Source organism: Mobula birostris, chromosome 6 (assembly GCF_030028105.1).
Source record: "Mobula birostris isolate sMobBir1 chromosome 6, sMobBir1.hap1, whole genome shotgun sequence".
Taxonomy (NCBI): Eukaryota; Metazoa; Chordata; class Chondrichthyes; order Myliobatiformes; family Myliobatidae; genus Mobula; species Mobula birostris.
This window is the reverse complement of record NC_092375.1, coordinates 90,615,824-90,687,912: the sequence shown is the minus strand read 5'-3', so window position 1 is coordinate 90,687,912 and position 72,089 is coordinate 90,615,824. Positions and strand designations below refer to the sequence as shown.

General features: G+C 41.0%; 1 protein-coding gene across 1 annotated transcript; it reads right to left on the bottom strand.

Annotated features, from left to right (window-relative positions):
* Window positions 1–19,959: 19,959 nt before the first annotated feature.
* LOC140198704 (coiled-coil domain-containing protein 122) lies at window positions 19,960–61,989 on the bottom strand. The gene is made up of 4 exons (XM_072259722.1): window positions 61,900–61,989; window positions 59,201–59,593; window positions 48,762–48,878; window positions 19,960–20,109 (listed from the first exon to the last, which is right to left on the bottom strand). Exons 1-4 carry the CDS (start codon window positions 61,987–61,989, stop codon window positions 19,960–19,962), a joined length of 750 nt encoding a protein of 249 aa, XP_072115823.1.
* Window positions 61,990–72,089: the final 10,100 nt, after the last annotated feature.

The following is a 72,089-nucleotide window of genomic DNA, read 5'->3' as shown; positions in this document are numbered from 1 at the left end:
AACTCCACACTTCACTATTTTTTTGCAGAACTTGTTATCCCCACTATTCTAATAGAGAATCTGTGACCCCTCATCCATTACTCATCAGGAACCTGATAGTCTGGTACTGCATTACCCTTACACAATTCCAAACACATTTATTGTATTGCCATGTGAACTTTGGTCTTCAAATAAAGTAGAACCAGATTATCATGTCATTTAAAAAATTCTTGTACTTATAATTGTTCACTTTATCATGATGTATCCTTCAAAATCTTGAAAACCCTTACTTATCAGGACCCTACTTTACTACTTTAGCTCTTGTGGAGATCCTCATTGTTTTTGACAATTAACCACTCATATCTGCAAAATTGCACGGCCTGATATGAAAACACTAATGCCCAGGAATGGAAAAGACTACAGAAAGTGCCAGATACAGACCATCACAGGCAAAGCCCTCTCCACCATTGTGCACATTTACAAGGATCATTGCCACAAGAAAGAAGCATGCATCCAAGCCACGCTCTCTTTTTGCTATTGCCATTGGGCAGATACAGGAACCTTAGGTCCCACATCACCAGGTTCAGGAACAGTGACTACCCTGCAACCATCAGGCTTCTGAACTGGTCTGGACAACTTCACTCATCTCAACTCTGAACTAATTCCACAATCTACCTTTTCAGGACTCTACAACTCATGTCTTCACATATTGTCTTCTTTTGCACATTGGTTGTTTGTCAGTCTTTGTTTACGTATAGTTTTTCATAAATTCTACTGTATTTCTTTATTTTCCTGTTAATGCCCGCAAGAAAATGAATCTCAAAGTAATATAAGTATATGCACTTCGATAATAACTTTACATTGAACTTTGAAGACTGACAGTATTTTCACACTTCTTTTATATCCTCTTTCTAAGGTATCATAACCTATCCATGTATGTAGAAAACCCACATTTATCAAATATAGGTGGACTATCATCACATTTCTGTAATTGTATTTCATCTCCAAAAATATAAAAGCTAATTCTTCTCCATTTCCCATCCCCTTTTCCCTCTCTCACCATATCTCATTGACCATTCATCGCCTCTCTCTGGTGCTCCTTCCCCCTTTTTCTTTCTTCCATGGTCTTCTGTCTCTTTCACCAATCAACTTCCCAGTCTTTACTTCATCCCTCCCACTCCAGATTTCACCTATAACCTGGTAGTTCTCTCTCCCCTCTCCATCTTTAAAATCTACTCCTCAGCTTTTTTTCTCCAATCCTGCCAAAGGGTTTCAGCCTGAAACGTTGACTGTATTTCTTTCCATAGATGCTGCCTGGCCTGTTGAGTTCCTCCAGCATTTTGTGTGTGTTGCTTGGATTAGACCATAAGACCATAAGACAAAGGAGCAGAAGTCGGCCATTCGGCCCATCGAGTCTGCTCTGCCATTTTATCATGAGCTGATCCATTTTATCCTATTTAGTCCCACTGCCCCGCCTTCTCACCATAACCTTTGATGCCCTGGCTACTCAGATACCTATCAATCTCTGCCTTAAATACACCCAATGACTTGGCCTCCAATGCTGCCCGTGGCAACAAATTCCATAGATTCACCACCCTCTGACTAAAAAAATTTCTTCGCATTTCTGTTCTGAAAGGGCGCCCTTCAATCCTGAAGTCATTCCCTCTCGTACTAGACTCCCCCATCATGGGAAACAACTTTGCCACATCCACTCTGTCCATGCCTTTTAACATTCAAAATGTTTCTATGAGGTCTCCCCTCATTCTTCTAAACTCCAAGAAATACAGTCCAAGAGCGGACAAACGTTCCTCATATGTTAACCCTCTCATTCCCGGAATCATTCTAGTGAATCTTCTCTGTACCCTTTCCAACATCAGCACATCCTTTCTTAAATAAGGAGACCAAAACTGCCCACAGTACTCCAAGTGAGGTCTCACCAGCACCTTATAGAGCCTCAACATCACATCCCTGCTCCTATACTCTATTCCTCTAGAAATGAATGCCAACATTGCATTCGTCTTCTTCACTATCGACTCAACCTGGAAGTTAACTTTAAGGGAATCCTGTACGAAGACTCCCAAGTCCCGTTGCATCTCAGAACTTTGAATTCTTTCCCCATTTAAATAATAATCTGTCCGTTTATTTTTTCTGCCAAAGTGCATAACCATACACTTTGCAACATTGTACTTCATTTGCCACTTCTCTGCCCATTCTTCCAATCTATCCAAGTCTCTCTGCAGACTCTCCGTTTCCTCAGCACTACCGGCCCCTCCACCTATCTTCGTATCGTCAGCAAACTTAGCCACAAAGCCACCTATTCCATAATCCAAATCGTTGATGTACAATGTAAAAAGAAGCGGCCCCAACACTGATCCCTGTGGAACACCACTGGTAACCGGCAGCCAACCAGAATAGGATCCCTTTATTCCCACTCTCTGTTTCCTGCCAATCAGACAACGCTCTATCCACGTACGTAACTTTCCTGTAATTCCATGGGCTCTTATCTTGTTAAGTAGCCTCATGTATGGCACCTTGTCAAAGGCCTTCTGAAAATCCAAATATACAACATCCACTGCATCTCCCTTGTCTAGCCTACTGGTAATTTCCTCAAAAAATTGTAATAGGTTTGTCACGCAGGATTTTCCTTTAAGGAATCCATGCTGAGTTCTGCCTATCTTGTCACATGCCTTCAGGTACTCTGTAACCTCATCCTTGACAATCGACTCCAACAACTTCCCAACCACCGATGTCAAGCTAACAGGACTATAATTTCCTTTTTGCTTCCTTGCCCCCTTCTTAAATAGCGGAGTGACATTTGCAATCTTCCAGTCTTCCGGAACCATGCCAGAATCTATCGACTTTTGAAAGATCATCGCTAATGCCTCCGCAATCTCCACAGCTACTTCCTTCAGAACACGAGGGTGCATTCCATCTGGTCCAGGAGATTTATCGAACTTTAGCCTATTCAGCTTCCTGAGTACTTTCTCTGTCGTAATTGTGACTGCGCACACTTTTCTTCCCTGCCACCCTTGAGTGTCCGGTATCCTGCTGTCTTCCTCAGTGAAGACTGATGCAAAATACTTGTTCAGTTCCTCTGCCATCTCCTCATCTCCCATTACAATTTCTGCATAAAAGGTTTCCAAGTTTCTTCAAATTTAACCGAAGGGTCAAAAATATCACTTCTAATTTTTTCCAAATTTAAACTTAATATGGTTTGAGAAAGCCATTGGAATGTAGTTGGAGGATTAGTTTCCTTCCAGTTCAACAAAATAGATCTTCTTGCCATTACAGTAACAAAAGCTATCATTCGACAGGCTGAAGAAGACAAAGATCTATGTTCTACCATTGGCAATCCAAAGATTGCCGTAATAGGATAGGGTTTTAAATCAAAGCATAGAACTGTTGAAATAATAGCAAAAGTGTCTTTCCAATATTTTTCCAAAAGTGGACAGGACCAAAACATATGAGTTAAAGAAGCCACTTCAGAGTGACATCTATCACAAGTAGGGTTTATATGGGAACAAAAATGAACTAGTTTATCTTTGGACATATGAGCTCTGTGTACTACTTTAAATTTTATTAAAGTATGTTTAGCACATATAGAAGAAGTACTAACTAATTGAAAAATTTTTTCCCATTCTCTGTAGGTAGGGAAAGTTGAAGTTCCCTTTCCCATTCATTTTTAATCTTTTCAGATATATCTGGCTGTAATTTCATAATTATATCATAAATTATTGCTATTAATCCCTTCTGCAAAGGATTAAAGCCTAAAATTTTATCAAGAATGCCAGAAGGATTGGAAGTCGGAAAGGTAGGCAACATAATATTTAAAAAATTTCTTATTTGTAAGTATCTAAAAATGTGGGATCTAGGTAAATCAAATTTCTCAGGTAACTACTCAAAAGACATAAAGCAGTTATCCAAAAATAAATCGCGAAAACATATTATGCCTTTCGTTTTCCATATCAAAAAGGCTTGGTCCATTACCGAAGGTTGGAAAAAAAAATTAGACATAATAGGACTTCTTAACATAAATTCATTCAGGCCAAAAAATTTACGAAATTGAAACCATATTCGCAATGTATGTTTAACTATAGGGTTGAAGATTTGTTTATTCAATCTAGATAGTGCACAAGGCAATAAAGTTCCTAAAATGGAGGCTAAGGAAAACCCTTGTACAGAATGGCCTTCAAGGTTTACCCAATGTGGGCTTGGAGTTATATTCCAATCTTGTGTCCAAAATACTAAGTATCGGATATTAATTGCCCAGTAATAAAATCTTAGGACAGGCAATGCCAAACCACCTTCTTTCTTAGATTTCTGTAAGTATTTTTTACTTAATCTGGGATTTCTATTTTGCCATATATAAGAAGAAGTTTTAGAGTCAATAATATCAAAAAAAGATTTAGGAATAAAAATCGGTATCGCTTGAAATAAGTATAAAAATTTGGGTAAAATAATCATTTTAAAAGCATTAATATGGCCAATCAATGATAGAGACAAAGGGGACCACTTGGTAATCAGTTGTTTAACCTGATTAATTAATAGTAAAAGGTTGAAATTGAATAGATCCCTATGTCTCTTAGTAATTTTAACTCCCAAATAAGTAAAATAATCAGTAATCAATCTAAATGGAGAATTTCTATAAATAGGAACCTGCATATTTAATGGAAAGAGTTCACTCTTACTTAGGTTCAGTTTATAACCAGAAAAGCTACTAAACTGAGCAAGCAAAGTTAATACTGCCGGAATAGATTTTCCTGGGTTAGAAATGTATAATAGTAGATCATCTGCATATAGTGATAATTTATGAGTCTCATTTCCACGAGTAATACCAAATATATTAGGGGAGTCACGAATGGCAATAGCTAACGGTTCCAAAGCAATATCAAATAGTAATGGACTAAGAGGGCAACCCTGCCTAGTACCACGGAATAAATGAAAGGAAGGGGATCTTTGATTGTTAGTAAATATCGGACTAAAATTGAATTTCTCAAGGGTATTAAATAAATATACCCATTCAACTCTATCAAAAGCTTTTTCAGCATCCAATGAAATGACACATTCTGGAATTTTGGGTGAAGGCGAATAAACAATATTCATTAATCTCCTAATATTAAAAAAAGAGTAACGATTTTTAATAAATTCAGTTTGATCAGCAGAAATAATTTGGGGTAATACATTCTCCAATCTCGTTGCCAATAGTTTAGAAAAAATCTTAGAATCCACATTCAGCAGAGATATAGGTCTATAAGATGCACATTCCGTAGGATCCTTATCTTTTTTAAGAATTAGGGAAATAGAAGCTCGATAGAAAGATTGTGGTAATTTACCTATTGAAACTGCATCCCTAAACACGTTACATAGCCAAGGAGTTAGTGTAATTGAGAAAAATTTAAAAAATTCTACTGTAAATCCATCTGGACCAGGTGCTTTATCTGAATTCATTGAAAAAATAGCATTCTTTATTTCCTCTACAGTAATAGGTACATCTAGTTTTGAACGTTCATTAGATGATAATTTTGGAATATTCAATTTCTTAACAAATTCATACATTATAGTGGAGTCATCAGGAAATTCTGATTGATAAAGAGAGGTATAAAATTCTTGAAAGGATTTATTAATCTCGTCATGGTCAACTGTCAAAGTGCCATCTTGTTTACGAATTTTAAGAATCTGTCGTTTAACCGAGGCCGATTTCAATTGATTAGCTAAAAGTTTCCCAGTTTTATCACCATGTATATAAAATTGACTCTTAGTTTTAATTAATTGACTTTCAATTGAAGATGATAATAAAAGGTTATGTTCCATTTGAAGTTCAACTCTCTGTTTATAAAGTTCTTGATTCGGAGCTATAGAATATTTCTGATCAACTTCTTTAATCTTGTTAACCAGTTTAAGTATTTCCTTGTTAGTTCGCTTTTTTAATCCAGCAGTGTATGAAATAATTTGTCCACGAATATATGCTTTAAAAGTATCCCAGAGGATCGGCAAGTAGGATTAAGGTGAATCCCAAGGCATTTTATACGTACATCTGGAGTAAAAGGATAACTAGGGAGAGGGTTGGGCCACTCAAGGACAAAGGGGGGAACATTCGTTTGGATATGGAGAATGTGAATGAGATACTTAATGAGTATTTTGCTTCAGTATTCACCAAGGAAAAGGATATGGAGGACCGGGAGATCAATGTTGAGTTTTTAAATATTTTAGGAGAAGTATTGAGTCTCATAATGAGTATTAAGATGGTTAAGTCCCAACGTCCTGATGAGATTTACGCCAGGTTATTGCAGGAGGTAAAAGACGAGATTTCTGGGACCGTGACCAGTATCATAGAAACATAGAAAATAGGTGCAGGAGTAGGCCATTCGGCCCTTCGAGCCTGCACCGCCATTTATTATGATCATGGCTGATCATTCAACTCAGAACCCTGCACCAGCCTTCCCTCCATACCCCCTGATCCCCGTAGCCACAAGGGCCATATCTAACTCCCTCTTAAGTATAGCCAATGAACCGGCCTCAACTGTTTCCTGTGGCAGAGAATTCCACAGATTCACCACTCTCTGTGTGAAGAAGTTTTTCCTAATCTCAGTCCTAAAAGGCTTCCCCTTTATCCTCAAACTGTGACCCCTCGTTCTGGACTTCCCCAACATCGGGAACAATCTTCCTGCATCTAGCCTGTCCAATTCCTTTAGGATTTTATACGTTTCAATCAGATCCCCCCTCAATCTTCTAAATTTCAACGAGTACAAGCCTAGTTCATCCAGTCTTTCTTCATATGAAAGTCCTGCCATACCAGGAATCAATCTGGTGAACCTTCTTTGTACTCCCTCTATGGCAAGGATGTCTTTCCTCAGATTAGGGGACCAAAACTGCACACAATACTCCAGGTGTGGTCTCACCAAGGCCTTGTACAACTGCAGTAGTACCTTCCTGCTCCTGTACTCGAATCCTCTCGCTATAAATGCCAGCATACCATTCGCCTTTTTCACCGCCTGCTGTACCTGCATGCCCACTTTCAATGACTGGTGTATAATGACACCCAGGTCTTGTTGCACCTCCCCTTTTCCTAATCGGCCACCATTCAGATAATAATCTGTTTTCCTATTTTTGCCACCAAAGTGGATAACTTCACATTTATCCACATTAAATTGCATCTGCCATGAATTTGCCCACTCACCCAACCTATCCAGGTCACCCTGCATCCTCTTAGCATCCTCCTCACAGCTAACACTGCCGCCCAGCTTCGTGTCATCCGCAAACTTGGAGATGCTGCATTTAATTCCCTCATCCAGGTGATTAATATATATTGTAAACAACTGGGGTCCCAGCACTGAGTCTTGCGGTACCCCACTAGTCACTGCCTGCCATTCTGAAAAGGTCCCGTTTATTCCCACTCTTTGCTTCCTGTCTGCTAACCAATTCTCTATCCACATCAATACCTTACCCCCAATACCGTGTGCCTTAAGTGTGCACACTAATCTCCTGTGTGGGACCTTGTCAAAAGCCTTTTGAAAATCCAAATATACCACATCCACTGGTTCTCCCCGATCCACTCTACTAGTTACATCCTCAAAAAATTCTATGAGATTCGTCAGACATGATCTTCCTCTCACAAATCCATGCTGACTTTGTCCGATCATTTCACCGCTTTCCAAATGTGCTGTTATCACATCTTTGGTAACTGACTCCAGCAGTTTCCCCACCACCGACGTTAGGCTAACTGGTCTATAATTCCCCGGTTTCTCTCTCCCTCCTTTTTTAAAAAGTGGGGTTACATTAGCCACCCTCCAATCCTCAGGAATTAGTCCAGAATCTAACGAGTTTTGAAAAATTATCACCAATGCATCCATTATTTCTTGGGCTACTTCCCTAAGCACTCTGGGATGCAGACCATCTGGCCCTGGGGATTTATCTGCCTTTAATCCCTTCAATTTACCTAACACCACTTCCCTACTAACATGTATTTCGCTCAGTTCCTCCATCTCACTGGACCCTCTGTCCCCTACTATTTCTGGAAGATTATTTATGTCCTCCTCAGTGAAGACAGAACCAAAGTAATTATTCAATTGGTCTGCCATGTCCTTGCTCCCCATAATCAATTCACCTGTATCCTCTCTGGCCACAGGAGAAGTCACAGAAGACTGCTGAGTGGCTAATGTTGTACCTCTATTTAAGAAGGGAATAAGGGAAAATCCTGGGAACTATAGACTGGCGAGTCTCACATTAGTTGTAGGGAAATTGCTGGAGAAAATTCTTAGGGATAGGATATATGAGCATTTGGAAACCTAAGGCATTTCCCGTATCCGGTTAAAGTCGATCACGCGTATCGCTCTCTCCAGCTGAAGTCGGCGCTAAGCCACGCACCATCTTGGCACGTATCCATCACTTTCAAGTGCAGGAGCTGATCCTGCACCGCAGCAGACTACAACCCATGGAGTACAAGGGGAATAAGGTCTTGATTTTCCTGGACTATACTAATGAGGTGATGACTCAACGTTGTGCCTTTCGTGATGTGCTGCAAACTCTGCGTGATGGAGGAATCAAGCACACCCTGCGGTATCCAGCTAGGCTCTATATTTATCATCAAGATGAAAGAGCGCCTAAAGTATATGATGACCCAATAGAAGCAGCACAATTCTTGGAAAGGAATAATGCACGAGAAAGGGAGTAGATATATTGACACTGTTTATTCAGCTTATATTTGTGCCGGTTTCCATGTTGGGATACGGGGAGGGACCTGATTGTTATACATAGTTTTGTAATGCTGTATGCTGCACTGGGATTTAATTGCAGAGAATGTTCTAAATATTTTTGTTATTATAAGGGTTAAATTTGAGTTGGTGTCATGAATGTTCAGCTTCAGGTGCAGACATTGGATAATTCTCCCCGGCCCTAATAGCATCTATTTAACGGTATTATATAATTTGTGTTATAAATTTTCTCGGACGGGAGTTTGAGATAATTGTGTAATGTTAGTTACCTGCCCAGCAGCTCCTTTTGGGATGGAAATGGGAAACTATGTGTCTGGTTTAGGGAGACACGAAGGGGTGTGGGTTAGGGTGTGTATTGTTCCGATTTATAGCTCAGGCATGTATTTTTTTGTGTATGTTGTGTTCTTATGAGGCTGCCAGTTATTTTGCATTGTTTACTATGTTTGTGCTCAACTCTAATAATCTCTTTTTTATTCTCATATGCAGAGGCCTTGTGGTAGAACGCAGCTGGGGGGTAAAGATATTACAATAGTCTCGTGGAATGTTAAGGGCCTTGGTCGTGTTAAGAGGGATAAAGTTTTTAGACATCTCAAATCTCTATCTGCAGATGTAATTTTTCTACAGGAAACCCATATCAAAGTAACTGTGCAACACAGATTGAGATCTAGCTGGATATCGTAGGTTTACCAGTCACCATTTACTTCTCATGTCTGTGGTGTGACTATCCTCTTTAGGAAAAATATTCCATTTCAACTCACTTCCATGACTATAGATCCTCTCGGCAGGTTTATTATGATCTCTGGCACCATTAATTCATTTCCGCTAACCTTCCTTAATATTTATGGTCCAAACACAAACGAGTCAAATTTTTTTGGGGAACGTTTTTAATTTACTTCCGGATGCCAGTAATTCAAATATAATAATCGGCAGTGACTTGAATTGCTACCTGGATCCATATTTAGATAGATTGTCCTCCTGCCCACCCTCAAATATCGTGTCAGAGCAGGTCCTAACTAATTTGATTAGATCTAGGAATTTAATAGATATTTGGTGAGTTCAACATCCCACCGACAAGGATTATTCTTAGTATTCTCATATACACAAATCTTATAGTAGAATAGACTATTTTTTGGCTGACTCTCATTTAATATCTTGTGTACCAATACAAAAGATCATAATAGATTAATTTCTGACCATAGCCCCTTGACAATGTCCCTAAATCTCTCCCTTTCCAAATGAATCTATTCCTGGTGTTTTAATTCCTCCCTTCTCGCCACTAAGAAATTTATAGAAAATATCACCACCAGATTAAACGATTTTGTGGAAATTAACGATAACGGCAAGGTGTCAGATTCCACACTCTGGGAGACATTAAAAGTTGTAATTCGTGGGTATATGATTTCATATGAATCCACTGCTAAGAGGGAGAGAGAAGGGTGATTAATAGAGATTGAGAATACTCTCCCAACCCTCGAAGTGACATACCAGGCTTCGAAATCCTCTGAAGATTATAATAAAATAATGAAGCTTGAATATGAGTACAATTGTATCTTGGGTAGACAAATAAATAACCTCCTCTGAAAATTAAGACAAAAGCATTTCGAGATGGGGAGAAGCCTAGGGGATTCCTGGCGTGGCAGCTCAGGGGTGCCCAGGCCCTAAGGTCAATTCATTGCATTAGATAGAGGGCGGGTACCCTGTTAACTAAGCCCAAGGAGATAAATGACTGTTCTTAAGAATTTTACAGCGAACTCTACATCTCTAAATGCAATATCACTCAATCTGATTTGAATGACTTCTTTGATTCTCTTGTAATGCCGAAACTTAGTGATGCTGCTAGGGAGGACTTAGATTCTGACTTCACATTGGAAGAAATAACTTCTACCATTAAGTCATTTCTGTTTGGCAAGGCAGCTGGGCTGGATGGATTTGGCTGTGAATTTTATAAGAAATTCTGTGATATCCTTGCCCCACTTCTCCTCAGAATGATATCTTGCTCTAAGAGAGATAAAGCCTTGCCTAGAACATTGTACGAGGCTAACATTTCCCTCATTTTAAATAAAGGTATAGAGGAAACAGACCCGGCCAGCTATAGGCCCATTGCACTTCAGAATTTCGATAGAAAGGTAATTACTAAAATGCTGCTAACCGACTAAATAAGTATTTGTCATCTATCGTTCATCCTGATCAGACAGAATTTGTCCCGGGTAGGTTCTCTTTTTCCAATGTCAGATGCTTCCTTAATACTATATATGCTGGTCATGGGAAAGCTAATTGGGCAGCAGTTTTGTCCCTTGATGCACAGGAGGCTTTTGACCAGATGGAGTGGCCTTACATGTTTGAGTCACTGTACAGGTTTGGGTTCGGCGAGTCATTTGTATCTTGGGTAAAACTGATATATGCCAGCCCAATGTGTTCTATTATAACTAATGGTGACAAGTCAACTCTGCTTCCCCTACACTGTTCAGTCCAGCAGGGGGTGCCCTCTCTCGCCGGCCCTTTTTGCCATCGCGGTAGAGCCCCTTGCCTTAAAAATAAGATGTTACCCAAATATTCTGGGTTTGAAAGTGGGAGGTACTGAAACACTTATTAGTTTATATGCTGATGATGTGATACTGTACTTACAAAACTCAGAAATTCAGTCCCTCTTCTTCTAGATTTAATCACCTCTTTTGGCAGGCTGTCAGGATACTCAATCAGTTGGACAATAAGTGACTTTGTGCCCCTCTCCAACGACTACACGTGGTGTTTTTTGGAAAGTGTCCCGTTCAAAGTAGTTAAAGATCATTTTACTTATCTTGGCTTGACAATCCCCAAAGATCCTAAATTACTATTCAAATTAAACTTTGCGGAGTTCATTTCAAAACTTAAACAGAATATAGAAAGTTGGAAAACCCTACCTCTGACCATGATTGGTCGTATAAATTCAATTAAAATGGTTTCCCTTCCTAGGTTTCTCTACCTTTGCCAAAATCTCCCCATTTTTCTTACATCAGCTTTCTTTAAAGAATTGGAATCCATAATATTGTCTTATATCTGGAATTATAAGAATCACAGGATTTTGAAGATTCATTTACAAAAGCCCAAGTCTGAAGGAGGGCTGGGATTACCTGTATTTAGACACTATTATTGGGCTGTCAATGCTAGGGCTTTAATGTTTTGGCAACAGGGGGCTCCGGATAACCTAGGCCCTGGGGCTCCCTTGTGGCTATGTATGGAGTCTAGCTCTGTTGCCAATTCCTCCTTGCCACCCATGCTGTTCTCTAAGTTAGAGAAGCCTGGGACTTCAAAAAGTTTGAGTTTTGTTTTGAAAAATTGCATCAGAATTCTAAATCAGATTAGGGCTGTTCTGAATTTACCAGAAACCTCTGTACAAACACAAATCTGTTTCAATCACTCCTTTCCACCCTCATGGTCAGATAAAACCTACCATGCTTGGAGGGAGAAATGTCTAGTTTCTATTGAAGACCTGTACATAGAGGGCCGGTTTGCAACATTTAGTCTGCTGAAAGAGAATTTTGAGCTGCCTCATTCTCACTTTATTCGTTACTTACAAATTAGACACTACATTCAATCTAAAATTTGTAATTTTGAAATCCTTCCAGGGAAACATATGTTTTTTTGATATTTTAAAGAACCCTCCTGACTCCAGGCATCTCATTTCTAAGTTTGTACGTTTGTTTGATAATTGCACTGTAGTGTCTACTGTGAAGATTAGAGACGCCTGGAGAGAGGAATTGGGCATTGAATTATCTGAAGCTGCCTAGGATAAGTGTTTGTCTATGATGCAGGCTTGCTCTGTTAACAGCAGGCACCAACTGATCCAGTTTAAAGTTGTCCACCGTCTCTTCTACTCTAAACTTAGATTGCACAGGAATCTGCACACCCTTCTGTCTCACCAGTGTGTGATAGATGCCAAGGGACGGAAGCCACATTGTCACACACCTTTTGGTTTTGCCCATTACTAACTGGATTTTGGTCCAAAATATTTGACTGGTACTCAAAGGCCTATAAAAGAACCTGAAGAAGCTGGTCTCGCTGTATTTGGCTGCTCGCAATCTACTATTTGTTTCCCTGCAGCCATACAACAGTCTCTGAATCTGGGGATGATTGTTGCCAAAAGACTTATCTTGAGGGAATGGAAATCACCTTCTCCCCCTTCCTTTTGGAGATGGATGGCTGATATGATTTCAGTCATACAGATGGAGAAACTTAGGTTCTTGAGAACCAATTCAAGTAAAAAATTTTTGGCTATCTGGGATCCATTTCTTGCCTACCTGGACGAGACCGGGGGGCGGATGAGCAATTTCCCCCCAGCTGATTTCACACGGCCCTCATTTGAGATTTAATGTTTAGTATTTTTGAGCACATTGTACAATAGGCATTCCTCTAATGTTATGTCTCCTTTTTTTTTGCTTATTTCATTTTTATACATGTCTGAGCTGGTATGTTCTTGTGGATTTCATTGTTTTTTTTGAAAATTTTGAAAATAAAGTATTTAAAAAAAGTCAAGAGGTTATGTTGCAACTTTATAAAACTCTGGTTAGATCACATCTGAAGTATTATGTACAGTTCTGGTGGCCCTACTATTGGAAGGATGTTGAGGCTTTGGAGAGGGTGCAGAAGAGGTTCACCAGGATGTTGCCTGGTTTAGAGGGCATGTGCTATCACAAGAGGCTGGGTAAACTTGGGTTGTTTTTCTGGAGCGCTGGAGGCTGAGGGGAGATCTGATAGAGGTTTACAAGATTATGAGAGGCATAGATAGATAGAGTGGACAGACAGCATCTATTTCCCAGGGTTGAAATGTCTAATGCCAGAGGGCATGCATTGGAAGTGAGAGGGGGTAGGTTCACGGAGGATGTGAGGATTAAGTTTTTTACTCAGAAAGTGGTGGATGCTTGGAATGGGCTGCCTGGTATGGTGGTTGAGGCTTTTAAGAGACATTTGGAGAGGCACATGGATGAGAGGAAGATGGAGGGATATGGACATGGTGTAGGTAGGAGGGATTGGTATTTGGGTGTTTTTGATTTGCTTTTTACCTAGCTTGGCACAACACTGTGGGCTGAATGGTCAGTTCCAATGCTGTACTCTTCCGTGTTCTTAATCATCAAAAATACAGTATCAAATAAATATTGCATATTGCAATTATACTCCAGTAATTATAGTCATACAAGTTACAAATTATAGATTTTTTGCAACTTTGTGATACTCTAAAGGCTATCTGTGTTTGGTAACATTGTTCACCCTTGGCACATTTCCAAATAAATATTTTATTCTGCGTGGCATTTACTAGATTTTCGGTGTTCTGACTCATTCCGTGCATCAGATGCTGCATCAGAGAACCAATCTGTAACTTAAATTCAAGGTCTTCTTCCCAAACACGTTCTTGATTACAATCCTCCTGAGCGTTATATTAACAGGACAAATTTTCAGTACATATTTCATAATTTCACCATGGACCTCCTGACTCCCAGGACTTCTACAATCTTCCAATCGTTCCATATTAACAATCCTCTATTCAAAGATTCAAAGCACATTTATTATCAAAGAATGTATAAATTATACACCTTGAGATTTGTCTGCTTACAGGCAGCCGCAAAGCAAGAAACCGGAATAACCCAATTAAAAAAAAACAAAAACCACTCCATGGAAAAGAGAGAAAAAACACACACACACACACATCATGTAAATAATAGAAGCAAGCCAACAGCACCCTGAACCAGACTGAGTCCCAGATCCATTCTTGGAGCAGCCAGAGTAGGCCCAAGTCTCGGTTTCCAGTACTTCAAGCCAATGGAGCAGAATTGCACAGTAGCCGGATCAGTTCACAGTCTCGGCACTGCGGTGAAAGGAATAAACTCTCACAGGAGAGCAAGCAAAATCAGCCTGATCCTCGCCTCCATACCTGATATTTGGGCTTGCAGTCTATCCCCGCCCCCCACCCGCCATCCTCTCTCCTAATCTTGCAACCTGTGTGGCCCTTTCCAGCTTCCCTTCACTTCCCACACTTGTCTTTCCAAGTTAGGCTGTATCAAACACATCTCCATTTCAGCTGGGGAGTATCCTGTGGTGGATAGTGAGTGGTAATAATTAGAAACAAAATGCTAATAAACTTTCTGATCATCAGTGGAAAGCAGTTCCCCTGGAAGGTCATGTGCTACAAAATCTGAGCTTCAGTGGTATGTTCTGCAGAGGTACACAATTAAATGGGAATACTAATAATCACTGAATGGTTGTCAAACAGCAAAAGAAAATTAAAATCAGATAAAAAAGTGCAGGTGCTGCATTTCTGAAATAAAAGCAGAAAATGCTGGAAACACTCTGGCATTATCTGCTTTACTGTATCAGGCTGGAGACCTTTCAATTGCAGATACTGCCTGACTTACTGATTGTATCCAGCTTTTTCTAGCAAAAGAATGTGGTTTAATTCCAGCTGAAGGAAGTTGATATGTACCAAATAGATGAGACAACCCAGGAAGCTCCAAGTTTGGACCAGAGCAGTAGGCAAGTATGGTACACAATCTTAACAAATCATGAGGGACTTTCCCAGATCTTCAAAATTCTAATCCCACCTCAGAATAATATATCTACCCTCTGGCCACCACTATCACATGCATCACGTTCATGTCCTGTGCATCTTTGTCCTTCAGTATGTGCTCATTTGGAATTATTACTCTGGGCTTCTCCAAAGGCAGCTTTGACACACCAGCAGTTTATGCCTTCTTCACCAGAAGGGTCTGATCTTATCACTCACTTTCATTTCTGGTTCACTCCATCCTGACACAGTATATTCATACACCTACCACAGGGAGCATCAGTAAAGTGGCTTTGGTAGTCTTATTGTCTGTGATTAAAAACCACCTCTACCAAGTTACAATTGTAAAGAATATCCCTTTTTAAGAGCAACTATTGCCTTTGCAATGGGCAGTTGTGTTCTCAGAGCATTCTGCTTCGATGTACACTAATAGCATAATGCAGATGAGACAACAAAAAAATCCACTGTGGTTCAGCAGCTGCTATTGTCAGAGTAGTCAAATGTGGTGCTAAGATAGCCACCAGTGGTTATGCTTTGTAATAATGTAAAATGCCTGCCAACCAAACCCTTACCACAAATGCTGATGGCCAATGCCACTTCTGGAAATTCAAAGGTTACAGGGAGAAGGCAGGAAAAGGAGATTGAGATGGAATAAAAAACAGCCATGATTGAATGGCAGAGCAGACTCAATGGGTTAAATGGCCTATTCTGCTCCTATGTCTTATGAAATTAATCAGATATGAAAAAATATGGCATAAAATGCTGAGGGTGAATAACATCTTGTTTCTCACCACCATCCTTAAGGGAAGGAGGGGAGGGAGAGTGGATGCAAGGTTTAGGCCAAACTTAGTAAAAATGCAGCCATGGATGTGTTAAGTGGAAAGCAAAAATAAATAGTGAAAAGAATGAATGTAATGGTATGAGTATAGAGGGATGGAACATAAAGGGAGTGATGGAAGCGCATGACATGAAAGAAATGAGAAAGGGCCCATTGCAAGTTGTAACTTTCCGGTGATATCTATCTAACTGCAGCTAGTAACGGTTCATTTCCCTGCTGTAAAAAAAGAAAAAGATAAAGCAGGTGTGGAGATAAAGAGGAGCAAAAACAATTAAAAGAGGAAGCATCAGAGAACAGGATGCAATAAAAAGTGTAAAAGGGTAATTTCAACAGAAACAAAAATAAAGAAAAATAGTCACTATGTTCTCCAATGTACTTGTGCACTGTCACAAGAGTATTTATTAAATATTTATTAAAACTGCAGATGAATTTCTATTTCATTGTTTTTGTGAAGCTCAACAAATGATGTTAAAAGTACAAGCAAAGCCGCAAGTAGAAAGTTTGTGAGTGGTGGTAAAAATCTTCTGAGGTGTATATATTTCAATGCTAGGAGTATTGCGGGGAAGGCGGATGAGTTGAGGGCATGAATTGACACGTGGAATTATGACGTTATAGCAATTAGTGAAACTTGGCTACAGGAGGAGCAGGACTGGCAGCTTAATATTCCAGCGTTCCGATGTTTCAGATGTGATAGAGGCAGAGGAATGAAAGGTGGGGGAGTAGCATTGCTTGTCAGGGAAAATGTTACAGCAGTGCTCAGGCAGGACAGATTAGAGGGCTTGTCTATTGAGTCCTTATGGGTTGAGCTGAGAAACAGGAAAGGTATGGCCACATTAGTGGAGTTGTGTTATAGACCACCCAATAGTCAGTGAGAATTGGAGGAGCAAATCTGCAGGGAGATAGCAGGCAACTGCAGGAAACATAAAGTTGTGGTGGTAGGGGATTTTAATTTTCCATATATTGATTGGGACTCCCATACTGTTAGAGGTCTAGATGGTTTAGAGTTTGTAAAATGTGTTCAGGAAAGTTTTCTAAATCAATATATAGAGGTACCAACTAGAGGGGATGCAATATTGGATCTCCTGTTAGGAAGCGAGTTAGGACAAGTGACGGAAGTGGGTGTAGGGGAGCACTTTGGTTCCAGTGATCATAATACCATTAATTTCAACTTGATCATGGACAAGGATAGATCTGGTCCTAGGGTTGAGGTTCTGAACTGGAAGAAGGCTAAATTTGAAGAAATAAGAAAGGATCTAAAAAGCGTGGATTGGGACAGGTTGTTCTCTGGCAAGGATGTGATTGGTAAGTGGGAAGCCTTCAAAGGAGAAATTTTGAGAGTGCAGAGCTTGTATGTTCTGGACAGGATTAAAGGCAAAGTGAATAGGAATAAGGAACCTTGGTTCTCAAGGGATATTGCAACTTTGATAAAGAAGAAGAGAGAGTTGTATGACATGTATAGGAAACAGGGAGTAAATAAGGTGCTTGAGGAGTATAAAAAGTGCAAGAAAATACTTAAGGAAGAAATCAGGAGGGCTGAAAGAAAACATGAGGTTGCCTTGGCAGTCAAAGTGAAGGATAATCCAAAGAGCTTTTACAGATATATTAAGAGTAAAAGGATTGTAAGGGATAAAATTGGTTTTCTTGAAGATCAGAGTGGTCGGCTGTGTGCGGAACCAAAAGAAATGGGGGAGATCTTAAGTGGGTTTTTTGCGTCTGTATTTACTAAGGAAACTGGCATGAAGTCTATGGAATTAAGGAAAATAAGTAGTGAGATCATGGAAACTGTACAGATTGAAAAGGAGGAGGTGCTTGCTATCTTGAGGCAAATTAAAGTGGATAAATCCCCAGAACCTGACAGGGTATTCCCTCGGACCTTGAAGGAGACTAGTGTTGAAATTGCAGGGGCCCTGGCAGATATATTTAAAATGTTGGTGTCTACGGGTGAGGTTCCAGAGGATTGGAGAGTAGCTCATGTTGTTCCGTTGTTCAAAAAAGGATCGAAAAGTAATCTGGGAAATTATAGGCCGGTAAGTTTGATGTCAGTAGTGGGTAAGTTATTGGAGGGAGTACTAAGAGACAGAATCTACAAGCATTTGGATAGACAGGGACTTATTAGGGAGAGTCAACATGGCTTTGTGCGTGGTAGGTCATGTTTGACCAATCTATTGGAGTTTTTCGAGGAGGTTACCAGGAAAGTGGATGAAGGGAAGGCAGTGGATGTTGTCTACATGGACTTCAGTAAGGCCTATGACAAGGTCCCGCATGGGAGGTTAGTTAGGAAAATTCAGTCGCTAGGTATACATGGAGAGGTGGTAAATTGGATTAGACATTGGCTCAATGGAAGAAGCCAAAGAGTGGTAGTAGAGAATTGCTTCTCCGAGTGGAGGCCTGTGACTAGTGGTGTGCCACAGGGATCAGTGCTGGGTCCATTGTTACTTGTCATCTATATCAATGATCTGGATGATAATGTGGTAAATTGGATCAGCAAACTTGCTGATGATACAAAGATTGGAGGTGTAGTGGACAGTGAGGAAGGTTTTCAGAGCCGGCAGAGGGACTTGGACCAGCTGGAAAAATGGACTAAAAAGTAGCAGATGGAGTTTAATACAGACAAGTGTGAGGTATTGCACTTTGGAAGGACAAACCAAGGTAGAACATACAGGGTAAATGGTAAGGCACTGAGGAGTGCAGTAGAACAGAGAGATCTGGGAATACAGATACAAAATTCCCTAAAAGTGGCATCACAGGGTCGTAAAGAGAGCTTTTGATAAATTGGCCTTTATTAATCAAAGTATTGAGTATAAAAGCTGGAATGTTATGGTGAGGTTGTATAAGGCATTGGTGAGGCCGAATCTGGAGTATTGTGTTCAGTTTTGGTCACCAAATTACAGGAAGAATACTAATAAGGTTGAAAGAGTGCAGAGAAGGTTTACAAGGATGTTGCTGGGACTTGAGAAACTCAGTTACAGAGAAGGGTTGAATAGGTTAGGACTTTATTCCCTGGAGTGTAGAAGAATGAGGGGAGATTTGATAGAGGTATATAAATTTATGATGAGTATAAATGGAGTGAATGCAAGCAGGCTTTTTCCACTGAGGCAAGGGGAGAAAAAAACCAGAGGACATGGGTTAAGGGTGAAGGGGGAAAAGTTTAAAGGGAACATTAGGAGGGGCTTCTTCACACAGAGGGTGGTGGGAGTATGGAATGAGCTGCCAGGCGAGGTGGTAAATGCGGGTTCTTTTTTAACATTTAAGAATAAATTGGACAGATACATGGATGGGAGGTGAATGGAGGGAAATGGTCTGTGTGCAGGTCAGTGGGACTAGGCAGAAAATAGTTCGGCACAGCCAAGAAGGCCCAAAAGGCCTGTTTCCGTGCTGTATTTGTTCTGTGGTTTTTCTATGTAAATTAAAAGGTTGTAAACAAAACTAATAAAATGAAATGCCCTGAACTAGAATAAAAATGACATTTCTTAACTCTGTCTAGAGTTGACAGAAATCTCTTATGACCAAATAAAATTTTAAAAGGTTATCAAGTGTATACTTTGAGATAGTTTTAAAGGTTTATGTCAATCAAAAAGATATAAATTTTGACAGTCTTGCAAATGATAGAAGTTACAATAGATTCATGCATTAATGTTAAAAATATATTTGGACTGAAATACTACCATTCGATTTTAGAACTAAATCCTTGAGATCCCTTTATCCACCATTTTAAAGAACACACTGCAAAACAAATTGCTAAAATAACTGACAATGGTGCATTTGTCTCTATCATCCTCTGAAATTTCAGTCCTATATGAAGCTTATTCACAATACCAACAAGTTTAAACAATATATGTTTTCTTACATTGGATTTTAATTCAGTACAATATTTAAATCTTCAACATTAAAAGTTTTTACTGTGTTATTCCTAGACAACTTCTCAGGTGTGCTGCATTCTTTTCCATCTGCTGAATCTCCCAAGTTAACTGACGTTTGTTGGACTGAATTTTATTCAACTGAGAAGATAAACGCTTAAGTATCGCTTCACATCTTTTGTTCTGCACCTGGGGAAATTAAATGAAAATTAATTCTTTAATCCATTCAAAAGAAATAAAATCCTTTGATTACTAAGTGAAGAGCATCTTCTAGGAAATTTTTTGGTAGGATATAAGGCCCAAGGAAAAGATGATGATTCCTCACTTGACTATTGGTTAAATAGCTTGATTACGTGGACCTTATCTCTTACTTAGTGTTTCCATTTACTCCACAAATAAACTGTGCAAAATATGTTATAAATAAATCACTGCAATCAAATGGTTGGTTAGAAAGGCAATTCTATATTTAAGAATATCTTCTTTGCTCCTGGATGTCAACATACTTCTGCCATAATTCTTCTATTCCTATGACAGAAGGGGATTTGAACAACAAAGTAATAAGAAACCCGCCACTCCTAAATATACATACATGTCATCTGACATTTATCGCTAATCTAAAATACAAAAGCCGTTTACGAAGGATGTTGGAAATGTGACATAAAAACAAAAATTACTGGAAATACACATAAAGTAAGTATCTGCCTCTACCACTACCCCTGACAGCGCATTCCACACCCCTACCACTCTCTGTGTAAAACACCTATCTTGGCTAGCCCCCCTGAATTTTTCTCCTGTCACATTAGCCATTCCTACCCCTGGAAAATGTTTCTGACTTCCCACTCTATCTGTGCCTCTTATCATCTTGTACACTTCTGTCAAGTCACTTCTCATCTTCTCTCTCTCCAAAAAGGAAATAACGCTGCTCACTCAACCTATCCTCCTAAGACATGCTCTCTAGTCCAGGGCAGCATCCTGGTAAATATCATCTCCACCCTCCATAAAGCTTCCACATCCTTTCTATAATGAGGTGATTATAACTGAACACAGTAAGTGCCTCTGACCTATCACTCTGGCTCCCATTCCCCTGTCACCAACTAGGTTAAACTCTCCCCAACAAATCTTGCAAAAATTCCCTCAAATTTCGCTGTAACTTGTCCCTTTTGTACAGGTCATACCTTGCCGCAAAGAGCCACACATTCATCTGGCAATTCATTCTATTCTTACCCAAACTAGTGCATAGCACAGGCAGCAGTCCAGAGGTTACCCCCCTGGAGGTCATTATTTTTAGCTTCCTCAATGCTCTCTTCAGGACCTAATCCTTTTATCTACTTACGTTGTTGATACGAACTTTGTACTATGATTTCTGGCTGCTACCTCTTCCCCTTAAGAATGCTGTGGACCTGATCTGAGATGTCTCTGGCCCAGACAGCTGGGAAGCAACATACCTTCAGGGAATCTCTGTCACGCACACAAAGTCGCCTGCTTAGTTCACCAACTATTGAATCTTCTTTCAGCACCACTCTTCTATTCTCCCTCGTCCATTCTGAGCCACAGAGCCAGACAGTGTAAGAGACCCAGATGTTGTGGCTTTCCCCTGGTAGGTCATTTTCCTACACCCCCCCCCCAACAACATCCAAAGCAGTATATTTGTTATTGAGGGAAATTGCACTATTTGCTTATTCCCTTTCCCTTCTTCTGACAGTCACACAGCTGCACGCCTCCTGCAACTTAGGCGTGACTGCTTCCCTGTAGCCCTCATCTATGAAATCCTCATCCTTCTGAAAGAGCCGAAGGTTATCCAGCTACAGTTCCCGAAACACGGTCTGTAAGGAGCTGCACCTAGATGCGCTTATCGCAGATGTAGGAATTAGGAAGATTGGAGATCTCCCACATCTTGTATGAGGAGCACAATACTGACCTAGGATTTATTGTCACTACCCTAGCTAGGCACTAACAAAAAAAGAGCAATCTGACAGAAACTTCACTTTAGCCTCCATCTCCTTTTGCCAAACCCTCAGTTCCCCACTCTAACCCTTAAATTAAACTTTTTTCTATTGGCCTTTGCCAAATGCCTATTAACCAAAAACTATCTCAATCTTGGCAGAATGTTCTGACAGGCCCCGCTCACTTTTAAAATCTGGTACTCAAACTGCGCAATCAACTGTCTCTGCAATCTCAATTTCCATATTTAAGTTGTACAGAGAGACATGTGGCAAATATTGTGAGAGTATTATCATCCTATCAGTTTAAAGTATTGGCTGAGCACCACCAGTTGAGGTGCTGCACAAGGTTGTGTGCTTAGCCCCCATGCTGTACTCACTTTATACTCATGACTGTGAAGCCAAGTACAGCTCCAATGCCATATTTAAATTTGTTGATGACACCACTGTGTCGGCCAAATGAAAAGTGGTGATGAATTGTCATAAAGGAAGGAGATTGAAAATCTGGTTGATTAGTGCCACAACAACAGCCTCTCACTCAATGTCAGCAGAACTAAAGAGATTCTTATTGACTGAAGGAGGAGGAAACAGAAGGTCCATGAGTCATTACAAAGAAAGCACAGCAGCGCCTCTACTTTCTTAGAAGTTTGCGAAAACTTGGTAAATCATCTAAAATTTTGTCAAACTTCTGGCTTCATCACAACCTGGTATGGAAACCAATGCCCTTGGAACAGAAAATTCCACAAAGAGTCATGGATACAGTCCAGTCCATTATGGGTAAAGCCCTCCCCATCATTGAGCACATCTTCAAGGAGTACTGTTGCAGGGAAGCAGCATACATCATTAAGGACCCCCATCAACCAGGTCTGCTCTCTTCTGACTGCTGCCATCTGGAAGGAGGTACAGGAGACCCAGGACCAACACCACCAAGTTCAGGAACAGTTATTACCCCTCAACCACCAGGCTCTAGAACCAGAGGGAATAAACTCACTTGACTTCACTCACCTCAACACTGAAATGTTCCCACAACCTGTGGACTCATTTTCAGGAACTCTTCATCTCATATTCTTGACAATTAATGCTTACATATTATTATCATTATTATTTTTTTTGTATTTGCAGTTTGATGATTTGCTGTTATGTGCAGTTTTTCATTGATTTTATTTGTTGCTTTGTATTTACTGTGAATGCCTGCAAGAAAATGAATCTCAGGGTTGTATATGGTGACATATCTGTAGTTTGATAATAAATTTACCTTAAAGTTTTAAGTGCCATTACAAAGAAGGCATGGACAGGGCCTCTATTTTCTTAGAAATTTGCATAGATTCAGCATTTAAAATTTTGGCAAACTTTTATAGATGCACAGTGGAGGGTATCCTGACTGGTTGCACCACAGCTTGGTATGGAAATGCTAATGCCCAAGAATGGAAAAGCCTACAGAATGTAATGGTCCAGTCAAGTCCATCACAGGAAAAACCCTCCCCACCACTAAGCACATCTACAAGGAGCGCTGCCACAAGAAAGCAGCATCAGGGACTCTCAACAGTCATGCAAAGCTCTCTTCTTGCTGCTGTCATCAGGAAGGAGGTACAGGAGCCTCCACCAGGTTCAGCGTTATTCCCTTCAACCATCAGGCTCCTGAACCAGCATGGATAACTTCACTCACCTCAACGCTGAACTGATTCTACAACCAATGGACCATACACAAAATGCTGCAGGAACTCAGCAGGCCAGGCTGCATCTATGGGAAAGAGTAAATAGTCGACGTTTCAGGCCAAAACCCTTCATCAGGACTGGAAAAAAGATGAAAAGTCAGAGCAATAAGGTTGCAGGAGGGGAGGAAGAAATACGAGGTGGTGGATGATAGGTGAAACCGGAAGTGGGGGAGGGTGAAGTAAAGTGCTGGGAAGTTGATTGGCGAAAGAGATAAAGGGCTAGATAAGGGGGAAATCTGATAGGAGAGGGTAAAAGATCATGGAAGAAAGGAAAAGGGAAGAGAAAGTAAACATCAGCTGTTTACTCTTTTCCATAGATGCTGCCCGGCCTGCTGAGTTTCTCCAGCATTTTGTGTGTGTTGCTTGGATTTCCAGCATCTGCAGATTTTCTCCTGTTTTTGCTACAACCTATGGACTTACTTTCAAGGACTTTACAACTCATGGTGTCAATATTAAATAATTTATTATTATAACAATTTTTTTTGTATTTATAGTTTGTCTTTTGCATATTGGCTGCTTGTCAGAATTCTTTGTGTGTAGTTTTTCATTGATTCTATTGTATTTCTTTGTTATACTGTGAATGTCTTGAAGAAAATAAATCTCAGGGTAGTATGTGGTGACATATTTACTTTAAACTTTGAACAAGGGAAGAGATAACTGGTCTTTGTCAGTATATACAACATACATCACATTGTTTAATCTGCATTATTACTGAGCATGGCACTCCAAGCCCTCAGTTCATATCAAGGAAAAATTATATCACCTTGAATTTTGGTGATTTTCTCCTATCACACTCGGTACTCCTTTCTTGCATCTTATTAATCCCCATCATTGTACAGAGAATATGAGGGTTGAATGCCTTTGTTTAAAATTATGGGTGTATGGAAGAATTTGCCATTTCCATGGAGGCGGTTGATATAGGCAATATCTATCTAAAGGTTACTCTCTGAGACTTCTTGCTCAAGTTTCTGCAGTTGTAGCAATGAGTATACTGTGTTGTACGAAAGTAAAGCTGCTCTGTCTTCTACCAGAGTTAATAACAGCATCTGTTTTATTATGAACGTTAGCAGGAAAAGCTGTAATTTTCTTGACATTAGAAGCTGTGCACAGTAACATTAAGCCATCTAACATCAATAACAGCCTTTGTCAACAGAAAAGGTATAATTCAATTAATGTGCAATGGGTCTGTGATCAGCACATTTCTGCTTGAGCTTCTTTTTTTCTGAATCCCTTAACAGTTCAACTTCAGAAGGTAACCACTAGAGAAGAGAAGCTTTCTCTGCACGTATGACTCATGGAGCATATCTATAATAGGAACTCAGCTCAAAAGGAAAGATGCACTTAATGCAATTCCATGCACTATTTCAGCTGGATGGATTATCACTGTTATTCTTGTTCAATATATTCAGAGTTCTTATTTTATCTGTGATGAACTGTGTCCACTACACACTTCAGCTTCTTTGGTTCTTTTGCACTGGAAGTGCTTAACCAGACCATGATGCAACTAGTAAGGATAATTCCAACAGTGCATCTTCAGAAGTTTGTTTGCATATTTGGTGACACACCAAATCTTCCTGAACTTCTAATGAAGCAAAGGCGCTAGTGTGCCTTCTTTGTGATTATATCTACGTGCTGAGCTCATGACAGTTCATCTGAGACGTTAACACCAAGGAATCTGAACCTGCCTACCCTCTCCACCTATGAGAATGGGCATGTGATCTCCTGGCTTATTTTTCAAGTCTTTGGTTAGCTTCTAGATTTTATTGCTATTGATTGTGAAATTGTTGTCATGGCACCACTCAACCAGGTATTCTGCCTCATTGCTCTGGCCTGACTCATTACTACCCATCATTCAGCCAACGCAAGGATCCAGTTTGAAAGGGAAGCCCAAAGGTCCAGGTTTTGGTGCTTGGTGGTGAGATGGGAGGGGTGATTTTGTTGGGCGTTGAGCTGTAGGTTTTGAACATCATCCTGATATATGCATTACTGTTGACCAAAACTGAGCGGAGAGCCAGTGAAATAGCATTTGCATTTGACCTTTTGTGGTGATAAGAAAATTGAAGGTTATCTAGGTCACTGCTGTGGCTGGAGTTGATTCATTCCATAAACAATCCCTTGAAGCATTTCGTTATTTTGGGTGTAAATAGTAAGGGATGGTAGTCAGTGAGGCAGGTCACCATGCTCTTCTTAGTTATCAATATTTTCTCCCTCTTGAAGCAGGTGGAGCCTCAGACCACAAAAAAGAGAGAGGCTGAAGATGTCCTTCAATATACCAGTCAGTTGATCTGCACAGATCTTCAGTGCTCTGTCAGGGAAATTGTCTATGTTAAACATTTTTCATGGATTCACTCTCTTGAAGTATGCTCTGATGTTGGTCTCAAATACAGAAATATTAGGGCTGTGAGAACCTGTTGGGGTTCTGTCGGAGTGTCAGCTTTTTCGCTTTCAAAACATGCAGAAAATGATGTGTCATTTCCACTTGTGCTATCCCATTCCACCTTGTAGGAAGTGATAGTGTGAATGAAATTCTATGGTGTACAAATATTTAGCATGCATTAGTGCATGAATAGAATAGCCTCAAACTTTTGACTGAGGTTTGAAGACCACTTCAGCTTTCATACGCCCGTGGCACTAGCAGAAGAATGGGATCAGTGCTTACAGTATGACAATGTTCTTGGATCTATAAGCTTACAATGTAGGTCTTCAGGAAAAAAAAGGATGAAGTTCCTTTTTTATATAATTTTTTGATTGTTTAATACAATTTTTAAAAAGAGGTTCAAATATTCCTTTATAATTTTTAAAAAATTATCAACTAACTTTGAATTTTTTGCAGAAACATTTAAGTGCCCTTATAATTTTAACAGATGGTAAAATTGGGGACTGAGCTTGACTGGTTGTCAAAGCTTCCACAGCAATTCATTACATTGTCAGCACCCTGTTGTTGCTTAAGAGTCTTACTGCTTGACTCCACGACTGGCTAGACAAGTAAGATAATTTTTCTGAACTCAGCTCATTTAAGTTTATGGAAGTGGAGATCTTGGGTAGGGTGCCTATGTTGGTAAAATCAGACCATTATTTTATCCCTATTTACATTCTAATGTTATCTTTTAGATTTTGCCCCATCAGTAACATTTTCAAATTTGGACTATTTATACAATGGATTCTGGTTAATTGGGCCATTGGTTAATCAGGACAGCCACTTATTTGGGGCATTACACCGCTTAATTAGGACAGGAGACTGTTACCAAACAGTTTCTAACTAGCGTCAGTCCTGTGCACTTGTTAGACATTACACCGTGCTTAGAGCAAACAATTTTTAAATAGCATCAGTTGTGTGCATTTGTGTTCAAAAACCAGTGGTTTTTGCCTCAGATAGTTGGCACGAAATAAGCATCAAGACAATTCGGAACTGTTTTATTCACTGCGGTTTCAAGCATTCAGGCTTAGAGATCCCAGAAATGGTCAGGAGTGAAAATGAAACCATTTGACTACTTCTTTGAAGAATTTGTAGGTATCACCAATCATCTTGAATGCTACAATGAAAATGAAGATTTGGAGGATACAATTGTTGAAAGCATTGAATGAAGGCAGTTCATTATTTGCACTGATTTTGTTCATTTACAGTCAATCAAAAGAACATGGCAGCATACACTGAATGAATTCCTTCATCAATAAATGTTAGGAACTAATACACAGTTTTATAGTACTGTAGTAGTATTGTTAGTAACCGTTTGTCTTTTTTATACCTTTTCAACTATTTCCATGAAGCTTTGGCAAATTGGGACAGCTACTTAATTGGACTAAAATGCATTGGTTCAGATGTGTCCCAATTAACCAGAATCCATTGTATTTGTATAACTATTGGAGTTGCTTTATTCAAGTGTCATCTGGTGGTCTTGGTAAATAAACTGCCGTGGGAAATATATATTTTCAAATAAACAGTCTTAGAATTGATTATCATAAAATGCCTAGATATGAGAAAAGCTGCTTATTATTTATTCATTCATTCATTCTTTCACTAAGAAGAGTGATCTGAATATTGGGGCACAAAAGGAGCGAGAAAGGAATAGCGTGTCATTTTATCCCACAAAGTCGGGTGTAGCAACAACACCTTCGTTGTGGTGATTAGGAGCAACAGCAAAAGATAATCAGCTAATAAAAGTGAATAATATTTACTGATAAATATATAAAGATTCTTTCCTTCTCAAGATGAATGGGAACACTCTCTATAGCAACTTGATTTTACATTAGAGCTGCCAAGAACAATTTGGACCTAGTCTGACTTCAGTGGTGGGCAAAATATTGGAAAAGATTGTTAGAGACAGGATTTATAAGCACTTGGAAAATCATAGTCTAATTAAAGATAGTTAGCATGATTTTGTGAGGGGTAAGTTATATTTCAGGAGACTGATAGAATTTTTTGAGGATGTGACAAAGCACATTGATGAAGATAGAGCAGTAGATGTGATGTATATAGATTTTAATAAGACGTTGGATAAGTTTGCCATGGAAGGCTCATTCGGAGAGACAGGAGACATGGGATCCGGGGAAACTTGGCTGTGTGGATTCAGAATTGGCTTGCACATAGAAGGCAAAGGGTAGTTTTAGATGGTCTATATTTTTTTTCTGCCTGGACCAGTGCTGTTCTGCAGGGATCTGTTTTGGGGCCCCTGCTCTGTGATTTTATAAAGTATTTGGATGAAGAAATGGAAGGGTGGGCTAGTATGTTTCCAGGTGACATGAAGGTTGGTGGAGTTGTGGATAGATTAGAAGGATGTCATAGGTTACAATGGGATATTGACAGGATGTAGGGATGGGTTGAGAACTGACAGATGGAGTTCAACCCAGAATAGGGTGAAGTGACTCACTTACTTTGAATGGCAGTATTCTTAGTAGTGTGGAGGAATAGAGGGATCTTGGGGTCCATGTTGATATATCCTTCGAGGTTGCCGTGTAAGTTGTAGGGTTGTTAAGAAGGCTTATGGTATGTTGTAAACACAAGAGATTCTGCAGATGCTGACAATATGGTGTGTTGGCTTTCATTAGTGGGGTGATTGAGCTTAAGAGCTGTAAAGTAATGTTGCAACTCTATAAAACCCTGGTTATACCACACTTAGAATATTATTCAAAGTTCCTGTCACCTCATTATAGGAAGGATGTGGAAACTTTAGAGGGTGCAGAGGAGATTTATCTCTTGGAGGAGATTTGGGGGATAAATTGTGCTAGCCAGGGCTTTTCTCTTTGGAGTGAGAGATGATGAGAGATGATGTTATAGAAGTGTACAAGATGTTAAGAGGCACAAATTGAGTGGATAGCCAGAGACTTTTGCCCAGGGCAGAAATTGCTAATACAAGAGGGTAGAATCCTAATGAAGGGTCTTGGCCCAAAATGTTGACTGTTGACTGTTGATCCATAGATGCTGACTGACCTGCTGAACTCCTCCACAACATTGTGTGCAATAATCTTCAGATGACTGGATGAAAATATAGGGGGATGCCAGAGGTAAGTTTTTTTTTACATAGAGGGTGGTGACTGCATGGAATGCACTGCCAGTGGTGGTGGTAGAGGCAGATACATTAGGGACATTGAAGAAACTTTTATATAGGTATATGGACGATTGAAAAAACAAAGTGTGCTATACAGGAGGAAAGGATTAGATTGATTTTAGAGTAGGTTAAAAGGTCAACACAACATCTTGGGCCAAAGGGCCTCTACTGTGCTTTTATGTCCAGTGATCATAATTTCATTTGTTTCAACATAATTGTGGAGAAGGATAGGGCAGATACTCACTTCGAGATTTCAAATTAGAGAAAGGCCAATTTTGATAGGATCAGAAAGGGTCTGTTAGGTGTGGATTGGGATAGGTTGTTTTCTGGCAAAGGGATGCTTAGTAAGTGACCTTCAAAAGTGAAATATTGAGAGCACAGAGTCTGTATGTTCCTGTTAAAATAAAGGTCAAGGCTAACAGTTTTAGGGAATTTTGGTTTTCGAGGAATATTGAGGCCCTGATTAGGAAGAACAAGGTGCATGACAGGTATAGGCAGCAAGGAACAAACAATGTGCTTAAGCATAGAAATATAAGAGAACAGCTAAGGGATAAATCAGGAGGGCTAAAAGAAGGCATGAGGTTGCTCCTTGTGATGAAGGAGAATCCCAAGGTTTTCTACGGATATATTAAGAGCAAAAGGGACAAAATTGGTCCACTTGAAGCTCAGTGTGGTCACCTATGCATGGAGCCTAAAGAGCTGGGGAAGATCTGAAATGGGTCTGAGATGGTCACAGATTCTACTGAACTGAGGGAAAACAGTAGTGAGGTCACAGAGAGTACCTAGATTATAGAAGAGGTGGTGCTTGCTGTTTTGAGGCAAACTAGGATGGATAAGTCCCCAGGGATTGACAAGGTTTCCCATTGGACCTAGTGGGAGACAAATGCAGAAATTGCAGGGGCCCTGGCAGAGGAATTTAAAATGGCCTTCGCCACTAGTGAGAGGACTGGAGAATAGGTATTGTTGTGTAAGAAAAGCTCTAAGAATAAGCTTGGAAATTCTGTCTGGTGAGCTTGATGTCAGGAGTGAGTAAATTATTCAAAGCTATTCTAAGGGACTGGAAATATAAATATTTGGATAGTCAGGGCCTGATTAGGAATAATCAATAATCAACATGGTTCTGTGCCTGGTAAGCCATGTCTATCCAATCTTATTATAGCAATTTTTGAGAAAGTTGCCAGGAAAATTGATGAAAGAGAGGCCATGGATATTGTCTACGTGGACTTTAGCAAGGCTTTCGACCAGCTAGAAAAATAATAGTTAGCATTTAACACAGAGAAGTATGAGGACAAACCAGGGTAGGGCTTACACTGTGAATTGTGGAGGAGTGCAAAGGGATCTAGGAATACAGATCCATCATTCCTTGAAAGTGGCATCACAGGCTCATAAAGAGAGCTCTTGGCATATTGCCCTTCATAAAGCAGAATAGTGAGTCCAGGAGTTGGGATGTTATATTGAAGTTGTATAAGACTTTGGTGAGGCCAAATTTGAGTATTGTGTGCAGTTCTGGTCACTTATCCACAGGGAAGTTATTATTAAGATTGAAATACTACAAAGAAAATTTACAAGGACTTTCAGATTTAAGTTACAGGGAAAAGTTGAAAAGTTAGGATATTATTCCTTGGAACATAGGAGAATGATAGGATATTTGATAGAGGTATACAAAATTATAAGGAAGTATAGTTAGGGTAAATGCAAGCAGGCTTTTTTTTACCGAAGTTGGATGAGACTAGGTCATATGTTAAGGGTGAAAGGTGAAATACTTAAGGGGAACCCAAGGGTGAACATCTTCACTCAGAGGTTGGTGAGCGTATGTAACTTTTGAAATGTAATCATTATCACAGGAAAACAAGACAGTTAACTTATACAACTCACAGCAGCAATGAGATAACAATCAGATAATATATTATTATTCTAGTTGATGGATAAAAATTGACCATAACTGTAGTAAAATGCTTGAGTTTATCCTGGCAGCAGCCCACTGTGTTGTGTTGACTGATGTTCTTCCAACCACAGTGCAGTTTTATTAATCTAGAATCACATGATCTTTATGTGAAGAAAAATGCAGGGATCAGCATCTATCACTATATACAGCTTTTTTGACCACAACACAAAGAAGGCCTTGCAAATTTGGCTGTCCACAGAACTTAATCTCCATCTTATATCTGCTTCAATATGGCAAGCAGGCTATGATCTTACTCAACTGGCTCAAACCAAACCAAATCTCAGGGAAAACGGGTACAGATACAGCACTACCTAAACACTTTTCTCAGTCTTTCTGCACCTCATCTCCAAAAGGCCCCCCTCTGCGGGACAAATCAGGAAACTGTTCAACCTATACTGCCTCCATTCTAGAAGCAAGGTCACCTCAACATCAAGCATCAAGCTGAAGTATACAGACAACACTTACTTACAGTCATGTTGGGAGGTTAGCCTCCATTGTTTACCCATTCAGTAAAGCAGAACAGTAAATGAGTCTTACCCCTAATATTTGCGAAACAAAGGTCATCTACTAATTTCTCCCGCAGTATACAAGTGCCCTTCAACAGTAACAGCCCAAGAAAAAATCCTGGAAAACATGGGGAAATTCTCATAACTCAGAAACAAACATAGAAACATAGAAAATAGGTGCAGGAGTAGGCCATTAGGCCCTTCGAGCCTGCACCGCCATTCAGTATGATTATCCAATTCAGAACCCTGTACCTGCCTTCTCTCCATACCCCCTGATCCTTTAGCCACAAGGGCCATATCTAACTCCCTCAAAACCTTTGCTAAAGTTCACCATTGCCTTTGGTACACCAGCACATCCTTTTCCAGTCTAAGAAAAAATATGTGAAATCATAAATCATAAAGAATACTCAGAGCTTATCAGACAGCATTGATCCATGTACTCCAGTGTAAGCACCTCAAGATCATGGGAAAGATATTGTCCAAGTTGAAATTCACCAAAAATCCTCTAAATCCATTGGTAGACAAGCAAATCAACATCAACATGAGCAGTAACAATGTCGGAACATCACTGTCAGTGCTAACGGCACAAAAATTGCCACTCATATTACACAGAGAAACAAGAGGCTGCCGATGCAGGAATTTGGAGTAACGTACAAGATGCTGGAGAAACTGAATGGATCAGGCAGCATCTATGGAGAGGAAAGGACAGTCAACGTTCCAAGTTGAAGGCTTTCAGTAGTCTAGATAAAAGGTCTCAGCTCAAATCATCAACTATCCATTTCCCTCCATAAATGCTGCCTGATCTGATGAGTTTGTCCAGCATTTTGTGTGTTACTCATATTACATGTTCTATCATGTAATAAGGTTATTAGCTGTGCAGAGGAACAGATTCCCTTCTCGATGAACTGTAACTTCTCAAAATCTGAGAACCAGTTTGAATTGATTGGCATAAGATTCTGCCAAATATCTATCTCTTGGATACATCTAGTGTTTGTATTTGACTTGGTGCCTGTCAACGGGAAATCTAATGACTTCTTGAAATTCCATCATGGCTTGGCAATCCCTAGATATTAGTTCATTTGTGGTTGTTGATGAGTGGAAGAAGGTATCCATGTTTACATCGACAGTAGAAGAAAAGATTGAAATGATAAGGAATTGGAATGGAAAAAGATGTTTGGGTGCATCATCTTCAATGGTTTTAATCCTGTCTTTGGCCAAAGTATAAGCAATGAATCTATGGACAGAAGTCAGCACTGTTTCCTCCATAATGACCAGAACAGTCTGCTTCTTCCAGATTTTTGGACAGCTGCAACTGTGTGCAAATTTAAAGATCTGAATGTGACCCTTGCATGTTATATGGGGGGGATAGTGGTTGATTGAATAAATTACTGGACTGATAACCCAGGTGCCTAGACTAATGATCGAAAGACCAGAGCTCAAATTCTACCATGGCACCTGTAGAATTTAAATTCAGTTAATAATTTCAACAAAAACTAGTCATTAGTAATGATGACCAATTAAATATGGTGGTAAGAACTTAAGGAAGAAAATCAGCTGATCTTTACTGGCCTTGCCTATATGTGACTCTATACATACATAAATGTGGTTGATGCTTAACTGCCCCTCTGAAATGGGCTAGCAAGCTGCTCATGGCAAAGAGGGATACCCAATAAATGGTTAATAAATGGTAGTCAAAACCACATTCGTTGACCTTAATTACTATTGAAGTTATTTACTATGTTAAAATCAAAGTTACATTTATTCTCGTATGCACAAGTACATATATTCATACTAAATTGCAAAACTTGCTTATAGCAGCATCACAGGCATGTGGTATCTGATGCACAACATTCACTAGCAAAACATAAATTAAACATTAATTAAGCAAGAAAAAATAATAATTAAATAACAAACAAAAAAGTCCAATGGAATGCAGCGCCAGGAATGTGGTGAAAGTGTTATTATACTGAGATAGTGGTTAGAGTTATGCATGTTGGTTTAAGAACTGTATGGTTGAAGGGAAGTAGCTGTTATTGAACCTGGATGTGTGGGACTTCAGGCTTCTATATCTCCTGACCAATGGTAGCTGTGAGAAGCTTGTGCGGCCTGGATGTTGGGGAATTTTGATGACGGATGTTATCTTTTCAGACTATGCCTCACATAGATACTACCAATGGTGGGAAGGGATGTTAGTCATTTATTGGCTGCATCCACTACTCTCTGCACTATCATATGTTCCTAAGCACTTGAACTGCTGTACTAGACAATGATGCAACTATTCAGGATACTTTAAATAGCACATCTGTAGAAGTTTGTTAGAGTAGTCGGTGACATGCTGAACCTCCTTTACTTTTTAAGACAGTAAGTACGCGAGCACATTTTCCTTATGATTGGATCTATGTACTTGGCCCAGGACAATCATCGCATATGTTAAGACACGGAAATTTAAAGCTGCTGATCCTCTGGCTGGAGTATTCACTGAGCTATTTAACCTCTTCCTTCAGCAATCTGAGGTACCCACCTGCTTCAAGCAGGCTTCAATTATACCAGTGCCTAAGAAGAGCGTGGTGACCTGTCTCAATGACCATCGCCCAGTAGTACCTACATTCATGGTGATGGAGTGTTTTGAGAGCTTGATGATGAAGCATATCAACTCTTGCCTGAGAAGTGACTTCAATCTGCTCCAATTTGCCTATCAGAACAACAGGTCCACAGCAGGTGCCATCTCGTTGGCTCTTCACTCAACCTTGGGACAACTGGATAGTAAAGGTGCATACATCAGGATGCTCTTATCAACTGCAGCTCAGCATTCAATTGCATCATTCCCTCAAAACCATTCAAGACTTTGGCCTCAATACCTCCTTCTACAACAGGATCTTCGATTTCCTCACTTGAAGACCCCAGTCTGTTTAGATTAGCAACAACATCTCCTCTACGATATCCATCAGCACAGGTGCACCACAAGGCTGTGTGCTTAGACCCCTGCTCTACTCACATTACACTTATGACTGTGTGGCTAAGCACAACTCCAATGCCATCTTCAAGTTTGCTGATGACACTACTGTCATAGGCCAAATCAAAGGTGGTGATGAACCAGCACGTAGGAGGGAGATTGAAAATGTGGCTTAGTGGTGTCATAACAACAATCTCTTACTCAATGTCAGTAAGACCAAGGAGTTGATTATTGACTTCAGGAGAAGGAAAACAGAAGTCCATGAGCCAGTCGTCATCAGAGGTGCAGAGGGTCAGCAACTTTAAATTCCTCGATGTTATTATTTTGGAGGGTCTGTCCTGGGACCAGCATACAAGTGCAATTATGAAGAGAGCACGGCAGCACCTCTAAACTTTAGGAGTTTGCAGAGAATTGGCATGGCATCTAAAACCTTGATAAACTTCTATAGATGTGTAGTGGAGAGTATACTGATTGGCTGCATTACAGCCTGGTGTGGAAATACCAATACCTTTGAACAAAAATCCTACAAAAAGTAGTGGATATGGCCCAGTCCATCACAGCTAAAGCCCTCCCCACAATTAAGCACATGTGCGTGAAACACTGTCACAGGAAAGAAGCATCCATCGTTGTACAGCCCATCACCCAGGGCATGCTCTTGTTGGAAACCACTATTTTCTTTAATAATACTTTTTATAAAATTTGTACTTTTTAAGAAGCACGTATTTTTTACAGTATGTGATGGTTCATCCCCACTCACTGACAGAAAGCGGTATAGCAGCTAAACTAACGGTTTATCACCTTTCTCATTTTTCATTGGCAAGGTATTAGCACATTACCCCCATGAGGTAATTGTTTTAATTATGTAGCCTATTAACTAGCTTATCCCTATTTAAAGAATTTTTTACCTAACTGTAAAAGTTCCTCATGTCCTCTCCTACCACCGCCTCCATGTCCAGCACATAATCTCTGCAACTTCCGCCATCTCCAGTGGGATCCCACCTCCAAGCACATCTCCCGCAAACCCCTCTCCCCACTTTTTGCTTTCCACAGGGGTCTATGTGACTCCCTGTCCATTCGTCCCTCCCCAGTGATCATCCTCCTGGCACTTATCCTTGCAATCGGAACAAGTGCTACACCTGTCCCAAACATTTCTTCCAGGTGAGGCGATACTTCACCTGTGAGTCTGTTGGGGTCATGTACTGTGTCCGGTGCACCCGGTGTGATCTCCTGTATATTGGTGAGACCCGACGTAGATTGGGAGACTGTTTCACTGAGCACCTATGCTCCATCTGTCAGAAAAACCGAGATCTCACAGTGACCATCTATTTTAATTCCACTTCCCATTCCCATTCCAATACGTCTATCCATGGCCTCCTCCACTGTCGTGATGAGGCCACACTCAGGTTGGATGAACAACACTTTATATTTTCTGTATGTAGCCTCTAACCGGATGGCATGAACATCAATTTCTCAAACTCCCTTCAGCATTTTCTATCCGCTCTTCCCTCTCTCATCTTATCTCCTTGCCTGCCCATCGCCTCCCTCTGGTGCTCCTTCCCCTTTTCTTTCTTCCATGGTCTTCTATCCTCTGCTGTTAGATTCCCCTCTTCTCCAGCCCTGTACCTCCTTCATGAATCAACTTCCCAGCTCTTTACTTCATCCCTTCCCCTCCTGGCTTCATCTATCACTTTGTATTTCTCCCTCCCCTCCCCCACTTTTAACTCTACTCCTCATCTCTTTTTTTCTCCAGTCCTGCTGAAGAGTCTCGGCTTGAAATGTCGACTGTACTCTTTTCCATAGATGCTGCCTGGCCTGATAAGTTCCTCCAGCATTTTCCATGTGCTGCAAAGACTGCTGGAAAATGATGCTAGACAGGTAATAATTGTGGACAACAAAATGGCGGACAAACGGAGTAAGTATTTTGCATCAGTATTCATGGTTATGAAGTTTGTGAAGATACCATAACTAGAGAGGAGGTTCTTGGGAAACTGAAAGGTTTGAAGGTAGATAAGTCACTTGGACCAGATGATGTACACCTCAGAGTTCTGAAAGAGGTGGCTGAACAGATTAGTAATGATCTTTCAGGAATCATTAGATTTTGGAATGATTCCGGAGGACTGGAAAATTGCAAATGTCACTGCACTTTAAAGAAGGGAGAGAGGCAGAAGAAAGGAAACTATAGGCCAGTTAGTCTTACCTCAGTGGTTAGATGTTGGAGTCAATTATTATGTATAAAGTGAGGTGGAGGAGGATAAAGGTCACTTGAGGACTTCATGTATAGACAGAAATCAAAGGTTTGTACGTGATAGAAATGTTCTCAGGTGCATCTATTTCAATGCAAAGAGTACTGTAGGTAAGGCAGATGAGCTTAGGGTGTGAATTGGCATGTGGGGTTACGATATTATTGCTATTAGTGAGATTTGGTTGCAGGAGGGGCAGGACTGGCAGCTTAATGTTCCGGGGTTCCGTTGTTTCAGACGTGATAGAGGGGGAGGGATGAGAGGGAGAGGGATGAAAGGGGGAGGAGGGGCATTACTAGTCAGGGAAAATATCACAGCTGTGTGAAGACAGGACAGCCTGGAGGGCTTGTCTACAGAGGCCATATAGGTGAAGCTGAGGAACAGGAAAGGTGTGATCACACTAATAGTGTTGTATTACAGACCACCCAATAATCAGAGAGAATTAGAAGAGCAAATCTGTAGAGAGATAGCAGACCGATGTAAGAAACAGAAAGTTGTAATAGTAGGGGATTTTAACTTTCCATATATTGATTGGGATTGCCACACTGTGAAAGGGCTAGATAGCTTGGAGTTTGTCAAATGTGTTCAGGAAAGTTTTCTAAATCAATATATAGAGGTACCTATGAGAGAGGATTCAATACTTGATCTCCTATTAGGGAACCAGACAGGTCAGGTGACAGAAGTATGTGTAGGCGAACATTTTAAGTCCAGTAACCATAATGTCATTAGTTTCAAGTTAATTATGGATAAGGATAGGTCTGGTCCTCAAGTTGAGTTTCTAAATTGGAGGAGGGCCAATTCTGAGGAAATGAGAAAGGATCTAGGAAGAGTAAATTGGGATAAGTTGTCTTCTGGCAAGGATGTGTTCAGCAAGTGGAAGCCCTTCAAAGACGAAATTTTGAGAGTGCAGAGCTTGCATGTTCCTGCCAGGATTAAAGGTAAAGTTAACAGGCATAGGGAACATGGGTTTTCAAGGGATATTGGCGATCTGGTTAAGAAAAAGAGACAGGTGTCTAGCAGGTATAGGCAACAAGGAACAGATGAGGTACTTGAAGAGTATAGAAAATGTAAGAAAATACTAAAGAAGGAAACCAGGAAGGCAAAAAGACATGAGGTTGCTTTGGCAGATAATGTGAAGGTAAACCCGAAGGGTTTCTACAAGTATATTAAGAGTAAAAGGATAGTAAGGGACAAAAATAGAAGATCAGAGTGGTCATCTATGTGTGGGGCCTCACGAGATGGGGGAGATCTTAAACAGTTTTTTTGCATCAGTATTTACTCAGGAAACTGGCATAGTATATATGGAAGGAAGGGAAATAAGCAGTAGTGTCATGGAACATATAGAAATTAAAGAGGAGGAGGTGCTTGCTGCCCTACAATGGACAAAGGTAGATAAGTCCCCTGGGCCTGACAAGATAATTCCTTGGACCTTGACAGAGACTAGTATAGAAATTGCAGGTGCCCTGGCAGAAATATTTAAAATGACCTTAGCCACGGGTGCGGTGCCAGAGGATTGGAGGGTAGCTCATGTTGTTCCGTTGTTTAAAAAAACTCCAAAAGTAAACCAGGTAATTACAGGCCGGTGAGCCTGACATCAGTCAGTAAATCATTGGAAGCTGTTCTGAGAGATCGGATATACAAGTATTTGGACAGCCAAGGGCTGATTAAGGATAGTCAGCATGGCTTTGTGCATGGTAGATCGTGTTTAATGAATCTTGTACAGTTTTTCGAGGAAGTTACCAAGAAAGTAGATGAAGGAAAGGCTGTGGATGTTGTCTACATGGACTTTAGTAAGGCTTTTGACAAGGTCCCACATGGGAGGTTAGTTCAGAAGGTTCAGACACCGTGTATCCATGGAGAGGTTGTAAACTCGATTCAAAATTGGCTGTGTGGGAGAAGACAGAAAGTGGTAGTGGATGACTGCTTCTCAGACTGGAGGCCTGTGACTAGTGGTGTGCCTCAGGGATCTGTGCTGGGACCATTGTTGTTTGTTGTCTATATCAATGACCCAGATGATAATGTGGTAAATTGGATCAGCAAGTTTGCTGATGACACTAAGATTGGAGGCGTTGTGAACAGCAAGGAAGGCTTTCAAAGCTTGCAGAGAGATCTGGACCAACTGAAAAAATGGGCCAGAAAATGGCAGATGGAATTTAACGCAGACAAGTGTGAGGTGTTGCATTTTGGAAGGACAAATCAAGGTAGGACATACACAGTAAATGGTAGGGCACTGAGGAGTGCGGCGGAACAAAGGGATCTGGGAGTTCAGATACATAATTCCCTGAAAGTGGTGTCACAGGTGGACAGGGTGGTAAAGAAGGCTTTTGGCATCCTGGCATTCATAAATCAAAGTATTGAGTATAGGAGCTGGGATGTTATGGTGAGGTTGTATAAGACATTGGTGAGGCCAAATTTGGAGTATTGTGTGCAGTTCTGGTCACCTAACTATAGGAAGGGTATCAGTAAGATTGAAAGAGTGCAGAGAAGATTTAGTAGGATGTTGCCAGGTCTTCAGGAGTTGAGTTACAGGGAAAGATTGAACAGGTCAGGTCTTTATTCCTTGGAGCGTAGAAGAATGAGGGAGGATTTGATAGAGGTTTACAAAATTATGAGGGGTATAGACAGAGTAAATGCGAGTAGGCTCTTTTCACTTAGATTAGGAGAGATAAATACGAGAGGACATGGCTTTAGGGTGAAAGGGGAAAGGTTTAGGGGGAACTTTTTCACTCAGAGAGTGGTGGGAGTATGGAATGAGCTGCCACCTGACGTGGTAAATGCGGGCTCACTCTTAAGTTTGAAGAATAAGTTGGATAGATACATGGATGAGAGAGGTCTGAAAGGTTATGGACTGGGTGCAGGTCAATGGGACTAGTGGAATAAAGTTTCAGCACAGACTCAAAGGGCCGAATAGCCTGTTTTCTGTGCTGTAGTGTTCTATGGTTCTAAGGTCTAGGGTATTTGGAGGCACAAGATAAAATATGCTGTAGTCAGTGTGGTTTCCTCAAGGGAAAATCCTGCCTGACAAATCTGTTGGAATTCTTTGAAGAAATAACAGGCAGGATAGACAATGGAGAATCAGTTGATGTTGCATATTTGGATTTTCAGAAAGCCTTTCACAAGGTACCACACATGAGGCCGCTTAACAAGTTACCAGCCTGTGGTATAACAGGAAAGATTCTAGTATAGATAAAGCAGTGGTTAATTAGCAGGAGACAAAGAGTGGGAATAAAGGAACCTTTTTCTTGTTGGCTGCCAGTGACTAGTGGTGTTCCACAGGGGTCTGAGTTGGTACTGATCTTTTTTACGTATATGTCAATGATTTGGATAATGGAATTGATGGCTTTGTTTGCAAGGTTTTCAGACTATATGAAGATAAGTGGAGGGGCAGATAGTTTTGAGGAAGTAGAGAGGCTACAGAAGGACTTAGACAGATTAGGAGAATGGGCAAGGTAATGGAAGATGGATTACAGTGTCAGGAAGTGTATGGTCATGCACTTTGGTAGAAGAAATGAAAGGGTTGACTATTTTCCAAATGGAGAGAAGGTACAAAAATTGATGTGCAAAGGGCCTTGGAAGTCTTTGTGCAGGATTCCCTAAAGGTTCATTTGTAGGTGGAGTCTGTGGTGAGGAAGGCAAATGCAATGTGAGCATTCATTTCAAGAGGACTAGAATATAAAAGCAAGGATGTAATGTTGAGACTTTATAAAGCACTGGAGAGGCCTCACTTATGGTATTGTGAGCAGTTTTGGGCCCATATCTTAGAAAGGATGTGCTAAAACCGGAGAGGGTTCAAATGAGGTTCACAAATATGAAGAGTGTTTGATGGCTTTGGGTCTGTATTCACTGGAATTCACAAGAACGAGGGGTGACCACATTGAAACCTATTGAATGGTGAAAAGCCTTGATAGAGTGGACGTGGAGAGAATGTTACCTATGGTGGGAGAGTCTAAAACCAGAGGACACAGACTCAGAGTAGGGCAGAGTTCTTTTAGAAGGGAGATGAGGTGGAATTTCTTTAGCCAGAGTGGTGAAGCTGTGGAATTCTTTGCCATAGGCAGCTATGGAGGTCAAAAACACACCACCAAAATGTAGGTATCAGGCTCCAATAGTAGCAGAAGCACATTTGAAAGAAAAAGATGTGAAAGTAGTAGTTTTGTGAATCATCTGAAGGACATGGCCCTTGTTTGCTTTGTTTACTGGCACCATCTTCTTCCTCACAGCATACATCCCTGCCCATTTGTCTCCTCTCAGCTCCATCAGGATCCCAAAGACTCCTTCCAGGTGAGGCAACACTTCACCTGGGAATCTGCTGGGGTCGTCTATTGTGTCTGGTGCTCCAGACGTGGCCTTCTCTATCTATATTGGTGAGACCCAACATACTACGAAGCACTTCTGTTGCATCTGCCAAAAGTGGAATTTTCCAGTGGCCAACCATTTTAATTCCTATCCCTTTTCCTGTTCCAACATATTGATCTACATCTCGTCCTTTGCCACAATGAGGCCACTCTCTGAGCGGAAGAGCAACATCCATATTCTATCTGGGTAGCCTCCAACCTGTTGGCATAAAAATTAATTTATTTTCTTGTAATTTCTTTTCCCTTCTTTATCCCCCTCTCCCTTCTATTCCCCACTCTGGCCTCTTACCTCTTTTCCTCACCAATGTATCACCCCCCATGGGCGCCCCTCCTTCCTCCCTTTCTCCCATGGTCCATTCTCCTCCCCAATCAGATTCCTTCTTTACCAGCCCTTTACAATAGACAATAGGTGCAGGAGTAGGCCATTTGGCCCTTCGAGCCAGCACCGCCATTCACTGTGATCATGGCTGATCATCCACTATCAGTATCCAGTTCCTGCCTTATCCCCATAACCTTTGATTCTGCTATCTTTAAGAGCTCTATCCATCTCTTTCTTGAAAGCATCCAGAGACTTGGCCTCCACAGCCTTCTAGGGCAGAGCATTCCATATATCCACCACTCTCTGGGTGAAAAAGTTTTTCCTCAACTCCGTTCTAAATGGCCTACCCCTTATTCTTAGACTGTGGCCTCTGGTTCTGGACTCACCCATCAGCGAGAACATGTTCCTGCTCCCAGCGTGTCCAATCCCTTAATAATCTTATATGTTTCAATAAGATCCCCTCTCAGCCTAAATTCCAGAGTATACAAGCCCAGTCGCTCCAATCTTTCAACATATGACAGTCCCGCCATCCCGGGAATTAACCTCGTGAACCTACGCTGCACTCCCTCAATAGCAAGAATGTCCTTCCTCAAATTTGGAGACCAAAACTGCACACAGTACTCCAGGTGTGGTCTCACCAAGGCCCTGTACAGCTGCAGAAGGACCTCTCTGCTCTTATACTCAATTCCCCTTGTTATGAAGGCCAGCATGCCATTAGCTTTCTTCACTGCCTGCTGTACTTGCAAGCTTGCTTTCAGTGACTGATGTGCAAGAACACCTATATCTCGTTGTACTTCCCCTTTTCCTAACTTGACTCCATTTAGATAATAATCTGCCTTCCTGTTCTTACCACCAAAGTGGATAACCTCACATTTATCCACATTAAACTGCATCTGCCATGCATCTGCCCACTCACCCAGCCTGTCCAAGTCACCTTGCATTCTCATAACATCCTCCTCACATTTCACACTGCCACCCAGCTTTGTGTCATCGGCAAATTTGCTAATGTTACTTTTAACTCCCTCATCTAAGTCATTAATATATATTGTAAATAGCTGGGGTCCCAGCACTGAACCCTGTGGTACCTCACTGGTCACCGCCTGCCATTCCAAAAGGGACCCATTAATCGCTACTCTTTGTTTTTTGTCAGCCAGCCAATTTTCAATCCATGTCAGTACTCTGCCCCCAATACCATGTGCCCTAATTTTGCCCACTAATCTCCTCTGTGGGACTTTATCAAAGGCTTTCTGAAAGTCCAGGTACACTACATCCACTGACTCTCCCTTGTCCATTTTTATAGTTACATCCTCAAAAAATTCCAGATTAGTCAAGCACAAAGTCCCCTTCGTAAATCCAAGCTGACTTGGATTGATCCTGTTACTGCTATCCAGATGTGTCGTAATTTCATCTTTCATAATTGACTCCAGCATCTTTCCCACCACTGACGTCAGGCTAACCGGTCTATAATTCCCTGTTTTCTCTCTTCCTCCCTTCTTGAAGAGAGGACAACATTAGCCACCCTCCAATCCACAGGAGCTGATCTTGAATCTATAGAACACTGGAAGATGATTACCAATGCGTCCACAATTTCTAAAGCCACCTACTTAAGTACCCTGGGATGCAGACCATCAGGTCCCGGGGACTTACCAGCCTTCAGACCCAACAGTCTATCCAACACCATTTCCTGCCTAATATAAATTTCCTTCAATTCATCCATTACCCTAGGTCTTTTGGCCACTATTACATCTGGGAGATTGTTTGTGTCTTCCCTAGTGAAGACAGATCCAAAATACCTGTTCAACTCATCTGCCATTTCCTTGTTCCCCACAATAAATTCACCCGTTTCTGTCTTCAAGGGCCCAATTTTGGTCTTAACTATTTTTTTTCCTTTTCACATACCTAAAGAAGCTTTTACTATCTTCCTTTATATTCTTGGCTAGTTTACCTTCGTGCCTCATTTTTTCTCCGCGTATTGCCTTTTAGTTACATTCTGTTGCTCTTTAAAGGTTTCCCAATCCTCCGTCTTCCCACTCGTCTTTGCTATGTTATACTTCTTCTCTTTTATTTTTATACTGTCCATTACTCCCCTTAGGACCTTTCTTCCTCTTTGGAATGAACTGATCCTTTCCCACTCACTTGGCTTCACTTATCAGCTTCTACTTAATCCTCCTTCCCCTCTCTCCCACCTTTTTATTCAGGCATCTTCCTCCTTCCTTTCTATTCTTGAAGAAGGGTCTTGGGCCAAAACATCTATGCTGTTTATTAATTTCCATAGATGCTGCCAGACCTGCTGAATTCCTCCTGCATTTTGTGTGTGTAGCTTTAAATTCCTAGCATCTGCAGAATATCTTGTGTTTATAACAACTATTATGTTTATTAAAGCCAAAAACCAGATCCAACATGGGAGGATTTCATCCAGAGGGTAGTGAATCTGGGAATTCACCACAGTGGATTATGGAGGCCGAGTCATTGGATGCATTTAATTCAGAAATTGATTACTTCTTAATTGGTAAGGGAGTTAAGTGTTATGGGGAGGTGGAAGAATGAGTTCAAAAAATCAGCCATTTTTGAATGACAGAGCAGATTCAATTGGCTGGATGAGCTAATTCTTCTCCTATATCTTATGATCTTCCTGTGATCAATCTAGCGTGCCTTACTTGCACTGTTTGGAGTACAAGAATGTATCCTACCTTAAGAAAGGTACTGAAAATGAGTTCCCTGGGGAATCCAAAACTGAGAGGACAAATACAAACCAGTCACAGCTGGGATATGTTCCTCTAACTTTACTTAAAATTCACCAGATAAAAGCATCATGGCGACTACCTAAGAATCATATTGCAGATGCAGGTAGATCAAGAGTAAACCCTTAAGACTAACTAACACTTCTAGGCAATACATCTATTAAATGTACCTAATTACCATTTTGTACAGTCATTGCATTCATACGTAGTCAGCCTTGATAGTATACACCAGAGAGCTTATCTGGCAGAAGAGAGTGTTCGTGATGATAAGATTGTGTTCAGCACATATATTGAGAAGTAGTCTGTACTCCATCTGAGTTGATCTTGCTTATGCTTTCCTTTCCTATGGTACTCTTCTTCCAATATTTGAAGTCTCAACAGACCCTGGCACTGATATCCCCTAAGAATTGAATTGAATTGAACTGAATTGACTTTTTTCTTACATCCTTTACATACATGAGGAGTAAAAAATCTTATCCTCTTTGGGAATGCTTGATACCTTCATGTCTAGGCAAGTATAGAAGGCCTCTTTTTCATACTCATGTAAGTCCAGAATTGGTGCATTAGCGCTCACGATGGTTGCCATCTGGTTGTTGGTAAGCACTAAGCAGATTGTTATGAGATGTTCACTGATCCCCATGGGAAACTCAGAGAGTTGACTGACAAGTTGATTCTTTATTGCAAGCCCAACATCATGGATCCTGGGCACTTTAGTTATCTTCCCTTTCCAGAAGAAGAAGGCCCTTCTCCTCCCTCAGTTGCCCTTCATCTGCCAGACAGGTTACAGAAAGAGCAGCTAGGTCAATCTGGCATCTCCTTAGATCTCTGGCAATGATTGCAGTTTTCCTCTCTGAGGCTATTGCACAGTGGCATGTCAACCACAGTACTCAGCAATCAGAATCCTTCACTGTGAAGACAGGAGTCAAACGGGGGGCTGTATCATTGCACCCACCTTATTTGTCATCTTTATTTCTGCCATCTTTCACCTAATTAGCCACAGGATATCCCAATCGTGTACTGAATGGACAACAGGCTTTTCAACCTCAACCAGTTCAGGGCCAAGAACTAGGTTAGCACCACTACTGTTAGGTTTTGTTACTCCAAAACATTAAGCTAATTAAAAGGAAAACAAGAGAGCAGGGAATGAGAGTCTAACTTAGTTTATTTTTCCTTTAAGTGAGGTGCACTTGTATCACGTGATACCATCATGACATATGTAATTTTTGAAACTTTACATATAAGCTGTAATGAATTATTTAATTCAATTAAACAATATACTTACAACACTACTCAAATACAAAACAATCACCATCATGGAGCTTCAGTATGTGGATGATGCCATTGCAGCACACTCTGTAGAAGATCTCCAATGTATCCTGAATACATTTCCCAAGGCATATTGTGCTCTGGGTCTTGTGGATATAAAAAAGACAAAGGTCCTATCTCAGCTTCCACTCAACCAGCCATCTATCCGTGCCATAAAAGATAGGTATTGCCCTTGAAAATGTAGACCACTTTCCCTACTTTGGCAGCATTCTCTCCTCAAAAGCAGACATCGACTCAGAGATTAACCGCCACTTGAGTAGTGCTGGTGGAGCCTATGCAAGATTAAGAAAAAGAGTCTTCGAAGACCAGGGCCTACAGATCCAAACAAAACTTTTGGTCTATAGAGCAGCTCTCCTTCCTATACTGTATTACTGTATGGAGCTGAGTTATGGACCACCTACAGTAGACTTCTGAAAGCCCTGAAACAATACCACCAAAGAACCTTATGAAAGGTTTTGAAAATCAGCTGGAAGGACAGAGGCATTAATACTATCAAACTGGAGGAGGCCACCAGGAACAGCATTTCCACCACATAAAGCAACACCAACTTTGATGGATAGGTCACATAACTCGGAAGACTAACTTACGTCTTCCCAAACAAATTCTTTACTCTAAGTTTAAGATCAGCAAACTCCTGGTGGGCAGAGGAAACACTTCAAAGATAACATCAAAATCAGCTTGTAGAATTTCAACATTACATCTAAAAACTGGGAAGACATTGCACTCAATAGATGAACCTGGATGAAATCTTTTCAAGTCGGAGCTGTGCTACGAGAGCAACCTCCGCTGTGCTGCAGAGAACAAATGGCAGTTGCGAAAGGAGAGATTGAACAACCAGAAGACTTGACCACTAACCACAGCCACAATTATTTATGTCCATTCTGCACCAGAATATGTGGATACCCAATTGGTCTTTACAGCCACCCTAGAACCCACCAGTACACAACCCCTTAGGAGAACATCTTACTCGACTCAGTGACAGCACTACAGATAGTCAGCCAAGACAGAAAATACAAGTGTAAACTAATTATCCACAGTTAATACTCTCTTGTGCACTTAATGATGGAAGTATTATAAATATTGTATTTTTAGGATCTCTGTCTTGCTAAAAGATCACAGTGGTTGAAATGATAATCCTTGCCAATCATCACCTACAAACTGCAATAGTTAGGCACCGGAATTAATCAAAAGCATTTGCCTTGATGTTTTAATTGATCCAAGGATAATTTTAATGAAAAAAATATTTTAAGAGCCAATGCCAGGCATTCTGTTCATTTGGATGTGAAGTATTCTCTGTAATGTAATTTTGAATAAATAAGTTAACTTTACAATCTTAGTTTGGTTTCCATGGTTTGTTTACCATGGTACCTATCTGAGGATTATCAACTGGAAAGTTGAGTTCTTTTTGAAGTGTGTAGAGATCAATAAATTTCTACTGGTACCTTGCTGTTGTTAGGAGTTGATCATACCAAATGCTGAGTTTACATACCCAGGCATTTCTGTGGATAATGTCATCTTATTGCAAGGTTATCATAATGATAGAAATCTTCAGTCACCTATTTGCATGGAAAGGCTTTAGATTCAAGTAGAGCAGTAGATCCGTACAACAGCTTTCACAACAGGACTATCAGTATCTGATGCTTCTTTATTTTGTTGAATATATTCCTATGTCAAATTATTAAATGCCATTTTTGTACGCTTTAAGAGCACATTCAATGAGCATTTTTAGTTGCTTGAAACTGAAATCTGTTTTGATTATATTTAGTAGGTTTAGAAACTTTTTAAAAGTATGCACGTAAATTTACATGAAGTTACTCTACAGTGCTAAGAGACACATGTCATTAATTTGAAGTACTAAGTTAGTCCTGATGAAAGGTCTCAGCCCAAAATGTCGACTGTACTTCTTCCTAGAGATGCTGCCTGGCCTGCTGCGTTCCACCAGCATTTTGTGTGTGTTGCTTGAATTTCCAGCATCTGCAGATTTTCTCATGTTTGTGTCATTAATTTGTGTAGGTTTCTCTCAACTGATTGAAAATCCATCCCTATTCCTTATTTAGGCTATGATAGTTAGAGATCTATTTATTATTTCTATCTAAAGAGGTAGCATAACTTAAGTTTTAGACTACTCTGCTATGAATTTGTAATAATTTTGGTGTCAATTAATTATTGCTCTTGAATGAAGGCTCTGTGTAATGGGTTGCATCAATATCATATTTACATAGAATATTGTAAAGATTTGCATCCAATTATAGATATCTCAAAAGAAACAGAATTATATCTTGTATCGTTTTAAGCATTCTGTAAGCATGTATTTCATTTATATTCAAGACGTATTAACACACAACTCTGCTTTCAGATACCTATAATAGTGATTGCTAACCTTCAACACACTTACCACCTGTATACAAATACCATGTTCAAATTCAATATATATCCCCCATTGTTAGGCATTATTTATTATAAAATTACAAGAATATACAGCACAGGAACAGATTTAACCCCCTACTTTCCCCGCAAACTCTCCACCTACTGATTTGTTGCTCTGGTTCCCACACCTCTGCCATGTTAGTTTAAACCCTCCCAAGCAGCATTCGCGAACTTCTCTGCAGCGATATTTGTGTCCTTCCTGTTTAGTTGCAACCAGTCTGTTTTCTACAGATTCCACATGTCATGTGAGAGAGTCCAATGACCTGTGTACCTGAAACCCTCTCTCCTGCATCAGCTCCTAAGCCACATATTTAACTGCATCCTGTTCCCATTTTTTGCCTGATTAGCACACAGAACATCATCCTTGAGTTACTGTTTATAGACTTTACGGAGAAAGAGAAAAGGAAACTTAACATTTGGTTGTAAGGGCAAAAAGACGTTGGGCTCTCCAAAACTGAATATCAGAGCCAATATTAACATGTTTACAATGCTTTATGTTCTGTTTCATAGGAAGTTCAAATTTGGCCAGGCTGTGGTTGCTTAATCTTAAATATTTTTACTTTCTTTCAGCATCACCTGTGTTAGAAATGCTATGAGCTAACCTTTGGAAATACAAGATATTACTAACTAAGCCTGAGGTCCTTGGTAACCCACCTGTTGAGAATAGGACCTGGCCAGATATTATTATCAGCCACTGCAAACACAAATCTGAAGGAGTACAACTGGCAGACTGGCACTGCATTTCACAATGTTTAATTTGTATCAGACTCTTTCAACATGCTCCAACCCCATCAACCTGAAAATTAGTTTCCATGTACCCTAGCTTACCTCAATTTCTTTCTTAAGATGAACCTGATTTTCTTGTTCCTTGTTTAATTGAATTGATTTTTCATTAATCACAACTTTTATTTCTGATATTTTAGCCTTTAATTCTATAATTTCTCCCTGTTTAAATAAAAAAAATCCTTTTAATAGACATTAATTGAATTTTGAAAATTCTAAAACATTCCAATTTCTTTAATTTTGCAGCAAGGGAAAAGTTAGTACATATATAAAAATACTCTATCAACAATTATTAAGGTTTCTATTTATTTTGTTGTTTTAGAAAATAATTCTGTCCATTCAGCTATCAAAATGTAAACATAGCATACTAGGAGTGCCTGAATTTGAACTGAGAACCTTTGTACATTCCAGCAATTCCAAACTGCTAATATCATGCACTGAATTGTTATCTAAGTAGCAAGCAGAAGAAAGTTGAGGTTATTGTCACATGCTTGTGTGCACAGGTGAGAAACTTATTGAGGAACATCACAGGCACATAGCGTCAAATAAGCAACATTCACAAGAAAAACATAAATTATACACAATTTTTTTCAAGATAGAACAGAATTAAAACAAAAAGTCCTTTGAGTGCAAAGTGATCAAAGTGGTCATAGTGTTACTAAAATGAAGAGATTAAAGCTGTTCTGGTTGGTTCTAGAACCAAATGGTCCAAGGTAAGTATGATGTGCGACTTCAGGCTTCTATACCTCCTGCCCAATGGTAGCTGTGTGGCCTGGATGGTGGGGATCTTTGACAGTGATGTTGCCTTCTTGAAGCAGCACCTCCTGTTGGTGGGGAGGAATGTGCCAGTGATGTATTGGGCAGACTCCACTGTTCTCTGCAGCTTCTTACACTCCCTTATATTTGAATTGCTGTACCAGATCCCAATCAGTCAGGATACTTTCAAGAATACATCCATATAAATCTGTTATTGTTCAGTGATAAAATGAATCTTCTTAATATCCTAGGAAAGTAAATGTACTGGAATGCCTCCCTTGTCATTGCACCTATGTACTAAGTCCAATGAAGGCCATCTGATATGTTAAGGCCAAGGATTTTAAAGCTGTTGTCTCTTTCATCCTCCTTCCCCTTTCTGAAGTCAATCAGTTCTTTAGTTTTACTGTATTGCACGAGATATTGTTGTTGTGGCACCTTTCAACCAGAAGGGATTCTGCAGATTCTGGAAATCTTGAGGAACACACACAAAGTACTGGAGGAACTCAGCAGGTCAGGCAGCATCTATGGAGGAGAATAAATGTTTCTGGCCAAGAGCCTTCTCATTTCTGTATGCTGATTCATTCATCCAATAATAGTAGTTTCACTGGAGAATTTGCCTGACTCCGTTCACCTTTTGAAGGATGCCCACATGTCAGCCTTGGAGACTGGCAGCAGTATCTGAAAGATTAACATCTGGTTAAACTGAGGAGCAGAGGACACCATGTGCTGAAATCTGAAAGCACTCTAGTGCTGGGATCCCAATCTTTTTTATGCCATGGACCCTTACCAAGAGCTTCATGGAAGCCAGATTGGGAACCCTCCTCTGGATTTCCCAACCTAGAAAAATAGAGGGCTATGTGCTAGGGAAATTCTAGGCAGTCTCTAGAGTAGGTTATATGGTTGGCACAACATTGTGGGCCAAAGGGCCTGTAATGTGCTGTAAATTTCTATGTTCTATGGTGGAATTATGTAGTCATGTGTACTGAACTGGCAGAGGATCAATGCCATCTCCAACACCCACAAAAATGCAAAAGCGATTGAATGACCATTTAAATGTAATTCAACTTACCTTTGGCATTAAAAATCCTCTATAATTCAAACTGTCATTCATCTCACCTCCAATTAGTTCCTGAGGAAATACTATTTTATATGAGACAATAGTTGTAAAGACCTTAAACATCTTCTTTACTCCAAATTAACTCAGTTTCCCTGGAACGGAAAATATGAAAAATACGAGGGGTGATTGATAAGTTCGTGGCCTAAGGTAGAGGGAGATGAGTTATTAACTTCAAACTTTCTGCATAAACACTCAAAGAGTTGAACTGCATGTGCATGTAACGAGAGCTGAATAATTCATCTCCTTCTACCTTAGGCTACAAACTTATCATGCACCCCTCGTAATGTGAATTTAAATCCCACTTCAGGAATAATCATGAAAGTACTGGAGGATGCTACTGCTTAGCAATGCTTTGACCACTTTGAACTAAAATTGACTCTGTTCTTTTTGTTCTAACTGTATTTTTTCTTATAAAACTTGTGTATAATTATTGTGCCCCGACAATGAATACATTGGAAAAGTTTAACTTGCTCTAAAGCACTTTGTGATATCCTGAGGTCATACTAGGCACTGTATAAATAGAATTCTTTTATTCTAAATATTACACTAAGATTGTGCCATACAAATATAAATCACTGATACATACTGGAATCCTATATGCATTAAGCGCATATTGTTGTAGCACAGAATGGCACATTTACATTGAATTTTCAATGACAGTTTGCAATGACCCTGAAGCTTAAAAATCCATCAAATGAAAATTTGCCCTCAGTCAGCAGCACTAAAAGTGGCACCCGTACAGCATGCTTGACTTCTGAAATCAGTTCCATTGATTTTACAATCACTTTCATGAGTCAAAAGCAGAAATGTGCTGAACTTGAATTACTTTTCTACTGAAGTCACAAGAAGTCACAACTCAGCCACTACTTCTTCAGATATGTGTGATTTGTGTAATGCACAGATAAATGGTCTTGTAGATGAGCAATATCACAATCTTTCTGGACATGATGCAATGTATTTTCTCTTTCGGTCTGCTGCTTGTTGTCCAAATGTATTAAGTTTAACCAGCAATGTGGATGATTCTCAACTGGCCTCTGAATTTGCCAAGCAAGCTAATCCGTTGTACCAAACTGCTACTACAAAATATACTAACTTCACCTGAGTCAATGGCATATTGACCAAGGCAATGAAAGTGAGAAAGATAAAAATATGCCCAGTTATCCAAAGAAAACCCTCCTCACATATATCTGACAAGGTGTCAAAACTCTGTGAATCTTCGCATAGCTTAATCAATCAAAAGTCTTATACAAAAAGAATTGTGAATACTCTGAACTTCGTCTAGCACAAACCTGTAGATGTCATCATTGATAGGACTGACAAACCAAAAGCAGCTTCAAATAGGACAGTGTAGAAAATAAATGCTGGTCTTTCAAAAGATCCCACAACCAATGTTTGAGTAATAAAAGTACCACCAGCAATCTTACACAAAAAAAAGTCACTGAATCAACAGCCAACTCAATTTTCTCTATTCTCATTCTATTTCTAGCTCATTATTGGGTTCTGTAGGAAGTGCCACTGATCAGCAAGCTGAAAATGGGAATTTTTGTAATCAGCACCAGAATTCTAGCAGAATTGAATCCACATCTCAACAAACTATTTCAAATTTAATTAACCAAAGAATAATCTGTATATATTAAATAAATGTAAGTTCATGCCCTTGTGCTTAGATATGATTAAAAGGAATAATGCTCCTTTTAATTATTTCTGTTCGTTCAAAACGCATATTTGTCAGGATAAGATCAACTTTCTTATGAATTAATACTGCTTTCTGGGTGATACCTTCAACAATGCCTTACTACCTTTGCCTTCCAATTCCATCAGAAGTCGTGGTTAATGGGTTAGAGTTATAATTGGATAAAATACTCTTCAGGCAATCTACATGATCAGAACTATGCAATGCACATGATCTTTATGGGAAAATATGTTTACTAAAGTATTTTAGATAGCACTTCTGAATGAACGTACAACTTGCAATTTCTTCAGAATCAGAAACGGGTTTATGTGATATGAAATATGTGCTTTGCGGCTACAGTACAGTGCGTTGTAGAAAATCCTTTGTATGCAGATAATTAGAATTTCTGTCATAAATCTGACAAAGTTTTAGCGGAAAACCAGGAGTATCTCTGATGAATTTTCAGTTTTTAAAGGCTGCTCAAAACTTCGAGAAAGGGGCTGTTTTCAATTTCACTACCTCAGAAGTTGAAACAGAGCATAATTTTAACAAAAAGCTAGCCTCTAATCCCTTATAGCAAGCATCTTCCAATTTGCACTGTAAGACATACTCTTAAGAATGACAGGAGTGTGCTATTCAACCTGATGGCATGAAAATCAATTTCTCCTTCTGGTAAAAAAATATTTTTCTCTCCCTCCCCTCTTCTTCTATTTCCCAGTCAGGCTTCTTACCTCTTCTGACGTCCCCTCTTCCTTCTCTTTTTCCTACAGTCCACTCTTTTCTCCGATTAGATTCCTTCTTCTCCAGCCCTTTACCTTTCCTACCTACCTAACTTCACCTATCACCTTCCAACTATCCTCCTTCCCCTTCGCCCACTTTTTTATACTGGCATCCTCCCCCTTCCTTTCCAGTCCTGATGAAGGGTCTTAGCCTAAAATGTTGACTGTTTATTCATTTTCATAGATGCTGTCTGGGCTGCTGAGTTCCTCCAATGTTGTGTGTGTGTGTGTGTGTGTGTGTGTGTGTGTGTGTGTGTGTGTGTGTGTGTGTGTCATTCACTCCTTGTTTTGAAGGTGCTAAATATGACTATCCTTGTGCCAGTAACCTGTGGATATAGACCAGAAACTAATTTTTCATAGCTACAAAACATTTTACATTATTCAGCTTTATGTGCAGTCATAATGGAATCCAATATTATTTCCAAACAATGTCCAAAAACAAATAGTAGACTGTGTTTGGAAAAATTAATATTTCAAAAATGGAGCCAACAGCAGAGATGCAGCTTGAAAACTATATAGCCATGAAAAACAGTGTGTATGGATAGAGGGTTGATATCCCAAAGAAATATGAATATGTCTCAAGGCATCACTTCAGGCAATAGTCTTGGACTCACTGTCCAAGCATTATTATTGGCTTTTAAAGTAATGCCATTACCTTTCTGTGGTCTAAATCCTTTCTGGGCTCCCCATATTAACTGCTTATGGATGGTACTCAGGTCAAATTAAGGGATCCTTAGCCTTGAATTTTTGTCAGTCTTCCATTGTCAGGACTTATTGCAATTTATGCACCCTTAGAACCTCAAGGAGCATTCACCAACTGTGAGTGTTTCTATAAATGTGCAAGCTCCAAAGTTGTGTATACAAGTATTTTCATGCAGCTATGTTTTTACTGCAAATTTACAGTAGACATCCCTTGTGGGAATTACAATATAGACATGCCTTATGACAATAGTGAAAAACACTAGTACTGATATGAGTGTTACATCTCCACCAAATGTGGGACTGGGCAAGTTTCAGCATGGTAGTCCCAGCTATGATCACGAGAATGGTTACAGTGCGCTAGATAAAACACTAAACAATGGTGGGCCATTTGGTGGGCTAAATTAATACCTAAGTGCTATTTGACATTCGGGTCATGAATGTTTGTGTCATAATGGAAGTGAGAGACACCCCCCCACTCCTCATTCACATTGTTTCCCTGATTACTAAATGCAGAGAACCAATGCTGGGAGATACTTAAGCTCCATTGATCTCCAAATGCAAGGAGATGGACCTCTAGATATCTTTATCTCCCTTATGTTTACCTCTTTTCTCCTGCAACAAGAATACAGGTGTCTGTGTATAATAACACTGGCTTAGCAGAATGCTTATAATTGCTTGCAGAGTAGTCGTAGTGGTGAATGGTTTGATGAGAGGATGATTGCAGAAAGTTCACAGAAAGAGGATTGGGCTGGTACAGAAAATATGTGTGACAACACATTGATAAGATGGGGAAATGTGCATAGTTGGATAAAGGTGAATATAAATTGTATTTAACTATTTTAGCTGGTTAGGTCGTTTAAGCATTTGTTGCACTAAATCCAGAGTGCAGGATGTAGATTCTGACATATTGCTTAGCCTTTAGCCTTGTCTTCCTAGCAGTGGCAGCAAGGTTCTTCATCCATATGCTGAGGAAAAGTACTGTATCTGGCAATTAATAGATGATCAAAGGGAGCTTGAAATCGCAGAAGTCATTGCTTGTGGGGTTTAGACCCACATTCAAAAAGTGTGTGAGGCCTGTTAGGACTTTCTGCGGGGCTTGAGTTACTGAGCACTTGGCGTGGGCCAATAAAAGAAGTGAGGCAGTCATTGTGGGAGTGTGTCAGAATTAGTATGGGGAGCTGAGGCTTTGGTGAGAAGTGGCAGAGGCTAGGTTGAGATTTTTGTTATTTTTTTTAAATAAATGCCCAGCTAGAGTAGTGAGGACAAATCCCAGGTCGGTGATGTGCTCTTTATGCAGGATGTGGGAAATCCTGGCAACCTCCAGTCACCATGATTGCTACTTCTGCAAGAGGTGCACCTAGGTGCAACTCCTTACAGACTGTGTTAGGGAACTGAGATGGAACTGGATGACCTTCAGCTCATATGGGAGAATGAGGTGGTGATAGATAAGAGCTGCAGGGAGACAGTCACACCCGTCTATTTATTTATTGAGATACAGCGTGAAATTAGCCTTTCCAGCCCTTCGAGCCACGCTGGCCAGCAATCCCCCAATATTAATTTTAGCCCAATCACGGGACAATTTACAATGATCAATTAACCTGCCGACTGGTAGGGCTTTGGACTGTGGGAGGAAACTGATGCGGTCACGGGGAGAATGTACAAACTCCTTACAGGCAGTAGCAGAAGGTTATAGGAGGAAGGTAGCTGCAAGACTGTCAGGAGAGGGAAAGGAAATAAGCAGATAGTGCAGAGTACCCTGTGGTCATTCCCCTCAATAACAAGTATACTGCTTTGGATACTGATGGGGAACTACCTACCAGGGGAAAGCTGGCATTGCCTGGTTATGTGGATCAGAAGTGAAGGGGAGAGGGGAAGAGGAAAGTGGTAGTGATAAGGGATTCAATAGTTAGGGGACCAGACAAGAGTTTCTGTGGACATGAAAGAGACTGCTGGATGTTGCCTCCCAGCTACCAGGGTCAGGGCATCTCAGATCAGGTCCACAGCATTCTTAAGTGGGAGGGTGAATACCTAGAAGTCATGGTCCATATTGGTACCTACGACATATACAGGAAAAGGGATGGAGATCCTGAAAAGTGAATATAGGGAGCAAGTTAGGAAGCTGAAAAGCAGGACCTCCAGGGTTGTAATCTCTGGATTGCTGTTTGTGCCACATGCCACTAAGGATAATAGAATGATTTGGCAGATGAATTGGTGGGTAATAACTTAGCGTAGGAGGCAGGGTTTCAGATTTGTGGATCAATAGGATATCTTCTGAGAAAGGTATGACTTCTACAAAGGAAGTGTTACATCTAAACTTGAGGGGGACCAAAATCCTTGTGGGCAGGTTTGCTGGAGCTATTTGTAAGGGTTTAAACTAGTTTGGCAGGGGGAGGGAACCAGAGTGATAGGTTAATGGATGAGGCAGTTGGTGCAGCATGTAGGGACAATAAGGAAAGATAGGCAGTAGAAAAGGCATAATTGCAGTCAGTTGGATGGGTTGAAGTGTGACTTTTTTAATGCAATTAGTATCCGGAACAAGGGTCTGACAATCCGTCAGTTCCACGAAGGCATGGAAGGTCGCATCAACATGTGTGGTGAGTTGTCAGACCCATTTTCCATCAGCAACAGCGTAAAACAGGGTTGTGTTCTGGCTCCAACACACAGCAAAGTTGCTGGTGAACACAGCAGGCCAGGCAGCATCTCTAGGAAGAGGTACAGTCGACGTTTCAGGCTGAGACCCTTCATCAGGACTCTGGCTCCTACTCCGTTTGGACTATTCTTCACTGCTGTTCTTCAGGATGCCACATCAAACCTGAAGTTAGGGGTCTTCCTACAAACGAGGGTTGATGGCGGGCGCCCCAACCTCGCAAGATTGAGAGCAAAAATAAAAGTAAGGGACATTGTGGCGCATGAGCTACAGTTTGCTGATGACTGTGCACTGGTTGCCCACTCTCTCGAAGACTTACAGTAGATCATCAGTTGCTTTGCCAGTGCAGCCAAAAGCTTTGGGCTGACAATCAGCCTGAAAAAGATGGAAATTTTGTACCAAATGGCTCCTGGCTCAAGCTACGAAGAACCAACTGTCCTCATTGATGACAGTCGCCTCGATGCTGTCAACAAGTTTTGCTACCTGGGCAGCATAATAACATCCACAGCCTCTCTGGATGTAGAGATTGAGCCAAGAACCAGAAAAGTCTGCTTTGCCTTTGGTCAGCTGAAAGATCAAGTTTGGTCACAGAACATCAGGTTGGCCACCAAGTGCAAGGTATACAGGGCCGTTGTCATATCAACCTTGTGATGTGAGACATGTCAGAGACACTTACGCCAGCTTGACCAACTGCAGCAGTGTCACCTACATTCTCTGATGAAGATCACCTGGTGAGACAAGGTCTCCAATACTGAGGTTCTCTCTCGAGCCGGAATGCCAGCAGTTCCAACCTAGGTGATGTCAGCCCAACTGCGCTGGGCAGGCCATGTTGTCAGAATGCCTGACGGACGACTGCCCAAGGACATCTTGTACGGCCAACTGTCCAGTGGTACCCGAAAACGAGGATGCCAGCGACTACAGTACAAGGATGTTCTGCACAGGAGCCTCAGGAAAGCTGACATTGCCCCATCAACGTGGGAGGATCTCGTTCACAGTGGAGGGATGTCATCAGAAAAGAACAAGCTCAACGAGGCAACAGAGGAAAAGCACAGGAAGCGCCACAACAGAGCTTCTGCCCCTGCTGCCCCTCCAGGCCTCACCTGCCAAGTACGTGGCGAGTAGTGCCTGTGAAGCATCGGCCTTTACAGCCACTCCAAGACGCACATATCAAACCCCACTAACTGACTGAAAGGAACCATCATCATTCTATGGGGTGGATAGCCAGAGAGAGAGAGATCAGGAACAAGGGTAATGAACTTAGAGCATGAGTCAGTACATGGAACTACAACACTGTTACCATTAGAGACTTGGGTGTCACAAGGGGAAGAATGGTTGGTAAATGTTCTGGGGTGCAAGTGTTTCAAAAAAGACAGGGATAGTGGTAAGAGGGGTGGAGGAGTGGATTGCCAATCAGGGATAGTATCACAGCTGCAGAAAGGGAGGATGTCATGGAGATATCATCTACTGAGTCGGCATAGGTGGAAGCCAGAAGCAGGAAGGAAGCAATTACCCTATTGAGAGTATTCTATGGAACCCCCGCCATCCTTCCGCCATAGCAACAGAAACACTGAGCAGCAGATCATGAGGATGATTTTGGAAAGGTGCAACAATAACAAGGTTGTTGTTATATTTGATTTCAACTTCCTTAATATTGAATGGTACTTCCTTAATGCAACTGTTTTGGATGGGGCAGAATTTGATAGGCGTGTCCAGGAAGGATTCCTGACACAATATGTAAATAAGACAATTAAAGGAGAGGCCACACTGGATCTAGTTCTAAGCAATGAACCTGGTCAGGTGACAAATCTCTTGGTGGGTGAACATTTCAGAGACAGTGATCACAAATCACTGACCTTTACTGTAGCAATGGTCTATGTACTATGGAAGCAGTGTCAACATGGGCACCAGCTTAAGCATCCTTACTTTATCTTGAATGTCGCAACTCTTTCAAACTCACTACAGATATATATGCATTATGCAGTGCACTGACATAGTACAGGGTAAAGCAATGACAGAATGCAGAATGAAATGTAACACTTACAGAGGAAGTCCATTACCGGTAGACAATAAGGCGTGAGGTCATAACACAGTCGACTGAGGTCAATAGCTCATTTTATCATACTAGGAACCATTCAGTAGTCTTATAACAGCAGGGTGATAGCCATTCTTGAGTCCGTGGTACGTGCTTTCAGGCTTTTGTATCTTCTGCCCGATGGTAGAGGAGAGAATTTAATGATTCTTTGAGGTTCAACATACAAATGCTAAGAAGTACATGGTCATATTTAACTGAGTGTTTTGGCTCCTGCTCAGTGCAGCAGGCTAAATAATGGCAGGTCAGTTTCTCGTTTCAGGAATATGTGACTTTGATGATTTTAATTGTACATCTATCCAATTTCTGCTTTGTTGAAGGGGTAAAGTCACTCCAATCTTTTCAGCTTATTTTTAATTCAAGAACGTAGATGGAAGGAAGTCTGATACCGTGATATATGACTTTTTCTATATACCTGCTTATATTTTGCTGTTTAAAACTTAAAACAAATCTGATATGTTGCCCTATTAGTTTCAATGACTATGGCTAAGTTTCAGAGAGAAGAATATAGTATATCTAGCGTCTTAAAGTAATTACCAGATTGCATCAACAGTTCAATTTCTAGTAATATTATTGGAAGTTTCGATCTCAAAGGAAGAGCCAAAATTTAAAGATATGAGGTCTAGAGGCTCATTATAAAAGCAATATACAAAAGATAAAAAAGGTAAATAACAAAAAAGTATAATACATTAATATTTTGGAAGAAATTTTCAGACCTGTACTTGTTTTATTGTATTCCCTTCAGGATTCATAAGATCTATTATTAGTTCTTCTTTCTTTGCTTTTAAATCTTTGACCATCTGTATTTTTTCTTCCAGCTGCATCATGATTGGAGCTCTATTTTCTAGCTGACTTGTCATTTCTTTGTGAACCAACATTTTTTTACGATATTTTTCATTTTCAGACAACAACTTCAAATATTTTTGTTCTTCCTCTTGTATAGCAAACTTAAGTTGCAAATTGCTTGCATTAAGACTCCAGAGTTGGGCCTCCAGTTCAGCGCAGCTTTGTTGGCGATTCTCCAATTCATTTTGTAACTGGCATGTCTGATTCTCGGTTACTCTAAGTTCTTTAAGAATAGATTTATTGTCTTTCTCCATTTCAAACAATTTGGCCTGAGAAAAGAAAATGTGAATTTATATTTGAATTGTCAGCCATTAAGTTATCAACAAAGCAAACATACCTTAGATTATTTCAGTGTTATTTTGTAATGAGGCCCTTTGTTAGTCAGAGTCAACCACGGTTGTTGTGTCCCAGTTGTCTACGTGATATGCAAGTCTGGGCAGTATGATATGGAGACCAAGCTGTTTGTTGCCCATGTACCAGGCTCCCCTCTCCACACAGCTAATGAATCCAAAGGAATGGCAGAGACTGATAAAGTTTGGCACTAGCGGTATTGCAGGAGTTGACATTCAGTGTTGAACTCAACATAGGACTACCCCAGGGACTCCAGCTCTGGATTTTACTCCTGAAGTCTGCCCCATGAGTAGGTATGCAGTGGTGCTAGAAAGATTGTGAACCCCGTAGAATTTTCTCTATTTCTGCATAAAGATGACCTAAAATGTGATCAGATCTTCACACAAGTCCTAAAGCTAGTTAAAGAGAACCCAGTTAAATAAATAACACAAAAACCATTGTACTTGTTCAGTTATTTATCGAGAAAAATTATCCAATGTTACATATATTTGTTGGAAAATGTAATCAGCCAAACAGCAGGGATTGGAACCTGGCACCTCGACTCTGCTTTGCCTCAGTTCTGCCACTCAAACCACCCCCAAGTCCGTTCTAGCCATGGCCAAATATTGGCTCATTCCATGCTCTTGGGCTTGGGCCCTGCCACCTTAATGCAGCTTGTACCCACCACGCCACAACAATCCTGTATCTTTGAGACTTCAGTTCACACCACAACTATACCAGGTTGTACAGGTGGGTCAAAAGTTCAACTCTAAAAGGGAAGTTACAGGTTATTGATTGCAGCGATCATTTCTGAGAGGTGTGATTAATAAAGTAGTTAATAGTTTTGCTTGCTGCTAGCAAGTCAGTGCTGTGCTTCACCAACACCATCTTGAACTGACCAGTGAAGGTAGAATTACAGAAAATGACATAGACATAGTGAAGGAAAATCACTGGACAAGGCAAAAGAAAGGATTTTGAATTTGAATTTATTTAAATCTTACATCTGTCCCACAACATGAGGGGGTAAAAACCTTTCTGCTATGACTCAGTCGCAATGTACAGACATATGAATTTATAAGTCTAATGGCTTGTAGACAAAAACTATCCCGTAGCCTATTGGTCCTGGTTTTAATGTTGTGGTACCATTTACCAAACGGAAGCAGCAGAAACAGTTTATGGTTGGGGTGACTGGTGTCCCGGATGATCTTTCAGGCCTTCTTTACGCATCTACTGCTGTAAATGTCCTCTACAGAGTGCATACAAGTGCATATCCGCAGATGTGCTGGCTGTCCATACTACTCTCTGCAGTGATGAAGGTTGGCGCAGTTCCCTTACTAGGTGGTGATACAATCAGTCAGGATGCTCTCAATGGTGCTCCTGTAGAAGGTCTTGAGGATTTGGGGGCCCATTCTAAATTTCTTCAGTCGCCTGAGATGGAAGAGGTGCTGTTGTGCTTTTCTTTTGCCACACAGCTGGTGTGTACAATCCAGGTGAGATATTTGGTAACATGCATACCAAGGAACTTGAAACTTCAGTTCCATTGATGTTGATTAGGGTGAGCCTATCTCTGTTCCTCCTGTAATCCACGATCAGTTCTTTTGCTTTTTAGAACATGAGGGAGAGTTTGTTATCTTGGCACCACCATGTCAGGGTGTTAACCTCTCCTCCATAGGCTGTCTCGTCACCGCTAGAAATAAGGCCAATCAATGCTGTGTCATCTGCAGATTGGAACTGTATGTGGTAGCACAGTTTTGGGTGTAATGGGAGTAGGGGAGGGGGCTCAGAACACAACTCTGGAGGGCACCTGTGTTGAGGGTCAGAGGTGAGGGAGCCCATCAGTGTCAGTGATCCAACAGGGAGTCTAGGATCCAGCTGCACAAGGCAGGGTGCAGGCCAACGTCTCTGAGCTTCCTGTCAAGTCTGGAGGGAATTATGGTGTTGAATGCTGAACTGTTGTCTGGGAACAGAATTCTAACGTATGCATTCCTCTTCTCCACATTTGGATGGTGTGCAGTGCTGTGGCTATGGCTTCATCAGTAGATCTGTTCCATTATTAGGCAAATTATAGGAGGTCCAGTGTGGGTGGTAGCATGCCTACAGATATAGTCCTTAACCAGTCTCTCAAAGCATTTGAGTGCGACAGGGAGTGCGATATGAGTGAGTGAGTGAGTTCTATGTACTTCAGCTTCAGAGATGACCAAGGTGCAGGTCTTGTCAGCGGCTCTCATTAGGGGTTCAGTCCTACCAACTTCAAATCGAGCATAAAAACATTTAGCTTGTCCGGGAGCAAGGCGGCAATTTTGGTTGTACTGCTGTGTTTCCTCTTGAAGCCCATGATGGTGTGCAGTTCTTGCCATACATTACGTGTGTCATGGTCACAGAATTGTCATTGGATTTTGTCTGTGTTGCCATTTTGCCATCTTGATGGCTCTATGTAAATCATAGTGGCATCTCTTGAGCTCCTGTTAGTCTCCGGAGGCGAAGGCCTTATCCCTTGTGCCAAGAGCAACACACACTGAACTTTTTACCAAGGCTTGTGGTTTGGGTAGACTTGGACCAAGTTTTGGGGTACAATATCTTCAATGCACTTCCAAATGAAGCTTGTGACCACTTCTATGTATTTGTAGATGTCCTCAGCTCGAAATACCACCCAGGTGACACTGTCAAAGCAGTCTTGTAACATTGGGTCTGATTGGTTGGACCAGCAGTAGATGGTTTTCACTATGGCCGTTTCCTGTTTCAGTTTCTGCCTGTAGGAAGGTAGGAGCAAGATGGAGGAAAGGTCAAACTCTCCAAACGGAGGGCGAAGAAGTGCTTTGTAGGCTTTGTGGAAGGGAGAGTAGCAGTGGCTGAGTGTGCTTCTTCCCCATGTGCTCCCCTTGATGTGTTGGCAGAACTTTGGGTAAACTCTAGTCAGTGATGCTTGGTTAAAGTCTCGGGCAAGGATGAAAGCAGCCTCTGGGTGTGTGGTTTCATGGGTATTGATGGTTTCGCAAAGTTCATTGAGAGCCAGGTTGGTATCGGCCTGTGGTGGGATGTACATAGCTGTAATAATAACAGACGTGTATTCTCTAGGCAGCCTGAAAGGTTGACGTCCAGAGATTGTACGTTGGCCAGGAGTTTGCTAGGAAGTAGCAGCTGAATTTCGCACTATCTTAACCTAACCAAAACACTGGCTCTTCTTCCTTGCTTCCAGTGATGCTTCCCTGCTAATGCCAGTGTGGTGAAATGACCCTCCTGTAGGTCAAGAGAGCAACAGATTGGAAGTAATGGCACAGACTGTGCAGTTGTCAGAACAATTGTGATAGACATGGAGAAACTGAGATAAAAGAAGGGGTTCTACAGAAAGTGGGATGGAAAGAGTAATTAAAATAATTCTGGGAGTCTGGGTTCATAATAGATATTCACTGATGACATATTCTGAAAAAATGAATAGAAAGTAAAAGGAAATTAGGAATAAGATAGCTATGGACCAGAAAACAAAGTGAGAAAGGTGGAAATTAGCAGCAAATTTACAAAAATACATTTTTTTTTAATAGAAGAGTGAAGAAAAAAGCTTTATCCAGATAAGATGCAGGTAGATTGGGAAAATTAGGTTGATGCTGGATTTCAGAAGAAAGGGAATTTCTAGAATGCCCACGAGATGGCTTTTTACAGCAGTTCGTGGTTGAGCCACTTGCCTGAGGGGCAAGTGATCATAATATGATTGAATTCACCTTCAATTTTGAGGAGAAGCCGAAGTCAGATGTATCAATATTACAGTGGATTAAAGAGAATTACAGAGGTATGAGTGAGAAGTTGGCCAGAACAGATTGGAAAAGAACACTTGCAGGGATGACAACAGAGCAGCAAAGGCTGCAATTTCTGCTTTTAAATACTAATAAAAGGCAACTAAAAGGTCATTAAAAAGGTAAAAACATTTATACCAGTGCCTAAGAAGAATAATGTGAGCTGCCTTAATGACTATTGCCTGGTAGCACTCACATCAACAGTGATGAAATGCTTTGAGAGGTTGGTCATGACTAGATTGAACTCCTGCCTCAGCATGGACCTGGACCTATTCCAATAAGTCAACGGCAGACGTAACCTCAATGGCTCTCCACACAGCTTTAGACCACTTGGACAATACAAACACCTATGTCAGGATGCTGTTCATCGACTATAGCTCAGCATTTAATACCATCATTCCCACAATCCTGATTGAGAAGTTGAAGAACCTGGGCCTTTGTACCTCTCTCTGCAATTGGACCCTCAACTTCCTAACCGGAAGACCACAATCTATGCAGATTGGTGGTAACATATCCTCCTCATTGACGATCAACACTGGTGCACCTGAGGGGTATGTGCTTAGCCCACTGCTCTACTCTCTATATACACATGACTGTGTGGCTAGACATGGCTCAAATACCATCTATAAATTTGCTGACGATTTGTAGAATCTTAGGTGGTGACGAGAGGGTGTACAGGAGTGAGATATGCCAACTAGTGAAATGCTGCCGCAGCAACGTCAGTAAGATGAAAGAGCTGATTGTGGACTTCAGGAAGGGTAAGATGAAGGAACACATACCAATCCTCATAGAGGGATCAGAAGTGGAGACAGTGAGCAGTTTCAAGTTCCTGGGAGTCAAGATCTCTGAGGATCTAACCTATTCCCAACATATCGATGCAGTTATAAAGAAGGCAAGACAGTGGCTATACTTCGTTAGGAGTTTGAAGAGATTTGGCATGTCAACAAATATACTCAAAAACTTCTATAGATGTACCATGGAGAGCATTCTGATAGGCTGCATAACTGTCTAGTATGGGGGGGGAGGGCTACTGCACAGGACCCAAAGAAGCTGCAGAGGGTTGTAAATCTACTCAGTTCCATCCTGGGCACTAGCCTACAAAGCACCCAGGATATCTTCAGGGAGCAGTGTCTCAGAAAGGCAGCGTTCATTATTAAAGACCTCCAGCACCCAGGGCATGCCCTTTTCTCACTGTTACCATCAGGTAGGAGATACAGAAGCCTGAAGGCACACACTCAGCGATTCAGAAACAGCCTCTTCCCCTCTGCTATCCAATTCCTAAATGGACATTGAACCCTTGGACACTACCTCATTTTTTAAAAAATATACAGCATTTCTGTTTTTTGCACGTTTTAAAAAATCTATTCAATATACGTATACTGTAATTGATTTATTAATTACTATTTTTATTTTATTTATTATTTTTTTCTCTTCTATATTATGTATTGCATTGAACTGCTGTTGCTAAGTTAACAAATTTCATGTTGATAATAAACCCGATTCTGATTCGGATTCTAAAGATGGAATACGACAGTATCTAGCCAATAATATTAAAAAGGATAGCAAAAGTTTCTTCAAATACAAAGTGTAAAAGAGTGGTGAGAGTGGATATCGGACTGCTGGAAAACAATACTGGAAACAATAATGGGGGACAAGGAAATGGCGGACAAACTGTAAAAGCATCTTGCATTAGTCTTCACTGTGGAAGACTCCAGCAGTATTGTGGAAGTTCCAGGTGTTAGGAGCCATGAAGTTTGTGAAGTTACCATTTCTTTGGAGAAGGTTCTTGGGAAACTGAAAGGTCTGAAGGTAGACAAATCACCTGGACAAGATGGTGTAAACCCCAGCATTCTCAGATTGTGGAGGGATTGGTAATGATCTTTCAAGAATCACTAGATTCTGGAATGGTTTTGAAAGACTGGAAAATTTGCAAATGTCACTCCACTCAATTGGAGGCTCATGATAAAATAGGGGGTAGTCAGCATGATTTGCTCAAGGGAAAATCTTGCCTGACAAATCTTTGGAATTCTTTGAAGAAATAACAAGCAGGATAGACAAAGGAGAATTGGTTGATGTTGTGTGTTTGGATTTTCAGACCTTTGACAAGATGCCATACATGAGCCTGCTTAACAAGCCCATGGTATTACAGAGAAGACTGTACATGGATAAAGCAGTGGCTGACTGGCAAGAGGCAAAGAGAAGGAATAAAGGGGGCCTTTTCTGATTGGCTGCCAGTGACTGTTGGTGTTCCACAGGGATCTGTGTTAGAACCGATTTTTAAATGTTATACATTAATAATTTAGATGATGGAATTGATGGCTTTGTTGCAAAGTTTGCAGATGATATGAGGAAAGTTGGAGGGGCAGGTAGTTTTGAGGAAGTAGAGAGGCTACAGGAGGACTTAAACAGATTAGAAGAATGTGCAAAGCAGTGACAGATGCAATGCAGTGTTGATAAGTGTATGGTCATACACTTTGGTGGAAGAAATGAAAGGGTTGACTATTTTCTAAATGGAGAGAAAGTACAAAAACCTGAGGTGCAAAGGGACTTGAGAGTCCTTGTGCAGGATTTCCCGGAGGTTAATTTGCAGGTTGAGTCTGTGGTGAGGAAGGCAAATATGAATTTAGCATTTATTTCAAGAGGACTAGGATATAAAAGCAAGGGCATAAGGTTGAGACTTTATAGAGCACCGGTGAAACATAAAAACACAGAAAACCTACAGCACAATACAGGCCCTTTGGCCCACAAAGCTGTGCCGAACATGTCCCGACCTTAGAACTACCTTGGCTTTACCCATAGCCCTCTGTTTTTTGGAGCTCCATGTAGCCATCCAGGAGTCTCTTAAAAGACCCTATTGTTTCTGCCTCCACCACCGCCGCCGGCAGCCCATTCCACGCACTCACCACTCTCTGCGTAAAAAACTTACCCCTGACATCTCCTCTGTACCTACTTCTAAGCACCTTAAAACTATGCCCTCTCGTGCTAGCCATTTCAGCCCTGTTTAAAAGCCTCTGACTATCCGCACGATTAATGCCTCTCATTATCTTGAACACCTCTATCAGGTCACCTCTCATCTTCCGTCGCTCCAAGGAAAAAAGGTCAAGTTCACTCAACCTATTCTCATAAGGCATGCTCCCCAATCCAGGCAACATCCTTGTAAATCTCCTCTGCACCCTTTCTATGGTTTCCACATTCTTCCTGTAGTGAGGCAACCAGAATTGAGCACAGTACTCCAAGTGAGGCCTGACCAGGGTCCGGTATAGTTGCAACATTACTTCTCGGCTCTTAAACCCAATCCAACGATTGATGAAGGCCAATGCACCATATGCCTTCTTAATCACAGAGTCAACCTGCGTAGCAGCTTTGAGTGTCCTATGGACTCAGTCCCCAAGATCCCTCTGATCCTCCACACTGACAAAAGTTTTACCATTAATGCTATAGTCTGCCATCATATTTGACCTACCAAAATGAACCACCTCACGCTTCTGGGTTGAACTCCATCTGCCACTTCTCAGCCCAGTTTTGCATCCTATCAATGTCCCTTTGCAACCTCTGACAGCCCTCCACACTATCGACAACACCCCAACCTTTGTGTCATCAGCAAATTTACTAACACATCCTTCCACTTCCTCACCCAAGTCATTTATAAAAATCACAAAGGGTAGGGGACCCAGAACAGATCCCTGAGGCATACCACTGGCCATTGGCTTCCATCAGAATATGACCCGTCTACAACCACTCTTTGCCTTCTGTGGGCACGCCAGTTCTGGATCCACAAAGCAATGTCCCCTTGGATCCCATGCCTCCTTACTTTCTCAATAAGCCTTGCATGGGGTACCTTGTCAAATGCCTTGCTAAAATCCATATACACTACATCTATGGCTCTACTTTCATCAACGCGTTTAGTCATATCCTCAAAAAAATTCAATCAGGCTCGTAAGGCACGACCTGCCTTTGACAAAGCCTTGCTGACTATTCCTAATCATACTATGCCTTCCAAATGTTCATAAATCCTGCCTCTCAGGATCTTCTCCATCAACTTACCAACCACTGAAGTAAGATTCACAGGCCTATAATTTCCAGGGCTATCCCTACTCCCTTTCTTGAATAAGGGGACACCATCTGCAACCCTCCAATCCTCCGGAACCTCTCCCGTCCTCATTGATGGTGCAAAAATCATTGCCAGAGGCTCAGCAATCTGCTCTCTCACTTCCCACAGTAGCCTGGGGTACATCCTGTCCAGTCCCAGTGACTTATCCAACTTGATGCTTTCCAAAAGCTCAGCACATCCTCTCCCTTAATATCTACATGCTCAAGCTTTTCAGTCCACTGAAAGCCATGACCACAATTGCCAAGATCTTTTTCTGTAGTGAATACTGAAGCAAAGTATTCATTAAGTACCTCCGCTATTTCTTCCGGTTCCATACGCACTTTTCCACTGTCACACTTGATTGGTTCTATTCTCTCTAATCTTATCCTCTTGCTCTTCACGTACTGGTAGAATGCTTTGGGGTTTTTCTTAATCCTGTCTGCCAAGGACCCTTCTGGCTCTCCTAATTTCATTCTTAAGCTCCTTCCTGCTAGCCTTATAATCTTCTAGATTCATATCATTACCTAGCTTTTTGAACCTTTTGTAAGCTCTTCTTTTCTTCTTGACTAGATTTACAACAGCCTTTGTACACCACGGATCTTGTACCCTACCATCCTTTCCATGTCTCATTGGAACGTACCTATTCAGAACCCCACACAAATATCCCCTGAACGCTTGCCACATTTCTTCCGTATGTTTCCCCGAGAACATCTGTTTCCAATTTATGCTTCCAAGTTCCCGCCTGATAACCTCATATTTCCTCTTACTCCAATTACACATTTCCCCAACTTGTCTGTTCCTATCCGTCTCCAATGCTATGGTAAAGGAGACAGAATTGTGATCACTCTCTCCAAAATGCTCTCCCACTGAGATCTGACACCTGACCAGGTTCAATTCCCAATACCAGATCAAGTACAGCCTCTCCTCTTGTAGGCTTATCTATATATTGTGTCAGAAACCTTCTTGAACACACCTAACAAACTCTACCCCATCTAAACCCCTCACTCTAGGGAGATGCCAATCAATATCTGGGAAATTAAAATCTCCCACCACAACAGCCCTGTCATTATTATTCCTTTCCAGAATCTGTCTCCTTACCTGCTCCTCGATGTCCCTGTTGCTATTGGGTGGTCTATAAAAAACACCCAGCAGAGTTATTGACCCATTCCTAGTCCTAACTTCCACCCAGAGACTCCGTAGACCACCCCTCCATGACTTCCTCCTTTTCTGCAGCCGTGACAATATCTCTGAACAACAGTGCCACGCCCCCATCTCTTTTGCCTCCCTCCCTATCCTTTCTGAAACATCTAAAGCCTGGCACTTGAAGTAGCCATTCCTGCCCCTGCACCATCCAAGTCTCTGTAATGGCCACAACATCATAGCTCCAAGTGCTGATCCACGCTCAAAGCTCATCCGCTTTATTCATGGTACTCCTCGTATTAAAATAGACACATCTCAAACCATCGGACTGAACGCGTCCCTTCTCTATCATCTGCCTATCCTCCCTTTCGCACGGTCTCCAAGCTTTCTCTATTTGTGAGCCAACCACATCTTCCTCCTTCAGTTCGGTTCCCAAAACCCTAGCAATTCTAATTTAAACTGAGGCCTCACTTGGAGTACTGTGAGCAGTTCTGAGTCCCTTATCTTAGAAAGGATGTGATGAAACTGGAGAGGTTCAAAGAGGTTCACGAAAATGATTCCAGGTTTGAATGGCTTGTTATATGAAGAGCATTTGATGGCTCTGGGCCTGTATTCGCTGGAATCCAGGAGAATGAGGGGTGACCTCATTGAAACCTATCGATGAAACGCTTTGATAGTGTGGACGTGAGGGGGATGTTTGCTGTAGTGGGAGAGTCTAACACCAGAGAATATAGCCTCCGAATAGAGAGGCATTTTTTTAGAACATAAATGAGGAAGAATTTCTTTAGCCAGAGAGTGGTGTATCTGTGGAATTCTTTGCCATAAGCAGCTGTGAAGGACAAGTGTTTATGTATATTTAAGGCAGGGGTTGATATATTCTTGACTGGTCAAGGCACGAAGGGATATGCGGAGAAGGCAAGAGATTGGGCTGAGAGGAAAAATGGATCAATCATGATGAAATAGCGGAGGAGATTTGATGGGCCAAATGGCCTAATTCTGTTCCTATGTCTTATGGTCTTATAACACAACAACTAACATAGTCTGAGAATGTGCTGGAGGCAGCCTGCAAGAGTTGCCATGCCTCTGGCACCAACATAATTTGCCCAGAACTTACTAACTCTAACCGATAGCTCTTTGGAATGTGGGAGGAAATCTGGAAAAATCCATGTGGTTACAGGTAGAACATACAAACTTCTTACAGAAAGCTGTGGAAATTGAACCAAATCGGTAATTGCTGGTGTTGTAAAGCATTGCACTCACTGCTGAGGGGTGATGTCACAGAAATGTACATGGAGGATAGATACTCAAAAGGCTCCCCTCCCCCCCCCCCCCCCCCCAACCAGGGCAGGAGCGTTTACAACTAGAGCACAGAGGTTTACCGTGAGAGGGAGAAGTTTAAAGGATATCTGAAGTGTACATTTCCCACAGAGAGCATGGTGAATATATCTAGGAGCTGCCAGTGGAAATTGATACAATTATAGCTTTTAAAAGGACTTTGGACAGACTCTTGGATTGGAAAGGCAGAGAATGATATGGGTCTAAAATGGGCAAATAGGATTATTGTAGATAGGCATCAATCAGCCTGCAGGAAGAGCAGAAAAGGCTTGTTCTTGTGCTGTACATTTCTCTATCAAAGTTGCACGTCTTAGGAGACAAGTTATCTCTTATTGTCCTCTGATTTCTCTCTGAAGTATATATGAAATGGTCTCTGTCAAAAGGCACCAAATAAATTAAAGTTTCATATTTATGTCAAAACATCATTGAGGTTCCACTTGTTTTTAAAAATGCCAGTGGAAGTCAATGATTGATAGTACTTCAGGGTGTGCTTTTTCAAATCTCCTGTGCCAAGTTGTGTTCTTTATTAGTAACAGTTCACTAGTTTTATTATGGTTGCTCGAGGCTGAAGATAGCCTGGGTCAGAAAAACACCAAAAGAGATTAAGATGGACTGGGGAAAGCAACTGTCATGGCACATAAATGTGAGTTGGGAGAACAAATCTTGCCCTTCTGGCTTCTCACCCAGACAATGTTTTTCCTTAATTTGTTTCAGGTTCTCTGGTCCTGAAGACCATCGCTGAAGCCGTCAGCGCAGGAGTTGAGTAGGCGAAGCGGTCCTGACCCTCCAAGCAGACCATTGCCTTTGTCAGAGCTGGGGAGCGGCCAATACCTGCCAAAAGAACATCTGCAGGCATTCTGACCTCTGCAAGGGACTGGCAGCTGTTGGTGGACCTCGAAGGGCAGCTGAAGTTCCCCAACCATATCACAGCCACCACCCTGCGAATAGACATTATCCTAGTGTCTGAGTCTACTAAGCAAGTGGTGCTGCTGGAGCTGACAGTCCCATGGGAAGATAGCTTGGAGGAGGCCTTTGAAAGGAAGCTCTCCAAGTACGCAGGACTGGTCAGCAACTGTCAGCAGGCTGGATGGAGAGCGAGGTGTCTCCCAGTGGAGGTTGGTTGTAGGGGATTCATAGACCGTTCTTTAGTTAGAGCCTTCAGCATTTTGGGCATCGAGGGAGAGAGGAAGAGGAGAGCCATCCGGTACCACCGATGCAGCAGAGAGGGCCTCAAGATGGCTATGGCTCAAAAGAGGGGAGCCATGGAGTCATAAGTAGCTAGCCATCTGGACACAAGCTGGGGTCTGATCAGCCCCGGCTGGGTCACCTGGAGGAGGTTGTATGATGTTGAAAGACCCGAAACACCCGATGATTCCAGGAACATCACTGAAGATGTGTCCAGAAGCATCAATAGATGTACGTACACAGCAGTGTTAAGCTGCTTCAAGGCAGATCAGTCTTGGAGGAGGATCTTCACCCGCAGGACTCGAGGTCAATGCGACAATGAGCATGACTTTTGCTGCCTTTACTTCCATACTCACTCTTTTCTTCTTGTCAGGACTCCTCCCCCCAAGATTGTGGACCCCTTCTCATCTCAAGACAAGAGGTCTCTTTCTCTCCTTCCTGGCTTCTTACCCTCACTTGATCTATTTATTGCTAATTGCCCTTATAAAATTGACTGCCTCAATCCGACTCCTGAACTTGCAGCACACTGTTCACTAAAGGTCATCCAACTCCAATACAGGTATTGTTATCAAACCCATTATAGCTTGGCAAATTGGCACAGACACAATGTCATCCCTCAGATAATTCTCACACCTCCTCTGGAACTCCATCATATCACTAACTTTACCTCCTCTAGAAATCTTCCCTTATTCCACAACTAAATACATCCTATTTCTATCACCTCCCCAGAATCTAGTAGCCAGCTAGTGTGGGTAATCTTGTCAGCTTGTTTTTACCACATTAACTTAATTCTTTCTCCTATTGTTTAGTCCTTTATATTCGAATTCCTGTTTCATTCCACATGAGGATGGTCTGAGGGCTTTTCATTTCTCCCTTTGATGGAGATCCAACCATTTC

Coding starts and splice junctions, on each gene's coding strand:
- LOC140198704 (XM_072259722.1), bottom strand. CDS start 61,989: ATGGGCTTCAAGAGGAAACACAGCAGTACAACCAAAATTGCCGCCTTG. Junction 59,594..61,899: donor TTATGCTCGATTTGAAGTTG/GTAGGACTGAAC, acceptor TTCTTTTCTCAG/GCCAAATTGTTTGAAATGGA. Junction 20,110..48,761: donor ATCTTAAGAAAGAAATTGAG/GTAAGCTAGGGT, acceptor TAATTTCCCCAG/GTGCAGAACAAAAGATGTGA.